Below are 72,089 nucleotides of genomic sequence, written 5' to 3' on the forward strand. Positions count from 1 at the left end.
AGATTTTATTTGTGAGATCTGTTTCAATTATTTCAGTAATGATTTTAAATCGTGATATATTTAATACTTTACGTGTTTAGATCTTATCTTGCCCATTTTTTCTGTCACCATAGGGATGGGGACGTGGCCTTTGATGAATTGGCGATCTGGAATCGACCTCTCGGTGATGCAGAGATCATCCATCTTTTCAACCAAACTGAACGTGAGTATCCGGACACCGTTTCACAGAACTTGTTACAAGCTACTGAAATAATGTCACTTGATTGGCTAAGAGCGAATTGCCATTGGATTTGGGTAATCGTTATTTATGCTGTTATATGTTATAAAAATTGGCCCTGATCACAATGAACTTTGTTTGTTAATTCGCTGTCATTTAATGGTACATTCCATCTCAACTGAAATTTATCAATGTGAATTGTTGCATACACGACTTTTTCAGCTTATTGTAACTTCCACATACTTATGGTATTTCATGGCTACTTTTTGAGGGACACCTTTCACAGTGACTTACCAGTTAATTCTTCAGTTTTGATTCATTACATCTTTGATCGTTCATGGTCGCTTGGTACATTAAATATTCCATTAATTTTCAAACCATGACTTGCAACATGCAAGACTTTTTCGATTGTAATTTGTAAAATATTTCTCATCTTTCATCGTTACTTTATGTATAATATGTATATATACATGTATAAATATTTCAGGATTTCATTATGTTATTTTGACTTGTAAAATATACATACATTTATACGTGGTAAGAAATTCCGCGTGTTGGATACAGAATTGACAAAAGAGACAAATAATACACCTTAGACGAGGTGTTTCGCATCCGATTTCGCGTTTAACGTGTATCCCTGAAGAAGACGCGGTGTTACGTCGAAAATTTGGAGTTCACTGGAAAAAAAAATGTTGGAACCTAATGCATTACCTCGTAAATATGTAATTTTTGCATCATATATATATATATATATGTGTGTGTGTGTGTGAGGGTGTGTGTGTGTGTGGAGGTGCCGTGGCCGAGTGGTCTAAGGCGCCTGGCTATACATAAAAAGTCCGGGGTTCGATCCCCGGCCGCGGCACCTGTGCCTGTGAGCAAGGCATTTAATGTGCAATGCTCTTTTATCCTGCTTTCAAATAAATGGAAATGCTATAGTGTGCGCTTGTTTAAAAAAAAAAAAAAAAAAAAAGTGAGGGTGTGTGCGTGAGTGTGGGTTTGTGAGGTTGTGTGTGTGTGTGTGTAATTTGAGTTATCTCCTGCTTCAGTACTTTATTTTGACGTGTAGGCCTATACTTTAAATAATATATTATGACATGAAACATGCTTTAATGTTTCCATCTTCCATCTCCTACTTGCTTCACAAATAAAAAACTTTAGTATGTCATTGTGAATGGCTACTTACCTATATTTTAATTTATCTTTGTTATATTTAATCTATTGCTACTTACCGTGGATCGATTCTTGTAACTCATCATTTCATACCGAAGATGAAAAACTTTTGTTTCCTTTTACAGCTCGCATTATCCTAGACAACGTAGATGACATTTCAGATTTGGTAAGGCTTTAACGTTACTTACCTTGCCATAGACATCAATTGTTTTATTTTTTCCATAGTAAATTGCGTAGTACTACTTATACTGTGTGAAACCCGATGAAGGACACACATATGTAATTTCTTACCTAATTCAATGTAATAATCATGGAGTCCTGCTTGATTATCTCTTCAGATAACATGATAATATTCCGCTTTCATGAAGCTCTCGAAGTATTGGTTATTTCTCTAACCAATTTACATATAATGAATCATTTCCTCGTCATCAGACTCCGGCTTGCCCATACAATGAGTACACATTCTCAACTCACATTGGCAAGCAACTAAGGAAATATTGCTACTGGTTATTAACAAAATCCGACACATTCATTTAAAGATACATTCCCTATGTGGGCGCTGTTTCTGCTGCTGCCATCATTTCAACTCTGCAATGTCTCACTTTTTTCAACTATTTTGACAGTGCATTGGGATATCATTTCTATGTCAGCTGTTTTAAGTGGAATCACTCATTTTGATAAACTTCTTTGCATTCTGGTTTGGATCGGTCATAGCCTTTTTGTGAATTTTGAGCGATAATTTCTGGTCACCTCCAGTTTAAACACCTTTATGGAGTCTTTTGGAGGCATCCTACCAAGTAACAAATAAATACTTGGTTGTGAGGAAAGCTGTATATAGCTCTTATGCACAGAGTCAATGTGGACTGTCAGCCCTTTGTTATTGTGAAACCAGCCCCGATATATACAAAGGAAAGTGATACTGCCCGTGGACTATTGTGATTATGATCTATAATAATAATAATAATAATGATAGTAATTATAATAATAATTAATAATAATAATTATAACGTCACATTTTACCCAGGGTAGCCACTTCAGTTCCGAAAACTGTTCTACCAGCGGGCCCTGCTTATCATGATAATGACTCTATTGTGCATAGAAGGGATTATCGTTGACTCTCACATTGTTAATGATGCCCAGGTCAGCCTTTCAATATAGCAGTGCTGAGCTTCATTCACTGAGTCTGAGCATGTGGTACCAAACATATTGATGCACATGTAATTCAGACTTTGAAAGACCTTAACTTGCCTCATCTTCGTAGTCGACGTGCTGGATCTCACTACAGAAACATCATCGGGAGAGGCCCAGCAAAAACACGTAGATCTCGACCCGCGAACCAAAGGAATATCTGCCCAACAGTGTATCCTACTAAAACTCAAGCAAAGTTCTGCTCTATCGATTCTCAGTCACTGCGAAATAAAACAACATAACAAACAAGGTGGAGGCCTTGCTCTCTTTCACAAATCTATTCTGAATGTGCGTTTTCCTGAATTTATCACTAAACACAAGTCTTCGGAGATTTTTTTTCCAGTTGAAATCGTTAGTTTAACATCACTCCTACTTGTTTTAGTGTACGTACCCCCTAACAACTAGATCAACAGGTTCTTCCTGTTATGCATTCACTGCAGAATCCACTTATCGAAGATGTATGTTTGAATCAAATGCCTAAATGTTCATGTCGACTCAGCGTCAGATGCAAATATATGTGCAATCAAAATTCTCCTCTTTAGCCACAACCTTATACAATGTGTTCCCAATCCTACGCATATAGAAAAGGTCACAACCTATAATAATGATCACCAGGGAATCAGATCCAACCTCTTTTTTTAGGATCTGCACATCATTGACAGGATAGCTGATCATTCAGCAATAACCATCAAGCTCCATCTTGAACGCCTTCAGAACTAGAAGGTGGAAGTGCACAAAAGAAGGATATCAGCCACCACTAAGAAGCCCTATGTGATGACATAAAGTCTTCAAAGCTTTCCAGTACAGAGCTCAAACTATGCTTGTTATCATCACAAGCTGAACAGTATGACACCATCCTTGACAATGTTTTCAATGAGTATGCTCCAATGATCGACACGACGTGCAGCGATACTGATCAAGACCCCGTGCCCCGTGGTTCAAGAGCAGCATTCATATTGAAAAGCAGAATAGACGTCGCCTAAAGAGCTTGTGGAGAAACTCTTGACTTGAGATTCATCGGCAGACGATACATCGCAGAAGCAGAAGGTCAATCGACTCATTGGTCAATCAAATTCAACATACTACAATGACCTCTTCACTGAGCATGCAAAAGACAAGAGACTCTTCAGTATTGCTGAAAAAGTCTTTCATCGCAAGAGCAAGTCTCCTCTCCCAAGTACTAGTCAACGGAACAGCTATCCAAAGAATTTTGTAAATTATTTGATGAAAAGATCTCGGAGATCCGCCAAAATATATGCCAGATTGTTTATGACCTGAGCCTTCCTTCTGCTGGAATGCCGTCATCACCTATTAACTTGTCGTGTTTTTCTAAGAGGTAACAGATGATGAGGTACGAATCATTGTATTGTCTACATCACCAAAAACGTGTGATCTTGATCCAGTCCCAACTCTAGTCCTCAAGTCCTGTTCTCCTATCTTGATCCGTATTGTGACATCAATTATTAATAACTCTCTACAATCAGGAGAAGTCCAAGAAGTTTTGAAAGCTGCACAGGTTCATCCAGTGCTGAAGAAGTCGAACTTGATCCGGCGAACATGAGCAACTATTGCCCGATATCCAAACTCAGCTTCTTGAGTAAGATACTTGAAGGCGTTGTGATGAACCAGCTGAGTTCCTGCATCACAGATAATTCTCGTCACAATACATTTCAGTCTGCCTATCGTGCCAGCCATAGTGTCGAGGCAGCCATCCTTAGAGTCCAGAATAATCTACTGTCGGGCATAGATCAAAAGAAGATATCGCTCCTAGTCCTACTGGATCTTTCAGCAGCTTTCGACACTGTATAGACCATGACATTGTTCTCCATCGACTTAGTGACCAATATTAAAGTTGCACTACAGTGGTTCCGATCATACCTGACAGACATGATCCATGTTTCTGTTGACGGTGCCAGTTGTGACTCATCAACGCTGAAATATTGTGTTCCTCGAGGCTCTGCCGTCGACCCGCAGTTGTTCTGCATGTATTCTTCACCCATATCTCACATCATCAAGAGTCATGGACTCCAATACCATCGGTATGAAGATGATACACAGATCTAATATACCGTCAACTCATCTATTATTTAGGACTATAGCGCATCGAATCCTGCGTAGCTGACCTCCAGAAATGGCTGTCTAATAATTATCTAAAAATGAATGAGGACACTACGGAATTCTTGTTGTCGATTCTCGTCAGGAACGAGCCAAGGTGTCAATAAACCATCTAAGAATTGGCAATTCTTTAATCAAGCCTTCTGATCATTGTTTGATTGTTGAAATATGTATTATCTTCATGGGTAACTGCAAAGCTGCCTGGATCTCTATCCGAAATCTTGGAAGGATCCGTAAGCATGTAAAGAAAGTTGCCGAACTCTTTTTTCATGCCTTTGTAACAACCCGACTGGACATTTGCAACTCGATTTTACTGGTTTGACTCAATATCAACTGCATAGACTTCAGCGCCTGCAGAACATGGCCGTACGTCTTGTGTCCCTACAAAGAAAGAGAGTCCACATAACTCCAATTTTGCGTGACATTGGCTTCCTATCAACCAGAGAATCGCCTATAAACTTGGAGTTCTCGTATTTAAAGCACTCAACGATAAATCTCCACCCTACTTATCGAAGTTCTTATCTCAGCACAAACCAACACGAAGTCTCAGATCAGCAGACCAAGCATTGCTGACTGAGTCTCTCAGCCACACAACCTGGGGTGACAAAGCCTTCTACGCCTCTGGACCAAAGCTGTGGAAAAGACTTTCCCAAATTATTAGGAGGGCAGAGACCCAATCAACCTTTGAGTCTTACTTTCCCACTCCAACATCATCACACGAATAACATAATTGTTGCCCTACTAGGTCAATATTTGAACTGAATGATGATTCAAGCACTGTTTAAAGACACAGAAACTTGAGACATTTCCGATTTTTTAGCAACAACAAAAAAATAGTCAAGAGCGGCTGGTCTCCCTCCACTACATCACCTAATGATTTTCAGTGCCATTTTCCTTTGCAAATTGAAAAAAAAACACGAATTCGTAATCTGGAAATCAAATAATCGGTCTTTTCGTCTTACAAACCTATGGAATCACAACCCTTCTGACAAAGTACTATGACGTCACGTAATTCAGGCCGTTACGAATCCCAATGAAGCCTATTTCGAAACACACTGATAATAGAATAAAATGCCTAGTTGGAAAGCGATTAATATACATAAAACTAATATTGCTGTGCTTTTTTTTAAATCTAATAGAGTCTCTATTTGTCAAGTTCACCTTTAGCTTCGGTCCCTTAGGTTCCCTTCATTGGTAAGAACAATTGCAGATAGTAACCTATACTTACATTGTAAACACACCCCTGTCCTTAACGATTTCTTCAGATTGACAAGATACAGACTGAAAACCTTGCCTCGAAGGAAGTCTTATGGATTCTAGAGAGCGAGCTTGAGTTCGTTCAATCAGAAGATACGGTTACTAATGCTGAAGAGTTAGAAGCTATCAATGAGTTATTCACTGCCACGCTAGAACTCCAGGATACAGAGAGCGCCACGCGTGATGAACTCTTGGATAACCTCCAGGTAACTGATGGATTAAAATTGACGGAAAACTTTATATCACAACCTGTCAATTTAGCCGAGTAAAATGTATAGTTGGTACCTGAAAAGAAAAAAAAATGCATGAAACTTAGATGGTTCTGTTCTAGATGTTAACTTTAAACTGATTGAGTTATTTTGGCATTCGATATGGTATTTTATATTTTCATTGACAAATTTCGGTCTGTTTTATCATGCATGCAACATACTATTTGCTCTTAACCAAACAGGGAGGGGGTGGGGTATCACTAAACATGAACAGCGGCGTAACAGGGGTCGGTGGCCAGGGGGGGGGGCAAGAGCCAAAAAATTCTCGGTCATATCATGGAATGAACAGGCGTAATGGTGTAATGAGGCGACTAATTTGAGAAGGCCAGATATTGCGTATCGGGCAGAATTTATCTTTAAGAAAAAAGTTGCGAGCGAGCGAAGCGAGCGAGCAAAAATTGTGACCTTTTAAATACAAAGATCAAATTTTGTGATAGATTTTGACATGATATACAGAAAATAATATATTTCACTCTTCTCTCTTTAGATTCCTTTTTTTGTGGTCTGTATGCCACTGTGAAAAAAAAAATGAGGGGCGCAGTATAGCACATGTGCTATAAAGCTACATTTTATAAGTCTCGAGCGAGCGAAGCGAGCGAGAAAAAATCACCTTTTCATGAGAATCTAACCTTGATATATTTTTTGACATTATATTCAGTAAATAAATCATATCCTACACTTTTCCTTTGCTTTTCTTGTTACCTTGTTTTGTTCTTGTTTGTAGAACTTCTTGATATCAAAGCCATTTAAACCCCGCAGATTGCCGCTATTTTAATCAAATCGCGGGCATATACAGAATATAGCTTTTACACAACACATTTATTCAACCCAGTTGCGTAATGAACCAAATATTTTGAGGGGGCAAAACATAGCAATGTGAGAAAAACTTGTAAAAAGTCGCCAGTGTGCAAAGCGAGCTGGAAAAAAGAATTGCCTATTGAAATTAAATTCTAATTTTGTGATAGATTTTTCCATTATATTCAGCAAATAACACATTTCATTGTTTCCATTAATTTCATTATGATACGTTGTCTCCTATAATTTCTTTTATTTCCTCTTGTGTGTGGAACCAAGACACCTGGGCCTGTTCGCCAGTATGCCAGTGATTGAATGTGATTGAACGGGGGGCGTTATAGAGCCATTTGAAAGTTATAAATGAAGAGCCCCTACTGCGTGGGGTCTGGGGCAAAGCCCCACTACCCCACTAGCTTATTTGCATAAAAGTTAGCAAGCTTATTGCACAATGTTGTATATATGCAGTTCATCTTTCTTCCCGCTCTTTAATTTCAATCATCGGCAGCCCGGTCGTGTTTTTATCTTTTTTTCTTGTCCATTTTCTTTGTTTTCTAATTTAACTTTTGACTAATTACATTCTACCCTCGTTTCCCTCTACAGTTTGCCATTTTGTCATCTTTTAATTTATTTCCCACCGTGCTATTGCATTACATATGCCTTTTTCGGAATGATTTGTTCTTTCTCAAATGTTCTTCTTTCGTACGTTTTCCCGCTTTCCTTCCTTTTCCATTAAAAAAAGTTTTTTCGTCGTTTTATTTTCCCTTTTCCCTTTCCCTTTCCTTTTCCTCCTTTCCTTTTCCCCTTTCCTTCCCCTTTCCCTTTCTTTCACCCACCTTTTTTTCTTTTTCCCGTTTTTCTTTTATTTTCCCGGTGAAATCCGCCAAGGGGGCAGCTTGCCCCCCTGCCCCCCCTGCCCCCCCCCCGCCTGTTACGCCACTGAACATGAATGTCATCAAGTTCTTTTTAATATCTAGTCGTTTCACGCATACTCGTCCTAAACCTGTGACGGAATATTGTTTAAAAAAATGTATCTTTAGCTCGTTTTCCTGTCTCATAAATTTCAAGATTTTTTTGCTTGTATCTCAGTAAACTCTGCTTCTACAATACAAACATTCCGACCCCATCACGTGATTGAGTAATAACAGTTATCATGATTGTGATGACGATTGCTTTTTTTCAATAACAAAAGGACTTCTGCTGCATTTTCTCATTTCTTTAGTATGTATTCTTATTATTATGTTTTGTTTTGGATTGTTTTCTTTTTTCTGTTTTTAGGTTGCATTGGACATTGTCAGTGAGCTTACAGGACCAGAGAAGGCATCTTTGTGGACACAACAATCGAATAAAACAGTTTGTATAGTTCTATCAAAATGTCCTTATTATTCATAAACGTGAGATCCACGTCACAAATGAGATTATTCATCTTAACCTTAATCAATATTTTCAATTTATTTATGAGTAGGGTGAAGTTGACTTTAAATAATGAGAAGCAAAGGCATAGTTATCTCCACACTCAACATTTTCCAGCTAAACAAATTTTTAGAAGCAAAAATTGTCCGCTCCTCCCACCCCCGATGTTGGTTCAGACATTCATAGTTTACAATAAAATATATTTAATGCCATTTTATGAACAGACCGTTTGATACCACTGACACTGTCATTACATCTATAATAAATTTTGGGTTGAAAGCATATCATAGGCTAATCATAATTATATTCAGGGCATTCGAAACATGTAAGACATCTGGGAGAGCAACGTATATCGTGTGCGTCCATCGACAACGTTCTTGTCCAGCGGTATTTATTTTGAAAGATTTCTCTTCATTACCGTGAGTGTGTATCTTGTTATATTATAGTAATATTGTAAGGGTAATTGGTAAGTTAGTCCGTAATGGTTCTAATTATTCCACTTCTAGGAAACCATTCCATGTCCATGTAAGCTAACGTCTGGTATCGGAGAATTCACTAATGCTATTGGACATGCTCTTATAACGCTGAACCAAACCGAAGAAATTATCATCATTAAGTCAGAGAGAGCAGGTTGGTTAAGTTGTTTTGCTTCTAAATAAGATGAATGTTGTTAATTCTTATTATTAATATCACTATACTACTACTACTTCTCCTACTCCTCCTCCTACTACACCACTAATACTACTACTACTACTACTACTACTACTACTACTACTACTACTACTACTACTACTACTACTACTACTACTACTACTACTACTACTACTACCACTTACTTCTTCTATTAATACTACTACTATTACTACTACTACTACTACTTCTTCTGTTACTACTACTACTACTACTACTACTACTACTACTACTACTACTACTACTACTACCACTACTACTACTACTACTACTTCTACTACTACTACTACTTCTTCTTCTGTTACTACTACTACTACTACTACTACTACTCATACTTCTATCATTATCCTCAGTACTGATAATGTTGTTTTGTATAAGCACCAATCATTACTGGCAATAAATATTTGTCTTGCCTTGACATATTCAAAATAATTCTCAATTATCTCCTGATTTTTTTCCCCAGCTGCTCATTTAATCCCGGTTAAGGCACTCCAAGAAGAGGCTGACGAGGACGACGATAATGACCTCGTGATCACGCTCAAAACCGCTTCTTCTGATTCTGATGATGGGGACGATGGTGCTGAAGTCGAAGTATCTATCCCAGTCAGTGTGCTGAAGGAGGAGCAAACTACCTTCGTAGCCGTAGTCATCTACGATCACCTGCATGACATCTTTCCTGCGAGGTGATCGCTCGATTTTGATTAGTCCAATCTATTTCATCCCCTTATTTGTCACTATACCAGTGATCCATATCCCTAGAAACTAAATCAAGGAATCGCATGATCATTAGTCATCACCTACCAAATAATTTTCCTAGTTAGATCTGTGAAATTTGATATTTTTGCACATCCAGTACAAACTATCGTCTATCGATCGATGCTGACTGCTCATTCGGTGTCATCTTTATATGCCTATATTTTCGCTTCGGTCTCTCGTAAGCTTTCGAAAATGTTCATCACATCGCAATCTTCATCCCTAGACCTTTATTCATTATGCCACTGTTCATACATGTATGTAAATCACAATTTATACTCGACTTAAGACATTTAAGACTCCTGGGGGAGTGTTTCATCAACATTTTCATCCGACAAGTTGTCAGATCTGACATCTTTCTCTGATGTTGATTGGCTGAGAGGTACTGTTACTATGGTAACTGTCGGATAAAACGTCCGACAAGTCCTTTCATGAAACGCCCCCTTGTATAATGGGAATCAGTGGCGTAAGGATGGGGTCTTGGGGGCGCTTGCCCCTCCCAAAAAAAAAAATCAGAACCAAGAAAAAAAAGAAAAAGAAAGAGAGAAGTGTGAAGTACGATATTTTCTAATATCATCATGTCAAAATCTATCACAAAATTGGATTTTTGTCATAAAAGTGTAAAAAAAAATTCCTCGCTCGCTTGCTCACAACTTTTTAATAAATTTTGCCCGACACGCCATATGTGGCCCCCTCAAAAATTTTGGGTTATTAGGTCACTGATGGGAATACTAGTAACCATTAACCATTTACAAGAATGATAAATATTACTTCCTGATAATTCGTAAATGTTACAGGGATAACTCGACCTTCATGTTAGCCAACAACGATATTAGTGGGGTCGAAGAATCGATGGACGAGAATAAGTTCATCGCTAGTGCTGTTATTGATGTGACGTTCATCCCTGCTACCAATTCGTCAGCGATATTCGACACACCCATCGTACTTCAATTCGAGCTACGATCAAGCCAACTCGAAGTAAGTTAGCTCGATCTGTTTGTGTTCATTGTGAAATCACCTTTATTTATACAAAAATAATGAATATAGATCATCTCTATAGTGAAACCAATGGTTTTTCAATCTTCAGTTTCGTTTTTTTTTTCTTTTACAAGACAAATAATGACATATGATTATCATTTTGAATGCTGTCACTTGACTGTCAAGTTAATATTAACATAACAGAGAAACCTAATTAAAAAAAACGCCGTCATTTGTAAATAGATTAATGACATTTCCTCCAATGTTGTCGGTGTTCTGAATTTTGGTCATTTTGTAAACATTTTTCCCGTTCCCATTTTTCTGTTTTCTCTAACTGAAAGAGTGCATCCAAATATGATAAGATTTCCAGCTTGTGCGTTTACTGGAATACCAGCTCCTCGTAAGTACAAATGCATTTGTTTTTAATTTATTACCTTTTCTATTTAAGGACACCCAAGTTGAAATGAAATCTTGTGTAATGCTAATTCATTAAACACTGCCTCAACACAGACGAATTTGTAATGGCGGTATTATAGATCTATTTACATAGCATTATCAGCACCATTCGTAATATTGTGAATAAAAAATAAAGTATAAACGTTTCAAATTGCAATGTATTAATCTAATTTTTAGATCAATATACATAGAAATCATGCGTTGCTTATTATGTTGATTCAAAGAAATCTCAAATTTTGTAATGAATATTACACATCAACTTTATTTACTTCCCTGATTTTCGCACGCCAGCAAAAGCTTGGTGGTGTATTATTACGTTAATGTTTAACTCGGCTCATATATTCAGCAGAAGGGTCTAAAAAGTAAATACTCTAAATGAAATGTATTTATATCATTCAACTTCCCCAGCAAATATGACATTCCACGCTTATTATTAGAAATAATTTAATTTTAAGTTGCCTCAATAAAGCTATTTTCGTTTCTAACCTTTATGATAGATTTAGAGATATGGCAAAAAGAAGCTGCTGAAAACTGCTTATCTAATAAAAGAGAGCCAATGGAGTAAATTATAAAGTCAAAAAGGGGCCTAAGCTTTCGATCCTAGCAGAATCTTCGTCGGAGGCAAAATGACAAACATATAAAGTGGAACAACCATAATATAGACCACAAACAAGCTACAGCAACACTAGAAACAAGGAGACAAAAGGGGCATTAGTGAGTAGAGAAGACCAATCAGGTTAGTGAAGGGGATGAAAGAAAAGGAGTAGGCAGATTTAGAGATTTAGAGATAATAAGAAAAAAGTCCCTCTTATGTCGCTATCACACCGGCAATACCGACTCTTAAAGGGGTACTCTGGGCTGAAAATAGTATGATTTTAACAGATAAAGAAAAATCACACAAACAAAGCACTGAAAATTTGATCAAAATCGGACAAGGAATAACAAAGTTATAGTATTTTAAAGATTTGCATTATTCCGGTGAAGCAGTTCTAGGCACGTCTTCATGAATATTCAATGAGCAAACTGATGATGTGATATCCCCATGTGTTCTTTTGAATTGTATTATATGAAATTAGGTTTATTCATTTTTTACTTCCGAGAATTAGATTTTGATGGAATTTTCTGCGCTTTGCTCTGCGAATTTTGCTCTATTTACATATAAATATTTTCATCCCGGAGTATCAATTTAATCGATCGGTACTATTTCATTATTTCAAATAAGATACTATCGGTCGATTTGGAATCTTTTTGTTGATATGACTTAACCGTTACTAATATTTGGTACAGGGACAACACGAGTTTAGGTATTTGGGCAACTAATGGATGTGAGTTGACTGATCAGAACGATACTCATGTCATCTGTTCCTGTTATCATCTAACTCACTTTGCTGTACTTATGATCAGAGAACCGGGAGCGGTAAGTATTATTATAGATTTACGTCATTTAAAGCATATACATTACAATTGCATAACAGGGTCAGGCGCGGATCCAGAGTCTGACTTTTACAATTTAAAGAGCTCCTAATATAATAATATTAATAATAACAATTAAAAAAAATAAGGTCACCAGTGAACAATGAAGACCATTTCGTTGCCCGAAAATTTAGTCGAGCAAAAAATAACTCTTTTGGGTATTTTTTTTTCTCATCCGTAGAAGTTAGTGGTAATAAACGAACTTGTAGCAGGAACAGGGCCAGTGGAGTCCTAGCCTTGAGTCGGACTTTTACGGGATACGAATTCGGCCGAACAATTTAAAAAGCACAAACAAATATAGTAATAATAATAATGATAATGAATAAATAAGGTTACCAGTGAAAATGAAGACCATTTCGTTTCCCGAAAAACTTGTCAAGCAAAAAAGAAATAATGATAAAAAAAATGTCATCGTTCATTTTACGGGGTGCACAATGAAGGTATTTTATGGGGTTTCCCATTGGGTGCACCATTGTAGTACGGTGATAAAGGGGTACACCAGCACCTTCCGCCGTGCACCCCCTGGATCCGCGCCTGTATAATAGAGAGTTTATTACTCTTTTGGGTATGTTTTTTTCTCATCCGTAGAAGTAGGATTCATAAACGGACAAGTAGCAGTAGAAATGATATAGTAGTACTATTATAGCCGTGGTAGTAGAAGTGGTAGTTGTAGCAGCAGTAGTACTCTTATCATTACCATTATAGTTATTGATGCTTCTCTTTATTATTAATAATTAATGTATTTTCTTATATAATCTTCAATGTTTCGTTATGATCAATGTTATTTATACATTGTATAAACATTAATGTTATTGGGGCACGTTGATATGTTTTTTTTTAAATGCCTATGTAATTTCGTTTTTTTTTCTCAAGATCGGGGCCACACACGTGCGAGTCCTCACGATATTATCAAACATTGGATGTAGTTTGTCTGTGTTTGGATCGGTAGCAACGGTTTTGGCTTTCATCTTTCTAAAGTGAGTACAACTCTATATTTCATTGTGTTTTTCATATATTTTGAAGGAATATTAATTATCATACGCTGTTCTGCAACTGTAACATGGTATCGTGATTCTTCAATGACAAATATAAATAAAATTGGGCTTTTTTTAAATTAACAAAACTGTATATAGCCTGTGTGAGTCGAATCATGTTTGTCTAATTGTTACAAAATGAATATCATTCGAAATGGAAATTGATTTCGATTAAATTTTGGAAGAGAATGCATGTTTTATATTCAGATTTTCCTGTGAACCGGTGCTGGCGTAAATCCTGAATAATTAATATTATTGTTAACAAATAATTAGTATTATTGTTAACAGATTGCTGCGGTTTCCCATTGGAATGCCATTAAAAGTTCATTCTATAGTAACACAAAAAGCTCTCACTTTTGGCCATGAAAGATCCAACATTATACAGAGGAACAAAACTTAAGCCACGCCTGATGGAAAACACGAATGAAAAATACTTAAGAGGAATAAATCGACCTATTTTCATTCTAGGATGAATACTGATCGTGTGTTGATCCACAGCAACCTGGCTTCATCTATTGCGATGTCACAGATTCTATTCCTAGCTCAGGGTTCTCTTCAGCCTATGACGGTATATTTACTTCCGGTTTACTTCTAATTAACGAAAAAAATGACAATAATCATGATAAAATCATGTTTGTATATGAGATACTGCATGAAGCCGAATGCAGTGATGATGATGATGGTGATGATGATGATGATGTTGTTGATGTTGTTGTTTTCCTTTTAAGTCTGGAGCGCTACGTTCTCATTCGCATTATAGGTTGAAGTATATATGAAGTTTGAAATGTCCTAGAATAATCTGGATTTATTTTATAATCTAAACAATCGTGTATCTAATCTGAAGGCTTTGCAGGCTCTTCCGAATCTCCTCCATATTCTTTTTTCTAAGTTAAGCTACCAAAGTGGCTACATAGGAAAGAAAATCCACTCCAATTCTAAAACCTTATATGATTGAAATTATTGACTATTGTGACTGTTAAATTGTGATTATTCAATCACAAGATTGGCAATCCAGTGGCGTATCTGCAAGATGACTTCAAATCTACCGAAGATGTTGTTAGCAAAACAGTCTCTATTTTTTGTAATAAATTCTAATCATAAAACACCCGTGTCAAGATAAATACATCCAACCACCAAAAAACAAAGATTATTTCACCACTGTATCAGAGAAGTAGAGGGAGTTAACAACCCCGATTGTAAAACGAATAACTTTAATGTACATAATTGAATAGAACCAATGACGTAAATTATTTGACGTGAAACATCCCACCGCTGCCACCGAATTACTTTTCAAGGGTTGTTGTATCACTTGTAGGTCAGAGGAATATTGCAATGGTGGTCCCGGACACAATAAATATGGAAATGTCATTGAATCCTACTCGATGAATTGTGTCATACTGTATATAACATTTTCTGTATAAGTTATAAACTTATTCATCAGAAAATGTAGGACAATGTAGTTTTTAATTTCAACCATTTTTGTTTCCATGCTTATGTCTTAGATCGGATGTAAGGTAATGGCTGGTATCATGTATTATTTCTTCACGGCCTCCTTTGTGTGGATGATGGTTGAAGGTCTTCAGTTATATACCCAGGTTGTTCTTGTATTCAACCAAGAAAACAGTAAAATGAGATACTACATGATCGGTGGATGGGGTATGTTATAACTCAAGCTATTGTGTACTATTGTGACGATGATGTTGCCGACAATGATTTTGATGAATGGATGACGACGATGACAACATTGATAAATATGATAATGATGATTACGGTGAAAAATCTGACTGTGTAGATGATGATGATGATGACGATATAGATGATTAATGACGACGACGATGATGATGATGATGATTATGGTAATGATGATGATGATGATGATGAAGATCATTAATGACAATGATGATGACGATGATGATTAATGATAATGGTCATGATGGTGATGATTATGATGGTAACGATGATGGTAATAATGATGGTGATTATGATGATGATAATGATGGTGATGATGATTATGATGATGATGATGATGATAAAGATGATTAATGACAATGATGATGACGATTAATGGTGATGACGATGATGATTAATGGTGATGATGAAGACGATGATGGTAATGGTGATGATGATGGTGATAAAGATGATTAATGACAATGATGATGATGATTAATGGTGATGATGAAGATGATGATGATGATGGTAATGATGATTAATGATGATGGTCATGATGATGGTGGTGGTGATGATGGTGATGATTATGATGGTAACGATGATGGTGATAATGATGGTGATTATGATGATGATAATGATGGTGATGATGATGATGGTAATGATGATGATGTCTTGACGGTTGTTATAGTATGGATGTGCTGGTATGGGTAATGGTAGCGGTGGGTTTATTAATAATAATGATAGTGATGACGATGACCTATGATAATGGCAGCGATATTAATCATGATGGTGTCATGTCGTCATGATAATCATACAAATTATATAAGTAATCAATTTTTTTACCTAGCCCTATTACTGGAAACATTGGACTCAAATGGCCACTTTTTCCATTCTGTTGAACTTTGACGTAGATTTCAAGTTTCTTTTTATATTTGTTCATGGTTCAGGAATTCCACTTATAATGACGGCAGTCGTTATTGGATCAACTTTGGAGAGCATAGGGCGTCGACCTGAGTGAGTTTTCATATTAAATCATCAAAGTTAGAGGACCGCATTTTCAATATGGCTGATTCATAACCATTGACCATGTTTGATTAAACACTACAAAATGTTTAATTTATAAATAATATGATTAATCTAACCTAGAGATGTAACAGGAGGTTAAGCCCTACACTATATGGACATTGAAAGAGTGAATTTACTCTATATTAGTTTATATTGGTTATCCTGAAAGTTTATCTGTCTTTGAATATAGTAGAACGTGAACAAGAAGAGGAAGCAAATGAGAAAAGGGGGGGGGGTAACTATTTTCTATTCTACAAAAGGCAAAGGCATAGATTACATTCCTTATTACGGTGTGGTGAAAAATAATAGTATTGGTACATTATTGTTGGGCAGAGAAATATGATATTGGATTTTTCATGGAAACGGATGTGCTATATTTGAATGAAATTTACTTTGCTATTCATACAGTCATATGTGTTATGAAACCTTTATTTACTTTATCTTCACCATGGAAAAAAAAATTATACTTTTGGTGGAAAACAAAGAATGATAGTTGATAAGTTAGACGCTTCTCTTTTTCTTAATTGATCGAGAGTTATAATGATCAACGTTTGATTTTATTGTAGGACAATCATGGAAAATCACATTATTTACAAGTAATTATCGCACGATTAGAGTGCAAGCCACAGAAAGAAAGAAATAGAAAATAAAAGTAATGAAGAACTTGATATTGTATATTTTTAGTGTCTGCTGGTTGGATTACTCAGACAACTCCATCTATCTCTTCGTCATCCCAACCCTATGCGTGGTGATAGCTAACATGGCTATCTTAACTCGTGTTACAGTGGTGATTGTCAACCTGAAGAATCATGATCAACTTAAGAGAGATGACGCTAAATATCAGAAACTCAAGTAATTCTATTTTTATCATATATTCAGATTATATTCAGTATTACATTCAGTATTTATGGGTTTTTTAATTATATATTCAGTTATTATACTTTTATCATATATTCAGATGCAATCCAATAAAGAATACATAGTCAGTTCACATTACACATAATGCGAAGTAGATATACGGACATGGTATACACTGTTAGAAAATTTATCCTTAAAATAAAAGAAGTCCCTGCAGCAGAGTCTCGAGAACACCTGTAATCTTACCAGATTGCGTAATCTTACAGGAAATTGGTATTTGGTGTATGGAACCTTACAAATTTCCTTTAATAAAACACCCTTTCCCCTTCTTAAACAGACCTTTTCTGTTAAATTGCAGAAAAATTCATGTTTTATGAATTTACAGAATGATTCCGTTATTGCTTTTTGCAAAATCTTCTTTCTTTTTTTCTGTAAAATCAGGTTTTTTTAACAGTGTACTCAGCATGGGGGGGGGGGTTCTGGTGTCCGGTCAGATAAAACATGAACATTTGGTCTGGGTTTTCTCGACATACATGCATCAAATAGCAGACATAATCGTGAAATTATGTGCGTTATAATATCGTCTCACAATAGCTTTAAAGCGATGAATGAAATATCGATTGCAAAGTTTCTGAAGTTGCCGTCTAGTCCGGACAAACAGCCCGTCTGGACCTACAAGAACTGGTATGACGTGTGCTTGTGATCCAGGATTCGCTCAGATGTAAAGGTTCGAGCCGTGGGTCACTTCTTTCGAATGGTTACATTAAAGGTCGGTCTTAGATGTAAATAATCATATCTGATTTATTGATACTCGGCTGTAAAACTCGATTACAAACAAAACTGATTATGATCCCTCTTTTTAAGATACGCTCTGAAGGCTTCTCTGACCATATCTCCTCTGATGGGATCAACCTGGATGTTTGGTGTGCTAACCCTTGCTGACTCCTCCAACCTGGCTTTTCTTTACATCTTCGTCTTATGTAACTCAATCCAAGGACTACTCATCTTCATTCTACATTGCCTTAATAGCCAAGAGGTATGTGAACGATTCATCCAATATATCTGATGAAAAGAATAGTGTCACAGTATGTTCACAGTGTGGAACACAAGGTGAATCTTCCTTTACAACAATGCCATGCCCAAATTTAATACTGTGAACCTCAAATTCACAGAGTTCTCTATGTTAACACACTGTCAACACGAACACACTTTAAAGGTTTCCACAGTGTGAAATTATCTTCATACGTTGAGATTGGGCATTTTAACATTATCAAACCGAATTTCACATAGTCTACTATGTGAACACACTGCAAAAACATTGTGAACACGTTATGAACACACTTGAAAGCACTGTGAAAACACTGTGAACACACTGTGAACATCACTATGAACACATTCTGAACACATTGTAAACACACTGTGTACACACCGGGAACACACTGTAGATATATTGTGACTACATTGTGAACATACTGTAAATACACTGTGAACACACTATGAACACACTGTGTACACACCGGGAACACACTGTGAACGCACTGTGTGACAACTTCCTCTTTGCAGCAGGGATTGTTCCCGGGATAAAGTTTGTAAAGTATGAGCCAAAAATGAAACTTAGCATGATTCCTAACTTTAAATTGCCCTGTATCAGCCTGTGTTTCATGAAGAGTGTGAGTTATAAGTCATGCTTAAGTGCCAACACGCTCAATTTATTGAAAGCGTAACCCCTTTGATAAATGCGCGGTTCGAATAAAGGGATAATTTGATAAAAAGATATATAGATAGATAGATCAATAGATAGATCAATAGATAGATAGATAGATAGATCAATAGATAGATAGATATATAGATAGATAGAAAGATCATTAGATAGATAGATTAATAGATAGATCAATATATAGATACTAAGTAGATAGATAGATAGATCAAAAGATAGATAAATAAATAACGAATTAATTTATCAATCACCAATCAAAATATAACAATTTGTTGTAACAACTAGATAAATGAATGTCTCAATTAATGAATGAATGAATACGTTAAAATGCTTATTTCTAGCCTGGTTTGTGTTACATGAACCATTATCTTATGAATAGATTAATTATAAAAATCAGTTAGATATTCAAGAGTGTATATATGTTTACTACTAGGTTCGCGATGTATTCAAACGTCGCATGGAGTTGTATCGTATCGGACGATCAGTTCGTAAGTTTAGAATCCAACCTACAAACAGCTCCATGAATGATTCTACTACGAATGAAGGAAAGTTTATTCGGAGTACCGTAAATACGCTGTCTTCAATGGTAAGCAAAGATCAGAAGACTACATAAAGTGGTACCCTTTATGGCTGCGAATTCTTGATGAAGACTGGTAACGTAAAAGTAGGATCTCACTGAGCGAATTTCGAATATCGCCAGGGTTCGTAAAATATATAAAAATGTTCCAACACATAGAAAGAAAGTTCTTATAAAGTACTTTTATTGTCTCATATATTTATTTCTTGTTGCGAAGACATTTCAACAATGAACTTGTCGATCAAAATACATAAGCAAATATCTTTTTCCAAGAACGGTTGCTAGCTTTAAAAAAAGTTTTAAGCCTTTGTGCACGGCTGTAACGGTGTTGCGGGACCAAATGGTCACAATATGATATCGATCCACTCAGAATAAAAATGTACAATGAACGTTTCTGAACACATTTTCGTTGATTTGTTCGTTTTGGAAACCGTTCGCAAATATGTTTGATGTTAGTCGGCGAATACCACCATCGCTCTATTTGCAAGTATTTGTTCTTCAATGATATAGACCCTTCCTGCAATTTTTTTTTTTGGGGGGGGGGGGAGTTGTGTGGGGGCAATATAACGAATAGTTAATTATGAGACGCAAAGGGAACATATTTAAAAAAAGAAGGTCTTTAACAGTAACTGCTCGAAAGCACACATTTGTGTTACTTGTTGCACCTTATTAGATATTGCTCTGGAAATTTGCCATTAGACATGTGAATATTTACGCTATTTATCTCATTAGTGCCCTTGAAGTTTTTGCTTTCCTCTATTCATGCTTGTGACATTTTAAGTCATTAAAACACAATTATGGGGGTATTTATTTGTATATATCAATTATGCACACAGCCATGTATTATTCAAAAACTCTCTGCCGGAGTGATTAACATCGCATTTTTTTTTTCAAGATATGGTCATAAGTGAAAAAAAATTGGGAGTTTTGTTCAATGAACTAATCTCTATTATTATTTGGGTATGATAGTGGATTTCTATAATGTTCGCCTTAATTTCTTGTTTATGCAATAAGCCTTACTCTATTATAAAAATGTTTACCAATGTCAATGAGGGAACAAGTCAGTTCTGTTTCCTGTTGTAGGGGGAATACATATGACAAAACTTATGGTTTTTATGTTTAAATGTTAATCGTTACTGACACTTACCAGTTTACTTTAAAAAAAAACCCTTTAATATCAGAATAAATGAACTGATGTTCTTGGACTTTTCTATCAACAATCAGAGACATGTTCTTTTATTTCAATGCTGCGTTTGTGTATAATTCCTTGTGCATCTTGGAATAACATTTGTTATTTTTTGTGTAATTTTTGTATAATTATAAATATTTGAATTGAATCAGCTGCTTTTCAAAGTCTTACATTCAATGCTTAATATTTTGGGATGATTTTTCATCAACTGTATTCATGCGATAATTGATGTTTTTGCTGCTGTTGGGGATATTACCTCTCTCCATAAACACGGACATTACACTGTGGAAAATGTTTATGTGATAAGTTCACACATTCGATCGTCTTTGTTAGAAGGACAATTCTTCGCTAAAAGAGGTTTTCATTCTTTTTTATCTTTGTTAAAAGTAAAATTGGAAGTATAGCGTATATTAAATAATGTGTGATTATTATGAAATAGGGTTCAGTTCTTTCGCTAAAATAGAAGTAAACACCTGAAAGTATATCTAACTTGATGTATATATATTTGATATATGATGTAATTCACTATTATATATTTTTTTTTCATATGTAATTTTCCTTTGGTTCTCACCTAAGAGCTTCTCTTAGGACACCTTCGTTATTTGACAGTGTCACAATATGGTCAAAATGATCACTTTGTAATAATGTGTAAAGTGATATAATTCATGGATTCTCGTCTACACTATCAATGAATGTGCTATCCTTGGAAACGTGATGTTGGGTGTAATTATATATTGAATTTCTATTTCAAATTCTCATGAATCAAAACCTATAAATAGGTCGAGGAAAAGAGCCTCCCTATTATCTTATCACGTTGATGGAATATGTAAAGAAACATAATTATTTACTAGACTTCGCATTAGTTCAATGTATAATTACTATTAAATGTAGGTATATACGGTCTTTCTTTTCATCATTTGATTTAATAATAAATGAGAATGCAGTTTGATAAGAATTATAGGAGCAATTATACGAGCAATTACAATGTAGTAATGATACTGTATGTATTTTTTTACGGTTGAAATGTATTTCTTAATCAGGAATAAAATAGTATAAAGAAAGAAGAAAACGGGGGGATCAGAAAGATAAAAGGGTAATTTGGCAAAACAAGCAAGAGACAAAGAGAAAATGTACTACAATTATGAAAAAATTAATTGTTTGAATCATTAACATAGTATGATTTAAAACAGGCGCGAAATACACAAACAAAACAACAAAAACAAAAGAAGGGGAAAAGCGAATCTAACTCAAGCATATTTACATTTATATTTCACATATCTCATATATTAAAGTATATTTAACAACAATGCATGAAATTTTCAATTGAATCTTACAATGTTACTTATTACATCGTATATTCACCGTTTTAAAAGTTAATAAATATTCACTATTTGCACCGTGTACTGTTTATTATCTTTCTTTTTTTCGTGTTGTGGAGAATTTTTTTTTCAAATTTTCTTTTTATCATTCCGAATACCATAATAACATGTTGTCTATTTACATCCATATCTAATTACAAAACAATTTATATTAGAATACCTGTATTTTATGGGACAACCAAAATGAAAACAAACGTTAGTATATGACTATTCATGCTTCCACAAGTCTCTGCATATATTACAGATTACAATTACATACTCTCGTGTACTCTGCAAAGACGGGGTGGTGTGAATTAAAAAAGAAGTGTTGTAACGACACAGGTTTAGAATCAATCCGTGTTTTGTCATTGACTGGTGTTGTTTAAACACCTATTTGGTGTAAGCCCAAAACGAAACAATATTTTGTTTCATCACTTTTCCGAAGTGTTCATATAGATACCGTGTCGGCGTTGAATAAACGCCGGAGTTTTTGCAATGATTTTACAGATCACACTTGAGCAGTGATACCGTACACTGACGTGAAAAAATACACAATGGTACTAAATTACTCTGTTGATGTCAAAAGGTTAAAATAAGAAATACTCTTATCTCCCATCCATTCGTAACAATATTTGACCAGTGAATATACGACTATTGATAGATAGAACGCCTTTTTCGTATAAATGTTGTAATTGCTCGTTTGAATTAAATGAATCATGGACCACCGTGTGTCTGAATGATTCTACATAGTGCGTCTTAACTATCTGGACATGGCCCTATTATAGGCATGTAGACATACGATAAGTTGGCGTACCTGACAGCGAGTTTCATCACTGCTACATCTTAAGTCATGTAGCTATAGCAATGCAATTGTCGTATTGAAGAGTCATTGTTAGTCGTCAATATAATGTATCTACAATGAAATATATGAAGTTGCACAAATCAACACCAAAAAACAAGTCATCAATCAATAATATAAAACACATCTGACATATCTTTCGAGTGATCTACGCTGTAGTCCTGTCAGCTTCCATCCAAGTTTTGTTGGGTAGATCATTGAACAGTTCGGTTACCACACATCCATTGAACGATCAGTGACATTACTTGAAATCATGTTCAATTGAAACGTGTCACAAATATGACTAGTGACGAAACAGCGACTTTAAAACGACGCCAACTAGATGCAGCAAGATATATAGGTGAACATTCTATACAAGAGAATAACAAGTATACAATAACTTTTCTTCATAAGGCAGAAAATAAATCAGATCCGAATCTTTTTCTAGCCTTCTATCGGAAAATTTTAATTACTCTTTCGCACAGGCAACTCCTCCTTCGATTTCCAGCTGATGCTCTTGAGGGCAAATTTAAGTTACAGTCACACCAACAGAATAGGCTCCAAACCGACCGATAGTATGTCAATGGTAATAACGATCTTGGATCGGTTTGAAGCCGGGTTCGCTGGTGTGACTGCAACCGAAACCGACTCCAAACCGACCGATTGTTTATCATTGGTAGTAACGTAATAGCTTGGATCGGTTTGAAGTCGGTTTCGTTGGTGTGACTGCAACCGAAACCGAGCGATTGTTTGTCATTGGTAATAACGTAATAGCTTGGATCGTTCTGGAGTCTGTTTTGTTGGTGTAGCTGTAACCGAAACCAACCGATTGTGTGTCATTGGTAATAACGATATAGCTTGGATCGGTTTGAAGTCGGTTTCGTTGTTGTGACTGCAACCGAAATCGACTCCAAACCGACCGATTGTTTGTCATTGGTAGTAACGTAATAGCTTGGATCGGTTTGAAGTCGGTTTCGTTGGTGTGGCTGCAACCGAAACCGAGCGATTGTTTGTCATTGGTAATAACGTAATAGCTTGGATCGTTCTGGAGTCTGTTTTGTTGGTGTAGCTGTTGCATCAATAAGCTGAAATCACACAAGTGCCACAATGGCATTTCACAATATAAATAATGTGACCATTCGGACCACAATCACATCTAACCATTTTCTATTTCTTCCCCTTTTCAAATACTAGAACTAGCCCATTGTGTTTACAACTTTTTTTTATTCATAAATTCCTAGGCTATGAAGAGTTAAATAGCGTATTACATTGGGTTTTTCTCACTTTTTAGCCAAATTACTGCTTAGAACTATCTGGGCAGTGCATAAACAAAATTTGGTAGGATTGGGTTCTTTTGTTTCGAATTCCCCTTACTAAAATTGCTCAATTTACAATACGCATTAGTATGAAATAATGTGCAAGGAATCGTCCCAAAACTACTTGTGAAACAACGATATAACCTGGTGATTATATACACATATCATGTATATTGCTCAAATTAAACCAATCAAAGAATGCCAGTGGCGGTTTCATAAAGCTACACATGACTGTAAGCACGACTGGTGACATGTTCTTGTGTTAGGTGATATATACCTATTTAGCTGACTTACTACCGAGAACATATTCCAGACGTACGTAATTTCATGATTTACGAACAGCTTCATGAAATACTTGCACTCTAAAAAAAAAGTTTACCCAATATTGGGTAAAATGGGAACATGCATGTTTATTGGGTAAAAAGATACCAAAATTTTTTTTTAATTTTACGCAATTTTGCGTTGAAAATTACCCTTCAAACATGCATTTTGCCCAATATTGGAAGAAAAAAATTACCCAGCAAACATGCATGTTTCCTTTTTACCGAATATTGAGTTAATTGTTACTCTCTGTTTTGTTTTTAGAGTGTGCATGTATCCCTGGATTGAGGATGGCATAAAGTGATGATGTTTTAAAGGGTGGCCTTTGCAACGGACCATCACGGCTCACAGAATGTTAAACACTCTGAAGCGAGTGTTATGTCATGAAGCGTGTGCTATAACATGTTCATATCTTATGTCCAATTTCACCGATATCTTGATATTGGACACCCTGGTTCCGTGTGGTGGTCGAACAAACTCTCTGCAAAGTCTAACATTCGATTATTAATCATAACATCTTTAATACAACCGACAAAATCCTTGTTTAGTATTCGTGTTTCCTGTTGCTGTGTAGGTAAGCTGCCTACTAACAGGGGAGTGTTCACATCAAGAAACCTGTGTCCAAACAAAGAAAAAAAAAGAACATATTCTTCTAAGTATGGCACTAAACAAGAATGTCTGGGTTGATTGATTAATTACTAATTATTTGATTATCATGATTACTAAGTAAACTCTAAGAATGGAATGAAAATGGAACTCTATATGAGGTTTTTGACAGTATTTGATAAGAACAAAGTAATTAAAATGTGATGTTCTTTGTCTCATTTAAATAATAGCGCTTATAAAGAGTTACACAACCAAGACTGGTCTCCCCCCTTTCATTCTTTTATTTTGCGACTTTAAAATATCTTTTCATGTTTTCCTCCACTACATGAAATATCATAGGTTGTTCAACTAATAAAAATACTTTGAAATTAACTTGCCATGTTGTTACATCGACAGCTTGTGTAGCAAACGCTATGCATGGATCATTACTGAGTTCTTCATCTTCTGACGTAGATGGCTCACCACCTGTTGCACAATGATCAAGGAGTACCTCTACAATCTGCACGGTAAAACAAAATATTAAAAAAATCACACAAGTACCAATAAGTAAAAACAAATTTGTATTCACTCCTCCACAAGGGCAAAAGGGAATAAAAATAAGTTTCGTGTCATCCATTCCTCGATATTTTACTTTGACAATAACATCAAGAGAGACTTTTTGTCAATAAGTAACATCACAATGACGCCTCTAAATTCGATTGTTCAAGAAGCGTTCAAAATCGGACACGAAACATTCTCCTACGAATTGAATGGTAAAGTTTAGTTTCAACTATCTTCATACAAATATCTGAATGACAAAAAGTAGAAAATTAGCGTAGAAGTCTTTGTAAACGAAGCATATTATGAGACGCAGTTTTCACAAGCACGCAAACATTAAGCGAGGGATACGCAAAAATTTTGAACAGGAAATCCAACGTTATGTCAGGAATTCTTCGCGAAAATTGTCATTTAAAAAGTTCTGGTAAACTAATAACAGGCAATCAACGAAGCTTCCAGAAAAAGTGAGATTCGGATCCTTTATCCCAGGTACGGATACCTATCCACTAGACCACAAAGCAGAATGACCAACCTTGTCTCTGTACTCTAGTTTAATGATATGCCAGTTACCATCACTGACACCTCCTGGTACTCCGACCATCACCCTCATGATCAGCCGACCCACGGCGAAGGAAAAGGCTACTTGCGACCCGATGATCTCGAGAGCTAGGAAGTCATGTTGATGAGAATAACGACCAATATACATGATCATTCCGTCTGTTTGCAGAGTTGAGAAACTGGAAAATGTGAAATTAATAATGCGTTAAGAATTACATGAAAACGCTTAATATCATTTTAAAAATCTGATTATCAAGCAAAGCCGCTCAAGAGGCAGTGCTGTTCATCCACGGGTGATCTAAACTCTTAAATGCTTCATTTCATAGTATCTGATAAACCAAATACATGTATTTTGTCTGATGACTTTTTTTTTATAGATCCACTCCTCACATCCTTCATGCATTACTTGTTACTACTTATGTACACATTCTTGTAGATATGATGCCCATTAGAGGTAGTCATGGAGACTTAAAATACGCATTTGCAATTGATAACTTCATTGGATACATCACAGTAAATCACTGCATGGCTATCTATCAATAACGTTACCATTAATGAAAAGTTCAAGGGTGAGATCTGAGTTGCGAGGCCTTCATGAAAAATGATTACAGGAACCCACCCGACTCATTGGTCCATACTATCTATGAATATTTTTAGGAACTCACTTTAGTGACAGAATCATATATGATCTATGCGTGATGGTCGGGAAAGCCATGTAAGCTCCGGAAGGAAAATGCCTTGCTGTCATCTCACATCGCGCACCATCAAAACCAACGCGACAGTAGCACTTGAAGCCTCCGTTCCTTTGGTTCTCACAGAAGCCGTGATGTTTACAGGCTCCATCGAAGCACTGACCTCTCTCAAAGTCCACTTCACAGTTGGTCCCTGTATCAATTATGTGATTGCAAATGAACAAAACATATACTAACCTCAATAGAATGAATATAAAGATTTTGTATATGAATGACGTTAATTAGAATGAAAAAAGGACCCCCTCCCCCCAAAAAAAAGCAAACAAGGGGGATGGTCAATGATATCACACCATTACCTACACTACTAATCGAAATATTCAACCCTTTCCATTTTTTCCAAAAACAAAGGGGTGTAATATATGTTTTGTTATCTCTTATAACATTACTATTTATTTCTTTCATGAAACCATTAAGGAGCTTTCAAATATGATAGAAAAAGGAGAAGGACGGTGGATTGGATATAAAGACAATATGCGCATGCCCAATAATCTCACACGGACTGAGCATGCGCAGACTGATTATTCATCCCTACCTCCCTTCCCCTTTACCTTACATTGTTTTCCAAAGCTCACTAATAAAATTGTTTCTCACCTGCGAATCCCCGTGGACAAATACAGACGTAGCCGTCATCTGTCCTCTCGCATGTTCCTCCATTAGTACAGGGTTTAGAGTGGCAAAAGTCGAGTGGTTCTGAACAGTTGTTATTCGTGTGAGGATCAGGACACTCACACCATTGCACCACTGATGGATTAATTCCATGAAAGGTCACTGAACTTTTACTGTTCCTTGAAGACACCGACGATCCTCCTGTATGTGTTTTTCTGCTCATACATCTCTGATACCCACCGCATGTCTCATACAGACACCTATCGTCTTCGGCCGGTATAACCAAGAGGCCGCACAGAAGCTGTAACTGGTCGCGTTTGAAGTAGATTGTGTCTACTATTTGCCGAGGTGAAAGGAATCGGTTCTCACTATTGCGTGCTGAAAAGGATATATTCACAATGGATCCTCCGTCGTCGGTCATTTCTCGGATGTTGAATATGTTGAGTTTATGAGCATCTAGGAGCTCGCTCAGCGCCATGCGAAGTTTACCTATACCACCAGACTGAAGAAACTCGTCTTGTGTCACACCTGGTATCCGGACACTGACGCTGTTTGCTATCATTGCTTCTGAGACACTGGTGAGTTCCAGACGACATCTTGCCGTACGGCCATGAACGCCATCTGGATGAGAAGAAATAGCAAAAGCGCGAGAAATACCGTTTGCAATGAATCAGGAAGATACGATATCATAATTTATATCATCATGTGAAAGTAATAAAATCCATATCAATGAATTAAAAATGTATCCCTTTGACTAATCTTTTAAGGAGATTCAAGAAAGAGGTTGTCTACAATTGGTTTGAAGCAACGTAATATTCAATCAGAACAGTTTTGAATTAATATTTAACTTTTAGATGAATTTCACTACTATGGATTGAATCTACAAGAGTTTTAATCCAATATGTGATTTAAAAACGTCCACTTTAACTATGGATTACTGACAAGTTTATTCAAAAGTACTAGTTCTCATGTTACTCTAAAGTCTATCAGACGAAAGTAGTCATGGAGTATTAATTGCAAATTAACTTCATCATATATTTCGATTTACATGTATATCAGTTTTTAAAAAGGGCGATCAGAATTCTCAGCGAATCGTGTTTTAGAGCCAAGGAATGCACCAAACTGAAATAATATAAGCCAGCGACATACCACTGACAAAAACCGTCACCTCAGTGTTGCCCTGGTTCTCCTCTGAGACTTCAAGGCGATGAACCTTTGGTTTGAACCTCAGAGTTCCGGTCAAACTATCCACTTGAAGCAGATCATTCTTCCCGGTCACTTGGTTGTCCGTCGCCTGTTCGTCAGCATCACCTAGGATGACAAAACGAAGTTTTCCTTCACTGTCGATATCACGAGCGGGAATACGCGCCAACTCCGTACCTGAGAGGATATCATCTGGAAGACCGTTGTAGAAGACCTCGAAGTTTGGCACTTCCGGAGCGTTGTCATTGCGGTCAATGACGTGGATGAATACACGGACTGTTGTGAAGAGTGTACCGGAGTAGGCAGCTATAATCAAGCGAAACTTCTTCACCCGTTCATAGTCGATGTGTATCCTGTTGTACAGTTGGCCGCTGTATGGTTCGACTTTAATAATACCTCTGGCGCCTTGTAAGATCCTGTACCTCACCACTGCGTTCTGCCCTTCGTCTATGTCACTGGCATTCACCACAGTTTCTCCGGAGATCGAAACATTCACATTCTCATATACGTACATTCGAAGAATATCATACGGGAATCTAGGAGGATTATCGTTCACATCTAAGACATTTAGAACTAGATTAGCTTCGTCCTGCTCTTCGCCACAGATGGCTACGACAGTGAGTTCATAACGGCTTTGATACTCTCGGTCTAAACTGCGAAACGCCCACACATTTCCAGTGCTGACATTGATCCCGAAGTATCCAAACCCGTCATCAGGTGTGACATTTCTTAAAGCATACCTAACGGGTATGCCATTCTTGGCATTCCGTACTTTTAATGTTGCATTAACCTCACCTACAGTATTTTCCTCTATACTCCCGTTAAACCTTTTTGAAAGAAAGCGGAAGTTACCGACGTTGACGACTCGGACCTTGACTTTGGTGATAGCTTTGTTCTTTGGTTGTCTCTTGTCTCTGGCATAGCCAAGGAAGTTGATCGTGTATGCCCCTGGTATAAGCGGACGTGATACTCGCAATTCTCCGGTAGATTTGTTCACTTCGAACGGCAATTCCGAATATTTTTTTGATTTATTCTTCTGCTTGGTCTGATAGATGATGTTTGCAGCTTCTGCAGTGAGAGAGCAAAGAAAAGAAAATTTACTTAAAAGTAATACACTTGATTGAGCATTTTGAATGAACGGAAGTCTTTGCTTAACTTGAAGAACGATTGTTGCACTTTTGATTACAATCAATTGTAACTTCTATTGATAAATTATTATGGTTAGCTATTATGCCCTGTTACCATGAACTGCATTACCAATGTTTGGTCATCTTCAAGCAAAATAACCCTACAATCGATGCCTGATTAGCCAAACTACAAGAAACTTTGACATTGACCTATAAAATACTATGTTTACAGGGCTACATTTTAAAACTGCCAATAATGAAAATCAAAATCGTATTTCCTCGAAATTTCAAAATTAAAGGCAGGTCAATCTTTACATGCAACGTTTCTCAGGTAAATTATAAAGGTATGAGTATTAATATCCCTGGGTGAGGTATATGCTCACTTCAGGTAAGGGATTGTATGTAAAATCTACCTCCATCATTCTCTAAGCAAAAAAAATAATCCCCTTAAACATATTGAAAGAGGAAAAGAAAAGGGTACACATGACGAAGCATTGTGAGCTGAATCGTTTTGTTCACTCGTATTCGTTTAACCATCTTTATGATATATTTGGAGATTGGTTTGCATCAACTGATTGCTCTTTGTGTTGTGGGATTTGAATAAATCTAGGACAAGGAAGTGTTTCGGATTATATCGTGTGTTAGTGGCATTTCTATCTACAAAAATTAACTGGAACCTAAAGAAAAATCGACTTAGCAGATGAAACACCAAGTGTCAAACATCTTACCAAAATGTAGGCCTAATCGTTGAAGAGTAGGTCCATAAAGTGATATACATTTGTCCTGTTATTTACGCTCTAAACTTTCGTGAAGTCATAATACAATATGTCATATTTAAGATTCCTTTTTAAGACGAAATTCCATTCGATGCAATAACACATTCTTATTACTTTGATTTTTATATTAGTTTACTAATATCATAAATTTGAGTAGTATTGTTTTGGGTCTGTTATATAATTCTTAGCACGCTAAAGTACCTCAACCCTCTTATCCTCTTACCTCCTATACCCCGTCCTATACATCATGTACACCAGAATACCGCAATATGCCCTCTAAACCAAAAATACCTCTTATATGTTGATACGAGATAACATAAACTGCCATGGCAGCTCTTTTAAGCAAGGGAGGGGGTAAGCGGAGTCAGTTAGAGAGAGCTGCATCATCATAATACTTTCGACATATGGATCATATTTAGGGAACTTCAAGATTCCATATAGTACAAGAAGAACATTTTGATTTAGACGCTCAGCAGAATAGTAAGACAAAGGCAATTAAATTGATATGGTGATGATGTGCCAATTATGATAATGGGAATGATGATGTTGACGACGACGATGATGATGATGATGATGATGATGATGATGGGCATGATGATGTGAATAATGGTAAAGATAATGATGATGATAATGATAACAATAATGACAATCATACCACCACCACCACTACTACTACTACTACTACATACTACTACTACTACAACTGCTACTACTACTGATAATAATAATATATATAATGATAAAAATGATAAAAACAATAATAATGATTATTATCATATTTTCCACACACATATACATGTAACCCTTATAAGCCCAATCCTTTTTTTTTTTTTTTAGTTTAAAAGTAAACTTATGTCTGTCTTTAATTGGGTAACGACCCATGAATATACTCGTACTATAGTTTTGTAGTCACTTATGTGTTAACATACAAGTCAGGTTAAACTAATCATAGTTACAATTTTATTTCCAATTTCAAGGTGGTTTTTTTTTCGTAGTAGACCTAGAGCTGAAATAGGTAATAACATTCATTTATTCTATTTTTTCATAGCCTCGCCAGTGTGGACTATTTTCAACATCAGATCTCGTATTACATCAGGTAATGGTATATTGACAATCAACGGAAAAAATACTGACTTCCTTACAATGCGTGTCAAACCTTGCAATAGTTTACATTTGGCATTCCATTAAATTAATAGTAAAGTATACAGTAGATGTCATCTATCCACTCTTGTGTCGTATAAAAAAAGGTCATGAACTTGGTATTTCTGACCCCCAACCTGGATTTATACTATGAATCTCTGAAGAACTGTCTAAAGCTTTTATAACTGATCTCCCCTGACCTTCTCAATAGAGAAGTAAAAAATGTGAAAAATACAAATATTCAGAGTGACATATGGGCAGAGGCACAAAGAAAATATCAATAAATTATGAAAAGGGAAACTGAGATCTAGAGATAGTAGAATTCAGATATAAAAAGAAAGAGTGCAACCTAATATCAGTTTAATGAATGGCAGCTTTACACGGTAATACCCTTAAGTATCTGATGAAACTCAGAAGTAAAGCATAAAATTCATGTCTTCTCGAGGGAAAACAAATGATTGTGAATGCACCTTTTTTTAAGTTGGTCTATGATGGAAATTAAAAAGTTTTTCAAGCTAAATAAAATCGTAAATAGCTAAACCTTTGGACTGAAAAGAAAAAAATCTTCATGTCAGTAATTGATCTCTTTTATCAACTTGGAAATAAATATGTGCAGTTTTTCCATAACCAGTTCGCTAGTAATGAATAACCTCAAGTTGTAGTAAAGATTACAGCACAATGTGACCCCCCTCTATCTCTCTCTCTCTCTCTCTCTCTATCTACCTATCTATCTATCTATTTATCTATCTGTCTATCTATGGATCTACTTATCTTTCTTTAATTATTTTTGATCTCTCTCTCTTTCATATTAGGACATAAATGTGAACTTACACGATACTTAAAAGTGAAAATTGGAACGACAAATATCAACGAAGATGAACAATAAAAAAATAAGCACCTTCAAATGTGCATTGAAATTTATTGGTACTTTTCCTAAGCTAAGGAAGTCTGAAGCATTCAGCTGGTAACATTGAGGAAATTACTTTACCAAAACATTTGCATTCAGATCAAAAGTGTTACTTCTTTGTAACATATAAACTGTTGAGCACGAACATATGAACATGTAATGATTTCAAACTATATCTACTTAAAATGTAGTCAGGAACCAGTTAGCATTATAAACATTATAAACATTGCAAGCACAATTCACATCTTCTTCATGAAATAACTTTTTGAATTTCCTTCACGCTTGGCATGTCATTGCGTATACTTGTCAATAGCAGAATTGTAGCATATTAACGTTACAGCCACATCGGTGAGACCGACTCCGAACCGACCGATGGTATGTCATTGAAAATTAATGTAAAAGCTGTGGTCGATCTGGAGTCGGTATTCAACGGTGTGACCGAAGGCCTTACCGGATGCACCCCTGAAAGTATTGAATGAATGCTCTACCTGTCACATTAGAGAGTTTTCGCTCCGCAATGCAAGCCGGATTCAAGAACACAACAAATGCATCGAAAATGCCCGCTAAATGACAATGCACAGCTGGGAGGTCTTTGTCGAAAATTGATGAACCGGAACAGCAGTTTCGCCCTAAGTTTCGGAGCTGACGAAAATTACTAATAATTTATGTCGTTTGTCCCGAGTCCAGAACAAAACTTGTTTTGATTCACCAATCTTCGAAAAAAAAGTCTTCTTGGTTGTTCATTGTCATGAAGAGCATTTGACAATATATTTTATATGTCCTTGAATCCGTCGTGCGTCGTGGAGCGAAAAAAAAAACATATTTACTAAACACAGATCCATAAAAGGGTATGTAATGTGACGGTTACACTAACAAAAACACCAACAAACCGATCAAAGTTATAACATTATTCCGAATGGCTTATTATCGGATGGATTGGATTCCAATTCATTGATGTGACTGGTAGCATCACGGATGTGCTTTGTCTGTATTGAATGCTCTACTTGTCACATTACTAAACACAGATTGAAGGGTATGTTAAATTGTTTGACCTTAACCCAACCCGCAATGGTTATAGTCTGGTCCTACTTCCGTCACATCATGTTGTTCCCCGGCCAGTCTTTGTTTATAAGGTAGGCCTATCATTCTATCACTGGGGATATTGATCATGACAATGAAATCCGACTATTAGCTAGAATGTCATTTCATTGTCGTATTTTAAAAAAATAGAATCAATAAAAATTTCATAACAAGTTTTGAGAGGAAATGACCTACCAATGCATTTGAATCGCATGTCAATTTACATCATCATCAAAAAAAAAAAAAAAAACGGGGTGTGTGTGACATCTTTTATTTTTTTTATTTATCTCTTCGATGCTATTTAGAAGGACATGGAAGTATTGCACTGTCGCTGTTCATAATCAATCTACTTTTCATGAAAGAAAATAACTCATATTCCTGTCTTCGAAACTGAAGCATGGACGAGTCTCACATGTTTCTGTATGAAGTCGCTCTTTAATTGCTACCTTTATCTCCCAGCATGCAACACTTGTATTCCCACTGAGAGGTCATGACCACTCTCTCATAGAGTTCAATGATATCACTGAATGTTCACTGACGTTATCTCCAACCCCAACAGGTTTTAACCACACCGAAAGATACAAAAATGCAATTAATTTTCAATTGGCGTGCGGTTTAAATAGCATCTAAATTGAATTAAGTGGCCCTTAGGAAACAGTACACCCTAAACATGCTCAAATGAGGGTTGAATACAAAGCCTTTCAATATTGGGGTTAAAAGTGAACATACATGTTTGTTGGGTTACATAAAACGTGACGTTTAATGGGTATTTTTCACAACATTGCGCTAAGTGTATACACCATAAAATGTATAACGGGTTTTCAGTAAATGTAAAAAGAAATCGATTATGTGCTTAAATTCACCCCTTTCGACTTTTTTTCATGTCATTTCATGAAAATTCCTTACTTAACTTATGCTCACATTTGACACTGGGGCAAGAACCAAAAATTGTTCTCAATTTGAAAAACAAAAAAAAAAACCTATAGCCGGTCTTCATCTTTTGCTTCCGTAAAACTTGAGACAAATGGGTTTAAACAGGTTTTTTTTCAAAATGTTATTAATGGTTCGTTATATTTGAAGAAGAATTCGAAATTGAATTATTTTATCTGCAGTCTTATTTTTGCCCAATTTGACTCAACACGAGAATAATAAAAACCTAAAAGTGGAAGTCAACCGACAGTAAAAGTACATATTGTCTACTGCTTCTTTTCCTTCTCGTAATTTTGCTGGCAAGCAGTCAAAACTGACTATTTGCCATTATTCTTCTTATATCCTTTGTCTGCTAGGATAGTCTTAAAAGGAAATAATTGGGGATATTTTTCAGTTCTGCATTATCCGTTTACCACGGCGTGAACACGAAAGGCTTTGCGCTCCAAGAAAAGTTCTTTACTTATAAAACCATAATTAAGAATACCAATTTCCAACTAGAATGTTTATATAATTATATATGTATCATTGAAGAGACCCTCTTTTCATGAATTCATATAATGTAGGTCCTATAACGAAATCTCATATCAATAAAATGATTTTTTGTATATTCAGGTAAGAATACTATTCGCTTTTAATAGATGATAAACTCCTTTAAAAAATTGGAAATCTGACTTCGATCGATAACCCCTCCTCGGTTTTAGTGAATATTAATGTGTGGTTGATACCAATGAATAGATCATTTTATTATCTTTAAAATGATACACCTACATGGTATAATTATCGTTAACATGGAGGTGCAGTGCCTTGAAATGTGGGCAAGGTCAAAAGTTGCAAAATGACACAATATCGAAAGTCACTGTTCTTTTTTCCGTGGTGACGAGTGAGTTTCTCAGCAGTTTCTTTTTATTTGTTTTTATGCACCTTAACATCAACATTAGCATGGAATCAAACATACCTCTGCACAAGCAAACACTTACAAACAAAGAAACATGCATGGGTATTTTAAACGACTCAAACCATGTTATCTCACAGAACCATAACTATATAAACCACAACAAAACATCGAAATTGAAGAAGCAAGGGCTTGATTTGAATGGATTTTCATCTCTATTGGCACAGACAAAAGTATCATGTTCTTTTTTTACACTTCATGACTATTACTACTCTTTTTGCAGCTTTTTAATTCAGACCTCATCCGACACTTTTGAATCCTGCTCTTTTCGTGATGGCCATAACAAGCATGGTATAATTTTAAAGAGAATTAAATGATCTTTTAAATGATATCAAATATGCATTGTGTAAAATTGGGAGTTGTGAGAAATGAATGGCCAAACTCAGATTTCCAAACTTTTTTGAGGGGGTAAATACATCTCATAAAACTATGAACTTACAAAGTCCATGGTGAAACACATTACAGTCGCTTAGTCAACACATTTCTTTTTAGCACACTTTCAAAACCAAGGTTCCCGGTGCATACTTATACCATAGAGCTATAGAAATCAGCTATAGCTCTATGCTTATACTTAGATAAAACATAATTTGCCATGTAACATGGCTAGCTCAAAAGACAATAAAAAACAAGGGCTCCAATGTTTAGAAGGCCATACTTTTTACCCAACTGGACCCTATAGGGGGGACCTCACATCCTCAGAGTTCTTGAATATTTTCTCAAGATACATTCTCATCCGGTGAGACAAATCTTACAGAATTTACATGAAAACAACTTTAAGCAATATTTTCCAGTGGAACTGTTTCATTAAGTTGAACAGAAGCTGTTCGGATATCTATCAACATGTAAGTCAAGAGTAAAGCGGGATGATGAACGAGTTCCATACATCTGTTTTATTCTATCTCTCTCAAGGGTCTGGGTTAAAAGGTGACAATGATCGCAAACGACAGCACATTCTTTTTTTTCGTTTTAAAAGAAGAAAAAGGTATCAACGGGTTCTTTGGATGTATTTTCCTGAACGAATGGCCATTTATAGCGTGCAGTAGGCGACTCTTGTGGTATGGATTAAGTCACAATGGTTATTTCGACTATCATGATTTTTTTTTTTTTCAATATCAAATTTCCTTTGTCTTGCAATGTAAACTATTTTAATGTTTCTTATGGACCCCATGGAAGAACAGAGTAATTATGTTAATGACTCTGAAATGGGCAATCCTTTCGATTATTTTATCTTTTCAACACATTCGCAATTCATTTTGTTTATTTCAGTTGATGCCACCTATGTTATTTATATATTTATGTATTGTGTTTTTTAATAATCGGAAAACTAAATAAACAATTGAATTCATTATTTTTCATTTAAAACATTAATAGAAAAATCAAGACAATCACATATAAACATAATAATGGCACCAAGGTCTTTAGAGTTGAAATAGTTTTTGTTAAAAAAATGAATTTTTACCATATACAATGATTAATAAGCTTGCGGAAGTTACCTTTTTATCCTATCATTGAATGAAGATGATATAAAAGAAAGTCTGGAAAAGAATGTTAAATACCTGGCAATTCACGTAATACTAAACAAGCATTATTTAAATCTTAATAATTCAAGGTTGGCTCGAATATGGTTAGCCCTTTGAAATCCTATTCGCTACTTCTCAAATGCTTAGAAGTGTGTGCTGAAATCGTTGAAAATAAAACGCTTCCTCGTACATTCGTATGGGAAATATGTTGTCGATGATTCGATCAATACAAAACCATTTATAACCAAAGTGATAACTAGTTAGAAATCAATATGGAGTCATTTTTTTTAGAACCAGGGCAACATTGTTATATCCGGCATTCTATGCGGATTAATGTCATTTGAAATAGAACCAAGGGAAGTATTAGACATGAATAATTTCTCATCATAGTTTGGAGGAAGTAGGGAATAGACTAAGGAAATATCATCCAGATGTGAGAAAAAGGATTTAATATGGCAATCACACGCTTCACTATATGGAATTATGTTCAAGCCATGGCATATATCCTTCCTATTTACGATGCACACATCGAGGTAACATGTCCTCGAAATTGGAGAAATGTGGAAGAAAAAAAATAACATACAAAAAATAAAAATTATATAACAAATATATACCATAGATTGCATTGACAAATTAAAATAATTATCAGATCGAAATGCATAATGCTGTAAAAGCTTCGAGAAGAATTCATTATTCACATAATAGAAGAAACTCTCTAAAAACTTTTGCAATTGTTTTACATTTTTTAAGGTGACAAACAAATACTTTCATGAGTATGTGCAATTTCTCATTACGACTTTACATCGTACTTGTTCAAAGTTTATCCTACATTTCCGAAGTTAGGACTACCTGTCAAAAACGTTTGAAAGGTTACATTATTACAATAACGGAATATAATGGTTATTGTTAAGACCTGTTTTCTAATTACGCTTGGGAAAGCGTAACAATGATTACTTATATTTAATTCTCTATTCAGGAATTCCCTTTGTCTAGAAAATATAACATTCAAAACCTGGTCTGTTTTATTAATGTCTGTATATGTTTTTCTGCTCTATTTCCATTGACAATCTGAAAGCGGGTAATTTTACGGACGCAAATAATAATACAAGCAGGTTATTGGAGCATAGGGTCATGGTCATTTTGGTACCCATTAGTAGCCCTTTACATTGTAAGAAAATCTGCAGCGGTGTTGTGAGAGGACCGCAAAGTGTTAAAATACGCCATGGAATTTAAACATGACCCCAAATAACGTTGAAAGAACGAATATGATATATAATTATCAGAGGGAAATCCAGGCATTTTGATGCACAAACATTGAAATTGCGCCCCTCCCTTTCCGACTGGGTTTAATATCTCCATTAAAATACAAGCAAGGTGCGAAGAAACCATGACGTGGAAATTCAATTTGGATTTTAATCAGTAACATTCTGCCCATGAAACTAAAGAGAAAGACAAATTGAAATCAAACAGTAAAGATGATCAAACCATTGACGTTTATTAAATCCCTTTTTCATAGTTTTAAGTGAGTAAAATGGAGGATTCGTAATCATTTTTAACCTTTAAAAATCAAATCTATCAAATTTGTGAGGTCCTGAAAGGACAAAAACTCGAGCTAGGGGGCGAAGCGAAGCAACCGATCGACCTCAAGATTTTAAACCTTCAAAACTTCAATTACTGGTGCATTTAGCTTGTATGTAATAAATATTCTGATTTTTCTACATCCCTTTTCTCTTTTGTGGTTTCTGTGGCCCTTAGTGGCCCATAAACTTAGACAATGTTCTTCTATTGATGTGTTTAAGAAGATGCTTAAATCTCATTTGTTTTAACATGTTTAATATATTGCAAGTAGTGTTTCATTTTGTGTAGTTTTGTTTTAAGTTTTCACCGATTGTATTTGTTTTGTCATTTGTACAGCGCTTTGTAACTTTTGAAAAAGCGCTTAATAAGAAGTCATTATTAGGTGGTCTGTCATTAAGATGACAGATCACCTATTATATTCGTCAGAATTTTCTTTATTTTTATTGCCAAATCTTTGTCCACCTCTATCTCAAAATCGGGCATGTCAATTTCCTTGATTTTCATGTCATGTATGGGCATCATTATGGACATGGGAATGGAAACTTTTCAAGGTTATCAAATCATGATGACGTCATCTAGGCGCCATTTTGTAAAATTAAATGATTGATCATATCATCGCAACTAATCATCAAAAATCATCCATATTTGCATCATATCAAGTTCAGGTGACAGGTCATCAGGACATATCATCAGAGGTCATGCAAAGGTCACGACGCGCACGTACGCGCGCGTCAAAATTTTAAATTTCCCCAAATCGACCGTGGTCAAGTTTGGGTACGGTTCTGGTCATTTTGAGCATGTCAAGAATTTGCGCGCGCACAGGTATGCGTGCGCGTTCTTGCACCTACCATCGTTATGCATCTTCGAGTCATCATTTCTTTCATGTCTTTCCATTGTTCATTATCTTCTGATTAATTTGATACCTCATTCAGCCTCTTACGACCAATAATACGGGAATGCGCGTCCATTCAAATTTGCATTACGCGCGCGTAAATGGGCTAAAATATGCCTATATAAAATTCACTGTAGCTCTTCAGGGAGTCCGTTGACCCCAATTTTTCTTTTCATATTCGAATAGAGTATGAATAGGAGATATGATTTCATGCCACATTTGACTCTTAATTACATCGTGACGTCATCAAAATGGCGTCGGAACTAAGAACAAGTGTTTTCTGTTTCATGATGTCACCACAGTCATTTAAATTGATTTTAATTCCGTAAATCTTGGTCTGTTCTCGCCAAATTTTCAATATGTTTTAGCTTAGAATGTATCCTTTAGACAATATCTCCACTGTTTCATTTTAAAGCTTGTACTATTCTCAAAACTAGAATTTGTAGAGTTTTGTCATCATGCCAATTTGGAATTGCAAGAATGTACATTCAATGTCAAGTTGACAATATGTTTCCTATTTTGCTCTCTGTGCTTGTCGAACACACTGTGGCCGACTGGATAACACACCTGACTGGTATACCAGGGTTCGGTGGTTCAAACCTCGCTGGACCCCCTTTTTTTTTTTTTTTTTTTTTTGGTCCTTTTTAGGTGGTCTGTCATTAAGATGACAGATCACCTATTATATTCGTCAGAATTTTCTTTATTTTTATTGCCAAATCTTTGTCCACCTCTATCTCAAAATCGGGCATGTCAATTTCCTTGATTTTCATGTCATGTATGGGCATCATTATGGACATGGGAATGGAAACTTTTCAAGGTTATCAAATCATGATGACGTCATCTAGGCGCCATTTTGTAAAATTAAATGATTGATCATATCATCGCAACTAATCATCAAAAATCATCCATATTTGCATCATATCAAGTTCAGGTGACAGGTCATCAGGACATATCATCAGAGGTCATGCAAAGGTCACGACGCGCACGTACGCGCGCGTCAAAATTTTAAATTTCCCCAAATCGACCGTGGTCAAGTTTGGGTACGGTTCTGGTCATTTTGAGCATGTCAAGAATTTGCGCGCGCACAGGTATGCGTGCGCGTTCTTGCACCTACCATCGTTATGCATCTTCGAGTCATCATTTCTTTCATGTCTTTCCATTGTTCATTATCTTCTGATTAATTTGATACCTCATTCAGCCTCTTACGACCAATAATACGGGAATGCGCGTCCATTCAAATTTGCATTACGCGCGCGTAAATGGGCTAAAATATGCCTATATAAAATTCACTGTAGCTCTTCAGGGAGTCCGTTGACCCCAATTTTTCTTTTCATATTCGAATAGAGTATGAATAGGAGATATGATTTCATGCCACATTTGACTCTTAATTACATCGTGACGTCATCAAAATGGCGTCGGAACTAAGAACAAGTGTTTTCTGTTTCATGATGTCACCACAGTCATTTAAATTGATTTTAATTCCGTAAATCTTGGTCTGTTCTCGCCAAATTTTCAATATGTTTTAGCTTAGAATGTATCCTTTAGACAATATCTCCACTGTTTCATTTTAAAGCTTGTACTATTCTCAAAACTAGAATTTGTAGAGTTTTGTCATCATGCCAATTTGGAATTGCAAGAATGTACATTCAATGTCAAGTTGACAATATGTTTCCTATTTTGCTCTCTGTGCTTGTCGAACACACTGTGGCCGACTGGATAACACACCTGACTGGTATACCAGGGTTCGGTGGTTCAAACCTCGCTGGACCCCCCTTTTTTTTTTTTTTTTTTTTTTGGTCCTTTTTAGGTGGTCTGTCATTAAGATGACAGATCACCTATTATATTCGTCAGAATTTTCTTTATTTTTATTGCCAAATCTTTGTCCACCTCTATCTCAAAATCGGGCATGTCAATTTCCTTGATTTTCATGTCATGTATGGGCATCATTATGGACATGGGAATGGAAACTTTTCAAGGTTATCAAATCATGATGACGTCATCTAGGCGCCATTTTGTAAAATTAAATGATTGATCATATCATCGCAACTAATCATCAAAAATCATCCATATTTGCATCATATCAAGTTCAGGTGACAGGTCATCAGGACATATCATCAGAGGTCATGCAAAGGTCACGACGCGCACGTACGCGCGCGTCAAAATTTTAAATTTCCCCAAATCGACCGTGGTCAAGTTTGGGTACGTTTCTGGTCATTTTGAGCATGTCAAGAATTTGCGCGCGCACAGGTATGCGTGCGCGTTCTTGCACCTACCATCGTTATGCATCTTCGAGTCATCATTTCTTTCATGTCTTTCCATTGTTCATTATCTTCTGATTAATTTGATACCTCATTCAGCCTCTTACGACCAATAATACGGGAATGCGCGTCCATTCAAATTTGCATTACGCGCGCGTAAATGGGCTAAAATATGCCTATATAAAATTCACTGTAGCTCTTCAGGGAGTCCGTTGACCCCAATTTTTCTTTTCATATTCGAATAGAGTATGAATAGGAGATATGATTTCATGCCACATTTGACTCTTAATTACATCGTGACGTCATCAAAATGGCGTCGGAACTAAGAACAAGTGTTTTCTGTTTCATGATGTCACCACAGTCATTTAAATTGATTTTAATTCCGTAAATCTTGGTCTGTTCTCGCCAAATTTTCAATATGTTTTAGCTTAGAATGTATCCTTTAGACAATATCTCCACTGTTTCATTTTAAAGCTTGTACTATTCTCAAAACTAGAATTTGTAGAGTTTTGTCATCATGCCAATTTGGAATTGCAAGAATGTACATTCAATGTCAAGTTGACAATATGTTTCCTATTTTGCTCTCTGTGCTTGTCGAACACACTGTGGCCGACTGGATAACACACCTGACTGGTATACCAGGGTTCGGTGGTTCAAACCTCGCTGGACCCCCCTTTTTTTTTTTTTTTTTTTTTTGGTCCTTTTTAGGTGGTCTGTCATTAAGATGACAGATCACCTATTATATTCGTCAGAATTTTCTTTATTTTTATTGCCAAATCTTTGTCCACCTCTATCTCAAAATCGGGCATGTCAATTTCCTTGATTTTCATGTCATGTATGGGCATCATTATGGACATGGGAATGGAAACTTTTCAAGGTTATCAAATCATGATGACGTCATCTAGGCGCCATTTTGTAAAATTAAATGATTGATCATATCATCGCAACTAATCATCAAAAATCATCCATATTTGCATCATATCAAGTTCAGGTGACAGGTCATCAGGACATATCATCAGAGGTCATGCAAAGGTCACGACGCGCACGTACGCGCGCGTCAAAATTTTAAATTTCCCCAAATCGACCGTGGTCAAGTTTGGGTACGTTTCTGGTCATTTTGAGCATGTCAAGAATTTGCGCGCGCACAGGTATGCGTGCGCGTTCTTGCACCTACCATCGTTATGCATCTTCGAGTCATCATTTCTTTCATGTCTTTCCATTGTTCATTATCTTCTGATTAATTTGATACCTCATTCAGCCTCTTACGACCAATAATACGGGAATGCGCGTCCATTCAAATTTGCATTACGCGCGCGTAAATGGGCTAAAATATGCCTATATAAAATTCACTGTAGCTCTTCAGGGAGTCCGTTGACCCCAATTTTTCTTTTCATATTCGAATAGAGTATGAATAGGAGATATGATTTCATGCCACATTTGACTCTTAATTACATCGTGACGTCATCAAAATGGCGTCGGAACTAAGAACAAGTGTTTTCTGTTTCATGATGTCACCACAGTCATTTAAATTGATTTTAATTCCGTAAATCTTGGTCTGTTCTCGCCAAATTTTCAATATGTTTTAGCTTAGAATGTATCCTTTAGACAATATCTCCACTGTTTCATTTTAAAGCTTGTACTATTCTCAAAACTAGAATTTGTAGAGTTTTGTCATCATGCCAATTTGGAATTGCAAGAATGTACATTCAATGTCAAGTTGACAATATGTTTCCTATTTTGCTCTCTGTGCTTGTCGAACACACTGTGGCCGACTGGATAACACACCTGACTGGTATACCAGGGTTCGGTGGTTCAAACCTCGCTGGACCCCCTTTTTTTTTTTTTTTTTTTTTTGGTCCTTTTTAGGTGGTCTGTCATTAAGATGACAGATCACCTATTATATTCGTCAGAATTTTCTTTATTTTTATTGCCAAATCTTTGTCCACCTCTATCTCAAAATCGGGCATGTCAATTTCCTTGATTTTCATGTCATGTATGGGCATCATTATGGACATGGGAATGGAAACTTTTCAAGGTTATCAAATCATGATGACGTCATCTAGGCGCCATTTTGTAAAATTAAATGATTGATCATATCATCGCAACTAATCATCAAAAATCATCCATATTTGCATCATATCAAGTTCAGGTGACAGGTCATCAGGACATATCATCAGAGGTCATGCAAAGGTCACGACGCGCACGTACGCGCGCGTCAAAATTTTAAATTTCCCCAAATCGACCGTGGTCAAGTTTGGGTACGTTTCTGGTCATTTTGAGCATGTCAAGAATTTGCGCGCGCACAGGTATGCGTGCGCGTTCTTGCACCTACCATCGTTATGCATCTTCGAGTCATCATTTCTTTCATGTCTTTCCATTGTTCATTATCTTCTGATTAATTTGATACCTCATTCAGCCTCTTACGACCAATAATACGGGAATGCGCGTCCATTCAAATTTGCATTACGCGCGCGTAAATGGGCTAAAATATGCCTATATAAAATTCACTGTAGCTCTTCAGGGAGTCCGTTGACCCCAAATTTTTTCTCACTCTTTTATATATTCAATATTTCATTTGGAGATTTTGTAATTACGTCAATTTTAAGTTATTAGTGAAAATTACATATTTCCGCAACAAACGTCAATGACTTGACCGTATCTTCGTTTTTACTGGTCAGTTTTCTTCCAAATTTTGATATCGTATAGTGAAGACAATTCTCTACAAATAACGTGAGAATAATTTTGACTTTTGACCACAGCATCAATGTGTTATGATGTGTTTAAATTTTTGCAAATTTTTTCTGGACGTAATTTTTGAGAAATTCTTTAGAGAAATGTTTTATTAACCAATTGTACAGTCTTCCTGAAAATTTCAAGCCCACTTGCCTTGCATTTTTTTATGTAGGACAATTTTTGTAATTTTGCCGGAACTTTTTAAGGGGCAATTTTAACATTGTAAAACATCATTTATGTATTTTTTAGTAAACGCTGCAATATTTAAACGCTATTGGGTTGAAAATTTTCATTCCGGACATTTTGCGGAAATTCCTGGATTTTTTTCTGTTTGTTCATTTTTACTTAATATAACATATAACAAATTTTCAGGTACCTTCTGTGAAATGAAAAAATTGTGCAATTTAGTTAATTACACATGTTCCCGAAATTTTGCGGGAAAATTGCCAGTATTTGAATCTTTTACCTGACTTTTTTTCAGTAAAAATCATCAAGAAAGAATTTTCAAGTAAATGTCAAAGTCATACACAATTAATAAATGGATATTGAAAATTTTTGACGGAAAATATTATTTGAAATGTTTAAAAATTTTCTGAAATTTGGCAAACATTTACAAAAAAATCTGGTTCTTTTATCAAATACATCACTCATGAGTTTTGAGGTGAATGCTGTGAAATTATAGCATTATGAAACTTCTCATTAAAATCTATTGAAATGTAGCAGAAAATTTGAACAAAAATATTTAAGATATTTTAGCTTTTAAAAAGTATCACCTATGAATTTTCAAGTATTCTGTGAAATTAATACCCACTGACATTGTGAAATGTCAGTGGGTGAAATTAAAAAAAAAATGCTCAAAGTACAAAGAATTTTTAACAAGAATTTGCATAAAAAACATCAAACTGTCGATTAAAAATTAGCTGCTGTGAAAATTAAGGCGCCTTTCATTGCGCAATTTTGGAAAGCCAATTTCGGTAAAATCGTCTGAGATTTTTGGAGAGTTTTTAAGCCGGCATTTTACGTGCTCCTAACTTTATTTCGTATTTAACATATTGCATTATCACCACCATCATTATAATCATCACGATTGTCATCACTACATTTATAATCACATTTAGCAATGGTCAAAATTTATTCCTTTGATGTCTATGATCAAGATTATCAATCATATCTGAATGATTCATTCCCGGGATTCATTTTATACAACATTAGCCGACAATGAATGAAAAATCATGACAGACCACCTAATTCGTCCGCATGACGAATTAAAATCTAGTTATTATTATTATTATTATTAGTGCAACCCTCAGAGGTTTTTATTTCTTTTAAATCAATATTTAACCTTACAAATGCTGCAAATTCTGAATCCCGTTTACGCCCAAAATAATGGTAGTTTCAGAAATAATATCGGAGTGCGCAATTATACAATTCTGAGATGAATAATGCGAGGAAGCAAAGCAACGGACTTTAAAAAAAGATGTCCTCAAAATATCAAAGCCTTTAAAGACTAGTGTAAATGACTAGCATTAAAATGTCCCAATTATAGGGGGAGTGCGTACACGTTCCTTTTCTGTGTATAGAAAGTGTGCGTGAGCGACGATGTGAAGGACTTTTGCAAGAGAAAAATACTGAAAGCAAAATCTGAAGGAAACGTTTCATTAAAAGTTTACCTTGAAATGGGAAGTACATTTAATTGACGTATCGAGACACTGGACACTTCACACCCTCTTCAGTCAATTACTGTTCTATATACGTGCAATAGAAACGGCCAATTGAATGAAAACAAAAGAGTACATGTGTCAGGTAAATATAGTATGACAGTTCATTGTCGCCAAGGGACCTTGATGAAAGGCTGAAAAGGGTTTTGCCATGGTGGAAATTCTAACCCATGTATAGCTTTAAAGTGGTCAAATACAAGGTCTTTTGCCAACAATGTATGTCGAAGCATACATAGTTGATTTGGAATTATATTTTCCTCTTTCTCGATAATTTGTAGCGTATACATGTCCATTGTGTCTTTATCATCACTCATAAAATATCACCATTTTTCGTGTTTGCTGGGCGAACATATTGTGCGTGTGTGGGATTACTTCAAGACACGTGTGAGCAATTTGATTTTTACCCACTAACCGGGGACGCCTAACAAGTGGGGACATCCAAGGCCCACATAACCATCAATTCCTCATCACATCTTTAACCTTACACTAATTCTTCTACTTGCTCTGTCTTCAGCGATTAAAACACAGTTCGACAATTCAAGTTTATTTACGACGTCAATGGCCTACAACTAATGACCGGCTGTTTTTAGAAGCATCATGGACTAAAGCAGCAGTTGGACTGATGGCTTCATATGCTACCCACATGTGTTTGATTTCCTTCGTGCTTATCATCAATCCATGTTACCGAAAGAAAACAAAAACACGAATGCACTTTTAGCTTGAGGGTTTAAAAATGGAAGGACATTAATGTGAAATATACATTCGAAACATACCCAACATACCCATGATGATGAATGTTTGACTTATCTTTAAGATGAAGGTCTTTATTTTACCCTGAATATTCAACCTTTTGTGACCTTACAGTAACATGTTGATTGTCATACTCGGCTACAAGTAATTTTGGTTCTCTCTATATTATCTATGAGATGGCCGGCGTCGGACGCGTGTGTATAGGTGTGAGTGTGTGTGTGTGGGTGTGTGCCAACGGTGCAGCGTATAATCCTCAAAACACAAAATAATCATAAATAAAAAGACATTCCACAATGTGGAACGTACACATGTCTTGTCATCATTCATTACATCTTGACTGTTCACCTTGTAAATGGAAAAGGTCTAATAAAAAAATCTGTACATAATTATAAACATTTCATGTAAATTATGTGCGTATTCATCTTTTCATAATTTTCTTGTACTTTTTGAGGGGCAGTTCTTTCTGATCCTGCAAAATTTAAGAATTTATTCTAAGATTTATTTAGCTATGTGTCCATGACCTAAGAAATTTCACCCCTCTCTAATATCGGTTTATCTATCACATAAAATGTTTCAATGGAACAAAACATCTAGACAGAAAATGTTTTCGACTTGCTCGAAAGGGCAGGCAAGGTCAACCTCAGGCATTCTGAATTCAAACAAACAAGATTCAAAGTGAACATGGACGTGTAGGAATCGACGTATAAAAATGTTTCAGTATGTAGCATTATAGCTTAAAGGTAAATTGGCAATTCGTCCACTGCCAACTCGCCCATTCACAAGGTCTACCTTCATTTAGTCTAATGCCAATCTGTCCATCAACATGTCGTCTAACAACCATTTGGTCGAATTCTCACTTCGTCTAATCACCAGTTCGTCTATTACCATTCAGTCTAATAACCAGTTGGTCTAAAAAGTACCCATTTTCTTTTCCTTCATTTTTCACATTTAACACTTTAGTTTAATTAGACCCAATGGTATATGGACTAAATAAATGGCTATTGGACCAACAGGTTATTAGACGGAATGGCATTAGACTAAATAAAAGTAGACCATATGGTGAGTGGACGAACTGATGGTAGCTCAAATGATAGTAGACGAGTTGGTAATTGGACGAATTGGCATTAGACGAATTGGAATAACTGAGGTTCCAAAAGAAGAGAATGAGAAGAGAAGAAGACTCAAGCGCTCGGGGTGGGGATGAATTTTTTCCATTTTTGTCAATGTAAGTATTTTTCCTTATTATTTTTTGTTTGTTTTGCCCCTCCTCGCTGGAAAGGCTCTGGGTATTTCAGGTACATCATTGTGTATTGATATGTCGATGAATAAAAACATAACAGATGAAAAGGGACTTTCTACTTTTATGCCAAGATAGCCGAATATAATGGTATAAAACTAACGGGACTGATACTGAATATTACTATTTATTAATTCACCCAAACTCCCTCAAGCCAGAAAAAGGGGTGAAAAGAGACAAAGAATAATGAAAGGGGCGATGGAGAAAAAAGGAGAAAATGTAAAAATAAATGAATTTTTATGGCAGTCTATTAAAAGAAAGAAACTATAATTGAAGATTTCCGAGTTCCCTCAAGAAAACTGAAGAACTGGAGTAGTATAATCATAGAAGACAGTATGACAGATTTTTAATAAAAAAAAAAATATGAAATAGAATTAAATGATTGATGAGAGTGAAAATGGATCTTTGGAATCTCGTGAATGGAAAGGACGAAGCTAAGATTAATCTTTAATTTACACAAACTAATGGTATTAGCTACTAAGCAGGGATGCAGATAGAGATTGGTACTATTTTGAGTTTAGTCACGTATTTCAGTTTATCTCCTTAGGGTATCATTAAAAGAGAATGTGTGTAGGTATTTACATCCTTGTTTGGTAGTGAAGTCTAGTCTAGTCCAGGGTGGATCAAGGATTGACAGAGAGGGGCACCTTAAAAATTGATCGGCCTTTCCCCTGAATCCGCGCCTACTTGTCTCAATGCTTTTCAGATCACATCACATACTACATGGAAAAAGAACATATAATTTAAATATGAAGAAATCACATTCCTCTGATTAACTTGTTTGTTACTTATATATCCCAGTTGTTAGATATTTTTTAAGGTATTTTGTGTGCAGTTTTATTTTTATTAATGTTATATTCTCCTAGGGATTTATTGAGATAAGGACCAAATTGCAACTTAAATGTGATGTAACCAACTAGATCGAAATGTTTAAGATATAGTTTTCCTCCTCCATATTACTCTCATAAGTTATTTTTCCACGTCTCTATGGCGGGAAATACTTAGACAAAATTACTTTAGACCTACTATATTCTGTCAATAATTTACCTTTTTCTGAGAAAGGCCTATTTTTTAGAAGAGCTTTAAAATTTGTATTTTCATTTCCGATAGTGAATCAATCATAGGCATATGTTTAAGAAAAATGTAGAGAGCAAGGGTGAAACAACGCAATTTTTAATTTGATTTATTAGACATGGCGGATAACGAAATTGCCCAATTGATTTATTGGCATTAACCACTCTTGAAAGGACATAAATATTTGTACATGGGTCTTCATCAGCGTCCGTGATCCTCCTCATGTAGTTGCAAGAGTTCATTTACAGTGGGAGTTCGTGAAAGAATGTTCAAAATCAATATGGCGACTTCAAGACCTTTTCAATGATATAAATCATTAAATTAATGAAGGCACAAGGATGAAAAACAGTACAACCAAAACAATCTGTACTTGAAAATTTCATGCTGATAAAGGCAAGCTTAAATGGGTACCCCAGGCTGAAAATAATTAAATCTAAATGAATATAGAGTAAAATTCACCGAGCAAAATGCTGAAAATTTCATCGACTTTAACTGATGTGAAAACAGTTACATGCACGCCTTCATCATGAATAGTTGGTTGGATGATGATGTCGTCTCCATACTCTCCCTTTTCTTTCGTTATTAGATGAAATCAGAATAAATTTACATTTTACACATATGTGTATATAATATGTCTCCTTTGTAACAAAGTAAGTTGGATCAATGATTATCTTACACATTGGATAAGTAGAAATGCAATTTTTTTATTCTCGGAGGACATAATTTGAATAAACGTAATTTCATGTAACAAAATACAAAAGAATAAAAGTTGGGATATGATATCATCAGCGTACTTGTTCATTAGTTTGTGTTCGTATGTAAGCGTGTGTGCGCACGTGTGTGAGAGTGTGGGTGAGGGGGCATTTATAATATCTTAATTCATGTATTTGAGGCATATTATTGTGCCTGAAGTTAGACATGGTAGCTATCAACTCCTGGAATATTGCCAATAAGAACTTTTTAACATAGCTTCACAATTATACGAAGGCATCATTACGCAAAAATACATTACTACATGAATCGTTTGTTATATGTTTTTTAGATCTTTATTTTCCAATATGACAAAGGAAGGGCGTATAGTTTAATGATTAGTTGAAATAGTTTCTTGCAGCGAATTGTCTTCACTGTTTATCATTTATGTTTACCTACCCGGTCCGGGGTCTCGGTGTTTTCGTCTGGACAATTATGAATTGCTCCCATGACAAAGCTATAGAGCGAAAGCTATGATTGTAATCATGTTTATTACCATGGTAACTTATCAAGAGCCATTGTGAGCTCTCGATGATTCATGTTTTTATCACACAATCACAACCGTTATCTTATTTTGATCCAAAAATATATACTAAGCCGCATGTACCTGCAGTACTAGTAAAAACGTTCATTGTAGTATTTCTTGATTTGTTTTCTCAAGTTGTTCAATTCGACCCTATAGCGACGACATATTTGTGATATATTTATCCACAAAAATGTGTTGAACAATGGCTCTGGTGTTGATAGTGACAATGCCCTCACATATTTGTATGTACGCTTTTGCTTTGTTTAAACATTTAGATAAAAAAAGATTAAGCTCATCCAACAACAAAATAATATTCTGAATGAACAGAGTAAATCAAAAGTGAAAGTTTCCTTAAAATTGAAAAGATGAAAATTATGACATTTTGAACCTTTGCTTATTTTCAGGTTCAGCATTTACAAATGAGATAATCCTCAGTATTTCTCCCCTTCCCCAATTTATGTAGACTTAACAATAAATGCGACGTAAAATGATTTCAGGTCTGTCACTTTCATTGATACTGACAGGTGTTCACTACCAGCTATGTCACGTGGTCTTTATTTGAGGTCATGACCTTTAAATATTTAGCAGATCATCTTGATATTTGGAGAATCAAATTAATATTTCAGGGAGACACTTGCGGTGGTAATACTCGCATCGAGACGCTAAGAATGTGTCAGTAGTCGTTTTAACCAGATAAGTTAGCCATGACTTGCACAGACTTAGCTTCCTTTAACACTTTAATATTTCTCTTTTTTCATGTATTCACGTAAGTGATTACAACGGAAACTAATATATGATAAAATAAAAGAAATTTTGTCCTACATATACAATTGAAATTGAATGATGAAATTCAAACAAAATTATCACTGTCTTTCAGAACCCTGAATCCATTAAAACAACTAGCATCTATGCGTCTGGTTGGATTAAAAAATACATGTCAAATACGTTTTACATATTGATTGATGTAAATGCTTACAGGCTACCATATATTTCGGTTCAATTTCCAAAGGTTCAGACATCTTTGAGCACTAGAAACTTCAGTTCAAATTGTAAAATAAGTCATCATCAATGTACGATATGGGGTTTTAGGGTTTCCTTCAACCTATTACAAAGACCTAAATCCATCGGGGTTGAATTGAACTGTTCATTTGATTATCTATTATCAAGAACTTATTATCCCTGTCACTAAAATAACAAGGTTATAATTTCTTTAAATCACGAAAGGTCATTAAAATTTGTCTCCGAAATCAATCATAACATGCATCAAATTCTCCACCGAAAGATAAAATACCCTATGCATGTTTTTTTTTCTTTTAAGACCTTCAGTTAATCTCCCATAATTCCCATACATCCCTCGGGGTTTCAACTTTCAATTCATAATGATTTTGAATGAAGAACTAACTTTAGTTTTCAAACTGTTGTTTTCAGTCGTCCTTCATTCATAACTATAAACATCGCTTTCAAACTGATTTTCTTTTAATATTTTCAGCAATCTTCTTTAAAGAGCATATTTACCAGTTCCCCGGCATTTTCTTTTTTTTTTGGGTGTGTTATCAATATATATAAAGAGCTTAATAAGTTTCCTAGTATTTCTTGGTCCTTTTATGGCTTCAGTCATCCTAATTAAAAGAGCAAATTTACTAGTCTCTTGCTTGAAAAGGTTCGTCCTTGCAAATGGTATTCGGCTTCGGGAAGAACCAAACATTTTAAACACAATCCAGTCCAGACCAAGGCCTGGATCCAGGTAGTCTAGATCTGGACGTTAGTAGTTATTTGTTTGGAAACCCCTGCATCAGTCCTCTCTCTTTTCACTTTCTCTTAGTAGGAGAAGGTGAAAAGAGAGAGGACTGATGTAGGGGTTTCCGAACAAATAACTACTATCGTTTTCAATGGCTGTTCTGACGTCCATTGTGAGTGAGAATCTTATTTATGTTTTTGTCCAAAAAAAAATGGAAGCGACTGTGCTTTTTTTACTTTCATTTCCTTGAGTGATTCTAAATTGAGCTCAAAAGTAGCATCATTTCGATAAAGGAAAGATTAACTCCTATATAAATGAGTAAGATGTGACACATACCCTCACACACGCGGGTATTCAACCTTAGTCCGGATCAAGACACACACCCTCACACACGCACCCTTTCACCCTTAGTCCGGATCAAGACACATACCCTCACACACGCAGGTATTCAACCTTAGTCCGGATCAAGACACACACCCTCACACACGCAGGTATTCACCCTTAGTCCGGATCAAGACACACACCCTCACACACGCAGGTATTCAACCTTAGTCCGGATCAAGACACACACCCTCACACACGCAGGTATTCACCCTTAGTCCGGATCAAGACACATACCCTCACACACGCAGGTATTCACCTTTAGTCCGGATCAAGACACACACCCTCACACACGCAGGTATTCACCCTTAGTCCGGATCAAGACACACACCCTCACACACGCAGGTATTCAACCTTAGTCCGGATCAAGACACACACCCTCACACACGCAGGTATTCAACCTTAGTCCGGATCAAGACACACACCCTCACACACGCAGGTATTCACCCTTAGTCCGGATCAAGACACATACCCTCACACACGCAGGTATTCACCTTTAGTCCGGATCAAGACACACACCCTCACACACGCAGGTATTCACCCTTAGTCCGGATCAAGACACATACCCTCACACACGCGGGTATTCAACCTTAGTCCGGATCAAGACACACACCCTCACACACGCACCCTTTCACCCTTAGTCCGGATCAAGACACATACCCTCACACACGCAGGTATTCACCTTTAGTCCGGATCAAGACACACACCCTCACACACGCAGGTATTCACCTTTAGTCCGGATCAAGACACACACCCTCACACACGCAGGTATTCACCCTTAGTCCGGATCAAGACACATACCCTCACACACGCGGGTATTCACCCTTAGTCCGGATCAAGACACACACCCTCACACACGCAGGTATTCACCTTTAGTCCGGATCAAGACACACACCCTCACACGCGGGTATTCACCCTTAGTCCGGATCAAGACACACACCCTCACACACGCAGGTATTCACCCTTAGTCCGGATCAAGACACACACCCTCACACACGCAGGTATTCAACCTTAGTCCGGATCAAGACACACACCCTCACACACGCAGGTATTCAACCTTAGTCCGGATCAAGACACACACCCTCACACACGCAGGTATTCAACCTTAGTCCGGATCAAGACACACACCCTCACACACGCAGGTATTCACCTTTAGTCCGGATCAAGACACACACCCTCACACACGCAGGTATTCACCTTTAGTCCGGATCAAGACACACACCCTCACACACGCAGGTATTCAACCTTAGTCCGGATCAAGACACACACCCTCACACACGCAGGTATTCACCCTTAGTCCGGATCAAGACACACACCCTCACACACGCAGGTATTCAACCTTAGTCCGGATCAAGACACACACCCTCACACACGCAGGTATTCACCTTTAGTCCGGATCAAGACACACACCCTCACACACGCAGGTATTCACCTTTAGTCCGGATCAAGACACACACCCTCACACACGCAGGTATTCACCCTTAGTCCGGATCAAGACACACACCCTCACACACGCAGGTATTCAACCTTAGTCCGGATCAAGACACATACCCTCACACACGCAGGTATACACCTTTAGTCCGGATCAAGACACACACCCTCACACACGCAGGTATTCACCTTTAGTCCGGATCAAGACACACACCCTCACACACGCAGGTATTCAACCTTAGTCCGGATCAAGACACACACCCTCACACACGCAGGTATTCACCCTTAGTCCGGATCAAGACACACACCCTCACACACGCAGGTATTCAACCTTAGTCCGGATCAAGACACACACCCTCACACACGCAGGTATTCACCTTTAGTCCGGATCAAGACACACACCCTCACACACGCAGGTATTCACCTTTAGTCCGGATCAAGACACACACCCTCACACACGCAGGTATTCACCCTTAGTCCGGATCAAGACACACACCCTCACACACGCAGGTATTCAACCTTAGTCCGGATCAAGACACACACCCTCACACACGCAGGTATTCACCCTTAGTCCGGATCAAGACACATACCCTCACACACGCAGGTATTCACCTTTAGTCCGGATCAAGACACACACCCTCACACACGCAGGTATTCACCCTTAGTCCGGATCAAGACACATACCCTCACACACGCGGGTATTCAACCTTAGTCCGGATCAAGACACACACCCTCACACACGCACCCTTTCACCCTTAGTCCGGATCAAGACACACACCCTCACACACGCAGGTATTCACCTTTAGTCCGGATCAAGACACACACCCTCACACACGCAGGTATTCACCCTTAGTCCGGATCAAGACACACACCCTCACACACGCAGGTATTCAACCTTAGTCCGGATCAAGACACACACCCTCACACACGCAGGTATTCACCCTTAGTCCGGATCAAGACACATACCCTCACACACGCAGGTATTCACCTTTAGTCCGGATCAAGACACACACCCTCACACACGCAGGTATTCACCCTTAGTCCGGATCAAGACACATACCCTCACACACGCGGGTATTCAACCTTAGTCCGGATCAAGACACACACCCTCACACACGCACCCTTTCACCCTTAGTCCGGATCAAGACACATACCCTCACACACGCAGGTATTCACCTTTAGTCCGGATCAAGACACACACCCTCACACACGCAGGTATTCACCCTTAGTCTGGATCAAGACACACACCCTCACACGCGGGTATTCAACCTTAGTCCGGATCAAGACACACACCCTCACACACCTTTAGTCCGGATCAAGACACACACCCTCACACGCAGGTATTCACCCTTAGTCTGGATCAAGACACACACCCTCACACACGCAGGTATTCACCCTTAGTCTGGATCAAGACACACACCCTCACACGCAGGTATTCAACCTTAGTCCGGATCAAGACACACACCCTCACACGCAGGTATTCACCTTTAGTCCGGATCAAGACACACACCCTCACACACGCGGGTATTCACCCTTAGTCCGGATCAAGACACACACCCTCACACGCGGGTATTCACCCTTTGTCTGGATCAAGACACAAAATATGTCAAAATATTTTTCAAGGGGATAGATGGGGGGCCGCCATAATAGGAATCAGCAATGTTACTCTTACCTTTTCTATTTTTTGTCTATATATTTTTTTTCTGTTCTCTCTCTCTCTCCCACTTTCTCCCATGTTCCCATCGCTCTCTATCTTGCTTTAAGTTCCCTTCTTTTTTTCCTCCTCTCTTTTCACCCCCCCCCCCCTGTACCTCCTGTCCCCATTCTTCTATAATTCTGTCTGACACATCATCTTATTGATCATTATTCCAACATCAAATACATAGCACTTTCTGTGTTTCTAAGCACGCCTCTTTTTTTTCTTGCCCTATTCAATTCATTTCTTGTATACAAGACTTGAATACAACTAGATTTGGGCCAAAAGATTCAAAACTGACCATCAACATTTTTTTTTTTGGAGGTTCTGTGAAATTATATATGGATTATCGAAAAAGAAGGAAGTAAAAAAAGGGTAAGGCCATATCAGTCACATTTTTACCACCAACTGAGTTGCCGACTTACCTTGCATTTTTCGGATATTTTGCAGATAGTTGTATTTGTAAATATCCAGAAGGGCTATTAATTTGGATTTAAAAAAAATCCAGATCATTGCTTTCTATTTGAATGTCTCAGTGTATCCTTGATTCGCTTTCCACGAGCACAGCGACCGATACCTTTCATATAAATATGGTTAACAAGGTTACAAAGGGAAATAATGAAATGAATGCCATTTTTATTGTAATTCACTAGAAATGAATGTAGAAAAAATATTACACTGGTGATATTATGCAAGTAGTATTTTGGGGGACAACGCATCTATAAGTGATATTATCCAAAGTGAAATCCACAATCGGGTACGTTTATAAAGCAACAACATTAATGATATATAATTTCGCATTTCTATTTCGCAAGTGTAACAAGTTTTTTTTCATATTTCACAGCTAAAACTTTAAAAAATAATAGAGATATCAAATTGTAGGCCCATTAAACCATTAATGAACCAACAATTCAATGGCACAAGTTTTTACTTTTAGAAGCAAGTAAGACCACAGTCATGACAGTTTACCTCCACACTTCTGTTCTACATTATATACTTGAGAATGCTTGTTGTATAAGTCTTGTTCCATGGGTATCTATTCAGTGGATGGGGGAAATATTTAGGTGTGTTCATTATATCGATGGAGCACATTGATCAATTGTTGTGTTCACACATCTCATGTGTTACAAACCAGCGGGGTGCTCTCACCTGTCACGGTGACGTGTGAACCCACTCAATCGCATCTCACACTTTTAAAGATGTTGTCTTTCAGTTTGGTTCTCTGCGATCAATGGGAGTTTTAGTATACTCATCATCTATTCAAGGACAAGCTGAAGAATTCCTTCTAATATAATTGCGACTGTGAACTTCACCTTGAATGATTCAAGGTCGAATCTCAGTTTCTCTAAACCGTAAAAAGCAACAATATAAACAAATCAAAATCGTTGTGACACAACCGTGCATAGGGCCTACAAAGTCTTCATCCAGTACATCTATAGTATTGTGAGACCAGTTTCATGAACATAAAAGTAAGGGCAAAGATGTTTTGTGACGTATTGGGGAGCCGGTGCCCTTTATTTATTTTTATTGATTTATTTTTTTATACATAAATGGTGCTTTACAAATGATGGTCATCATCATCATCACGGTTGACCCTCATCATCATCATTATCATGAGGTGCACACCGATGGTGTAAAAAACTACAGAAACCGCATGTGCCCTTTGAAAAGATAATCATAATCATTTTTACCACCTCATTCGCAGATAACTTCATCGAAAAGAAAGGAGAAAGCCGGTCCATTCGTTGATGGGAGGGGTGTTATTGTAGGTGCAATTTAAGTTTGTTCTGACAAGTCTTACAAATACTGTTGTTTGTCCTCTTACAATTTTATCATGTTAACAAGCAGTAGCCTTTCCTATTGGCCTAAATCTATCTACACGTATACTGAACCCTAGAACAGTATTACAATCACCACTCTAATTGGGCATCTAGTCATTATTTCATTAATTACTGTTTACTTAAAGCAGGAATTGCCTTATGCATCTTCAATTTCATTTCGTTTAAAGCTGTATGTGCGCTTTATGATCAATGGAAGTAAGAGTAACACAATAATGCAGTCACTGTCAGGTACGTGGGTCTCAACTTGAATGAAATGGGCAATACAATTCACTGATATGATATTGATGTAATCCAATCGGATGTTTCACGTCTTCGTATATGTATACAGATTCATACTGTAAGACGTCCAAGGGCGAGGGACATGATTGAATCTGTACGTGAGACCTTGCCTCAGGTCAGCCAATGAACTTGAAGGTGTTTGAAATCAGCAGGTACAAAATACAACAGTCTCAAAACTCGACTATACCATTCTCTTATCAGCATAGTTGTCTGATAATAATAACTATCCACCTGCCTATCCTCTAAATCTGATTCGGTGATTGAAGTAAGCAGGTACAAAATACAACAGCCTCGAACCTCGTACTGTATACCATTCTCTTCTAGCATAGTTGTCTGATAGTAATAACTATCAACCTGCCTATCCTCTAAATCTCTTTCGGGTGTTTGAAGTAAGCAGGTACAAACTACAACAGCCTCGAACCTCGTACTGTATACCATTCTCTTATAGCATAGTTGTCTCTTTTAGTAATAATTATTCACCTGCCTATCATTTAAATTTGATTCGGTGTTTGAAATCAGCCAGTACAAAGTTACCTGTCTCTGGTTATACAATTCTCTTTCAGCATAGTTGTCTGATTGTTATAACCATTGGCCGCCTTTCCTTCAAATCTGACTCGTTTTTTTTTAAGTCAGCAGGTGCAAACACACTTGACTCGAACCTCTTCTATATATCATATGTCAGTATATATAGTAATAACTATTCATCTGCCTTTGCCTATAGTAGTCAAATCTTAGTGGACACTGGATCAAGGCTCGCTTTACGGGTACACCACTAACTTGGGGAGGAGATCGCCCCAAATTACTTTACTTTAGAGGGTGTGTGTGTGGGTGTGTATGTTATGGGGGTGTGAGAGTGTGTGTACGTGTATGGGGGTGGGTGTAAACTCCGGATTTTTTATCGTTAACACAAACGGGAATTATCAATCATATTAGGGATAAATGGTTTATTAATTAAAAATCAAAATATCATTGCGACTAAGGCCAAATTGCGATGTATTTACAAGGTAATTATGACACAAAAATCATTCAACATGTTCAAACAATAACAAAGATAATTAATAACTTAATAAACGAATATGATGTGCTATTGTAAAGATATAGGCATTCATTATAAGAATTATTAATTAAAATGTTGGATCCTAGTTATGAAAAAAACTTTGTTCTGGGGCTGGTGATGTTCAAAGAGTATGATGTGGTATAGGCTTTAAGAGTCTGTGAGTTCGCAGCATCCAGGGTGACACATATTTGGGTATCCATAACTTGTTTTTACGATTGCTTTAACGGGTCAAATCTGACAAGTGACATTGGCTGAATATCATTTAAAAATGCTCTTGGCCTATTCTCAATAAAAGGTCAAGAAATATTAACTCTGTATACACTTCGTCTGGTGTCCAAAGGCATAAAGCACAGTAAGTTCACCACAAAGTAGGGCAGAGCAATGGTGTAAAAACCTATACACAGTTAAAGAATTCTGTAACCTTAGGAGTCCTTAATCATGTTAATAACTTATATACACCCGTTTGGTTGGCAAAAATGAAATTATAACATACTATGGTACTTGGTAGAATCCAACATATTTTGTGTTTCTTAGTTCTTATGAATTGGGCATAGAGATGTATTCAATATTTATTCAATGTCCTCATAGGTGGCCATACCTTTAAGCGTTAAACCATAGACTGTTATACTAAGTGGTTCAATGTCAACGACATTATGAGGAAAACAGTTGTTTATTCTTAGACATATTCTCCTCCTTTCACCAATGCCCCCCCCCCCCCCCTCCACATCAAATAATGATGAATTGCATAGCAATCGTTCCTTGGGATTATATTCCATTATCTTGCCTCGTCTGTCTCTATCACCCAACCCTCCTCATGTCTCTGCTCCCCCTCACCTCCTCTGTCTCTCTCTCTCTCTTTCTCATCTACATGTCTGTCTTCCCCTCGCCCCTTTTCTATATCCAGGCAGGAAGCAATATACCCGGTTTCCAAATCCTAAAATAGCACCTCTTTCAATGCCATGTCCCTATAGAGCGTATGGTGGAAAACTGCCCTCGAGATAACGTAAACACGATCTACCAAGTGGACACAAGAAGAAGAAGAAGAAGAAGAAGGAGAAGAAGAAGAAGGAGAAGAAGAAGAAGAAGAAGAAGAAGAAGTTTAATTCGGAATTTCGTTTGGGCATATTTATTTTCATTTCTAACTTTCGGATAATAGGAAAAGGAGACGTGCATACCTGCGGAAGTCCGTTGATCTTTAAAGAAAGCTTGAAAAGTGAGAACAGTTGATCCAACAATGGCATCCTCCCTGATAGTAGCCGTGTAACCACGCCGGTAGAACAAGATCTTGCCAGGATTTCGCGTTCCATCATCCCCCAACATAACATCCGATAACGATGAGAGTCGCTGATCGAGAACTTCTTGGTTGATCTTGGTAGCTCTTGGAGCTCTGTAAGGATGAGCCCTTGTCTCCTCCACCTTGCTTCCTCGCCCGACCCATCCGCCTCGTAACTCGGTAAGCACCGATGGACAATCCACAAATAATATCCCAAGCAATAAAAGTAAGTTTACACTCAAAGGTCCATTGCGGTGATGCATCACGACCATTGGAGCCATATAAAAGGTCGATGGAACAACAGGTTATGCTACAAATTAAATTATATCAAGACCCCGAAGTTTAGCAGTAGAATCTGGAGAATCCGTATCGGCATAGTTGGTATTATCAAACTGCGCTGATCATCGTCTGCTATTTGGACTGATGCATGTCGATGCCGAGATCCAGGGCCGGGCAAATTTACACCACGGGAAGCACGCTATTCACTAGATTTTGACCACTGCCCTCAACGTTAAAACTCATCACAGTATTCTTCCCACGCAAAATGATATCACCAGTACAGGCCATATCAAATATGATAATCCATTTAAAAACATTTTAGTTTAGCCAAGCATCTTTCTTAGGATTTTAACCAGCAACATAAGCCAACTGAATGATTTTTTCCATTCAATCCGCAAATAATGTTGCTCCTTGAAAAAGGTTCTTGCCCTTCGAAAGACGGTTGGTTTTTTTTTTCTGACTGCAAAGGATGAGTGGGAGGGAGGTCTGAGCCGGAATTGAAATACAGATATATTTAAATGTTCTGTATAGGGTTGAATACCAAGATCTGATTTCAGAAGTTGAGCTTAGACGCAATACAATAATTGATTGAATTTCCCCAGATAGGCGCATGGGACATTACGAAGGGTCAAAGTTCGCTCATCTCTTGCACTGCTCTAGTCTGGTTTGTAATTGCATTGGATTCGAGGCTCCATGCATGTAGCACAATAGTTTGGTTGAAACAAATCCTAAAACCCGGGAAAATACATCCATGCTTAAGAGAATACATCATGATCACACTGTCTACCTTTATACGTGATTCTTCTTTTGGAATCTACATAATTATTTCAAGGCTGGTTTCTGCATGGTTTTAACAATTTCTCCCCGGAATCTATTTTAGCTTTCAAGAGTTCATTGACCTGTCGCATCATGATAGTTACGAAAAAGTATTATCACAATAAGAAATGCTGATTATTAATTGGAATGATTTTAGCGAGTATACGGATTGAGAATGAACTCTTCTGTACGTTATACTGATTATTGTAATTTACAAACTAGCATCGTTTGTAATTTACAATCATCGTAATTAAATAGAAAAGATAGTATAATGGACATGTTGGATTTATTCCAAGTCCTTCCTTTCTTTTCCAATTGAGTGAAAATAATTGCCCTCTGTGAATAATCAGACCAACCCGGATAGAGGAGGGGGAGGGGGGGTAAAAGGTTGGGCGCACCCCGTATTTTTTTTTTAAATTATGATGGCGCACCCCTTGTAACGCCTTCATTGCGTACCCTGTAAAATGAATGATGCCATTATTTATTTGTATTTATTTGGGGGGAGCTTGCAAATTTTTTTGGAACAAAAACACCCCGTAAAAGTTCAGCTCTGAATCTGCGCCAGCCCCCCCCCCCCCCCCCCCCCCGTCTCATAATACCTCGGTGCCGCTCTGCACTAAATATGAAATCGTATGGGAGCAAATTTTCCATGATGGAAATTTAAATGCAGGATCTCGAGTCCCATTCATCTCTATTGCCTAACCAATCCTGCTTTTTAACATGCCTGGTCAAACGGTACTCGCGATACCGATCATGCTGATGGCGCTATATCACTCATTGAAGAGTTAGTATTGCAGTCTTTATGACAATAACATTTTTTTTTTCAGTTTAGCGGATTGACAAGATTCAATCTGGGTATAGCCTAGAGGCATGATAAGCCTATATACCAGTAGTTCTATTCAAAAATTCAATTCATTATTTGTTCAGTTTAGCTTAGTTTCGTTCAACTCGGCCTAACTCAGATACATATAGTTCGGTTCGGTTTGGTAGTTCAGCTCAATTTAATTTAGTTCAGTTCAGAAAAGTTCTGATATTGGAAGTCTACGGGTTTATTTGGAATTAAGTTCATTGTAGTTTATCAAATTAGTTTTCAGTTCAAGTTTGGTCGATCGGTCGATTTGAATGAGACAATTAATATATGGAACCCGGCCATACCTAGCCAAGGACGAAAAAAAATACTGGAGAAGGTCCAAGCAAGAGCTACGAAAATGATTCCTGATATCCATGACCTATATCCTATGAAAACAGACTCGCCAGATTAAACCTTACTACGTTGGAAAGGAGGAGAGAAAGGGAAGACCTCATTCAAACATACCGAATCATGACACAAATGGACAAATCAAACCCGGACAATTATTATTTCCAGAGAGCAGAGTGTGCCAGAACAAGAGGACACTCTCTTAAACTTGCCAATTAAGCAACGATCTAGAATGGATATAAGGAAACACTTCTTCAGTCAAAGGGTTGTTGATCAATGGAATAAACCCCCAGCACAGTCCACAGTTGAGGCACCAAACACTCCTGCATTTTAAGAAACAATTATCAAATTTGGGTTTTTAAATGGGCTCTAAGAGCCTCCTTAACCCTGCCACACTCATCTCTACATGCACCCTCATCGTGAAGACAGTGAGATGTGACCATCAAGGTAACTTCAAGGTAACTTCAAGGTAGGAGGAGAATTACCGTATGGAGATTTTACTCGCGGGCGTCTTCATTATATTGTATCTTACACATGAGACCAACGTCAAAATAATGAGAAACAAACAAACAAACTGACAAGTATGGAAGATTAAAAGTGCCACCCAGATGTTCATATAATCATCTCGTCATGTCTACGTCTCTTCGGGAAAAGGATAAAATGACGAGATCTTGGATCTTGTCATGTCTACATCTTTGAGAAGAGATGATCAGAATGGAAAAATCTTGGATCCGAGATCTTGCCATCTAATCATCTCTCCCAAAGATGTAACCATGACAAGATCCAAGATCTTGCCATCTCAAAGATGTAGACATGACAAGATCATCTCTCCCATGCACAGGATGTGGACATGACGAGATCCAAGATCTTGTTATCTGAGTCTTTCCCACAGGAGGTAGACATGACGGGATCTAAGATCTTGCCATCTGATCATCTCTTCTATAAGATGTAGACATGACTAGATCCAAGATCTTGTCATCTGATCATCTTTCCCGCAGGATGTAGACATGACGAGATCCAAGATCTTGTCACCTGAGTCTTTCCCACAGGAGGTAGACATGACGGGATCCAAGATCTTGCCATCTGATCATCTCTTCTATAAGATGTATACATGACGAGATCCAAGATCTTGTCATCTGATCATCTCTCCCAAGGGACGTAGACATGACGAGATCTAAGATCTCGTCATCTTATCCTTTTCCCCGACGAGATGTATACATGACGAGATGATTATATAAACATCTGGGTGGCACTTTTATACTTCCATAGAAAAGACATGTCACAACATTATAGCAAGGGGGTAGAGAATTTATTACTCGGGAGTAAGGAGGGCAATGTATCTAAATATCGGACGAATTAGGTGTAAGTTAAGAAATAATCAGTGTGACAGATGCAGGGGATCTTAAAAGAATAAATGGATACTGCGTTTGAAAAAAAAATATAGACTGACTATCTATCATCTTATATGTTGCATAAAAGCAATGGGAAATTGATTTTATTGAAGTTCAAATGGTTCCAGGTGAGTTTCAATACAAAGGGGTCGTCATATCCGAGCGAACTTTGGGTCCACAAACGCACTGCAGGCCAGAGTGGCCAGAGTGGAACAGCGCCAGCTTGCGGTAAAGTAGGCAAAAGAAAATACAGCTGATTTTTTCGGCAAGTTAGGGTAAGGTCTCGGTTCTCTCTGTCGTTCGAGAGATCAGAGAATTCCACAGTCAAACGAAAAACTGGAATTCTTGATCTTGTTTCACAACAGTTACATTGGTTAACGTTTGAGACAGAGATCTGATATTGTCCCTTATTTTCTCGTGTTACCAGAAATTCCGCTATCTTCGTTTTAATACTGCCACGTTCGCCAAAGACAGCTCGCAATCGGGAAAAGGGTGTTGAACAAGGCCAGGGGCCAGGGCCAGTCTCGGCAGGGAGATCAGATAGAGGAGTCGTTTGGATCGGAACATCTCCATGTCTGAGCTGGCGAGACTTAAAAAGGATCAATCAAACAATCAGCTTTACCGACAATTTCTTTTGGTAAGTTGAAGAATCTAGTTAAACTTAAATGAGTAACGTTACTTGTTAGGCCTGGTCTAACTCAACTGCGTTAGGCCTACTATTCTTACACATTATTTTTTTAAAACATGTTATTGTTAAATACATAATTTCAGTTCAAAAGAAAAAGAGAAGAAGAATTTAAGCAAGGGGGTGGGCATTCAGGATGGCCTGGGCATGAAATCTATCATGTCAACCACAAGAGATGTCAGTGATGATGAGGTCAGGAGGATGGTGATGAGGATGATATTGATGAAAAGAGGAAGACAATAGAGGATGATGCACATGTAGTGATGATGATTATTATTTTAATGATGAAAAAAGAAGAGGGATGAAGATGGTGATGATGATGATTTGATGTGCTACTGCTGCTGCTGATGATATTGATGATGTTGATATTGATGATGATGAGGATGACGATGATTAATATGATTATGAATATGATCATCAATGATGGTGATGATGATCAATGATGATGATGATGATGATGATTTTTATTCATTTTTTTTGGTTTTATTTGAGGGAGTTATAGGATACCATACATGTAGGTGGAATTCTAGTTTCAGTTCATTCTTACTTAGGCCTACATCACCTTTTTTCAAAGTGAAAAAGAAGTTTCTTAAATAGTGTTGCCTGCATTATTGTACAATCATTTTTGGAGATGGTATGAATATCAAGCTGTGACAAGAATAGATTTATCTTGGTTTTTAACTTCTGTCTTGATGATAATTGAGAGTCTATGAAACCACAAGAGTTCTTGATCAGAAGGAGAGAAATCTTAAAATGTTAATGAAAATCCATGGAAAGCATAAAGAGTAAAAATTATATTGCAAATGATGAAATAGATTTGATGTAAGTAGCCTACATGGTACTACTGTGATGTTGGTTTGACTTAATTGACTTTCACAGAAGTTATCAATTTTTGTGAAATATATCATGGATAATCTTGTCTTAAAACACGTATGTTTGTTTTTTCCTTAGAGTGACTTTAAAAAATGTTCCTCTGTTGTACTGTACATACAACTGCAAAAGTACAAGAAAAACTTGAAAAATCATGAATTGCATCTAGATATACCATTTAAATGGATAATGATTATGTTGTTCATTTTTGTTTGAAATTTCAGGTTAAGTCTCTGAAAGAGATTATTTTAATTTTCATCAAATACTTCAATATTTTTTTCTCTCTCTCTCTTTGAGGACATGTAGATTTGTCATTTTTTTACATGATGCTTTTTGCACAGCTTTCTGTGAAAGGAACTATTTTCCCCAGATGTTTGAATTAATTTTGCATATTTCCTGTTTTTGCCAATATTGACAAACCTATTGGAATGTACAACAGTATTAGGTCTAGGCAGGTCTGCCACATTAATGTTCTGTTAAACTATGTTTTAAAATGTGTTTTTAAAACATTTGTTTTCAAATATAAAAAAAAAAGCTTTATAATATTTGTTTAATCACAGCAGGCATATTATTGCTCATAATAGGCCTACATCATCTTCCAAATTATTGACTGAAATTGAACTTCAGTTACCTTAAGATTTTTCTCTTTTTTTTCCCTTTATTATTTCATCATTTCAACAATCTCTTGTATGAGTTCTTTAATTTGATTGGACATGACATTTGTAGATAATAAAGTTAAAGCCATTCTTTATCAAGAGAAATTTTGAAGTGTAAAAATATGATGGAAATTCTGTAAGTTGTGACAGAGAGAACATCAATGTCTGATCTCCATTTCCTGTAGAATTAAATAGATCTAATTTCTCAAATAAATAAATTCAAAATTTTTCTAGGGAATGAGACTTGGACCCTGCAAACAAGACATTGATTAAATTGTGCAGATAAATCCAACAGTGTAGTCTGTTTGATATTTATGAAGGAGAGTATGAGTTTCAAGAAACTCCTAACATTTTTATGTGATCATGACAAATGCGTGCATTATAACATGTCTGTGAACATTCACTAAATAACACTATCAGATAGCAAGAGGAGTATTATGGTTTGCAAAATGGTTAAATGCACTTAGAGTGAAATTAGAGAGCATTTTTGTTGAACACCAAAGGATCCATTTTGATAAGTAATGTCTTTTTTTTAATTGTACCGGGTAATAACTACTAATGCTTCATATATACAGTACATGAGTTTATAAGGGATGAGTTTTGTCTACATCAGCCTTTCCTTCCCATCTTATGATCTTGAGCCTTCATAAAGTGTATTCGCGAGGATTTGACTTGATTCTGTAATAATTTGGACCATTTGAAATTTTCAGCTCATTCCATGCTTTGGAATAGGATATCAAAAATAAAAAAAAACTTGCAGGTCTCTATTTATTTTGATCAGATACCAGAACAAAATAGATTTTCATGTAGGCCTACAGTCTCAGTATGTAAAATCACAAAATTTATCTTGTCAAATACATGTGCATGTTCATCATCATCATCTGTTATAGGGCATACACATACATATACATATAATGTACATGATATTGATGAATTGAAAACTAGTGATAGATGAATTTGACAGGATTTACCAAAGCTAATTACAGGTTTTACCCCCTTCGATAGTAGATTACCTTGTACATGCATGCATGGTGTTTGGGGCCTGAGCAAGGGGCCTCCTATGCGGCTGAAATGAATTCAAGCATGCAGGGTTGAATGCACCTGTTCTGTAGTGAAGGCTGCCTTGCTGCGTTCCCTTCATGTACCAAGGGATGCATGTCTACCCTTGTACCAAGGAAGTTTGTATTAAAGGTAATCCAAAGTGTAACGAAAGTTCATCCGATCTGTCCCTGTATTAATCTTCTTATATTTGGGGAGTCTTTCTTGAAGCAGTGATTTTCCACTGACAGAGTTGCTATCACCCAATCACATGCAAGCATTTCAGGAGCTTCTTACAGTTTTCAGTGAAAATTACTGTTTGCTTCATGAAGTACATGTACATCCGTGAAATACGCCCTTGGTCTGAAATGCAAAGATTTATTTTAAATAGTTTAAATGAAACTGCAAAATAAATTTATAAGATTTGATGTCTATGTTGCACACGCACGATGTTTATTTTTTGGAGTTTGATGATGACGCCAATGTACAGTGTAGGCCTACATGTACCCAGTAAATTAACATAATTATGTTGAATTTAATAATTTATCAATATTTCTCTTTTTGCTGTGTGCCAAGGTGAACTTTGTGGTGTATTTTCCTCTGCTTACACAAGTATGGCACATACTTGTACCTGTACAGCTGGAATTATTTTAGTAGCATTGTGAAGTTCTTGTAATAAGAGGGTCATACTTTACTCCACTGCTGCCCAACCATCCTTGCAAGATGTCAATCAACACTTTGCCACTCTTCATACAGGTGTTATTAATGGGTAGGCTACACGTACCTGGTGGGATGCAATATCAATTTTATTGGCTTTAGCATTTGTTCAATATTGGGATAATTCCATATCATTTTTCGCCATGTACGTGTATGTACATGTACTCGTATGTATTGTGGAAATAGAAATAATTTACATGAGTACATTGATTCCACGATTTCATTTGAAAACAGCCCATTATGAATTATATAATGAACACATGTACAGTATGTAGGCCTACATGTACATATGTTAAAGTAATGAGTTGACCTAAAAAAATATATATTATTATCAATATTATTATTAGTTTTATTGTTATTATTGTTATTATTATTATTATTATTATCATTATTATTGTTATTATTATTATCATCATCATCATTAGAAGTACTAGTAGTAGTTGTAGTAGTAGTAGTAGTAGTACATGTAGTAGTAGTAGGTTAGTATATCATCATGGTCCATTCTTGGTCATGTGTGTGACTGAGACTATAGTTATGTTATTTTTAAAGAGATTTATAACTAATTATGATTTTGAAAGTTTAATATCATTTTGAAATTACTGTAAATCTCAAAATGAAATTAAACTTTCAAAATCTTGCTTCTTTGTGAAGTCACACACGTGACCCACTTCTTTTGACCTCTGACCTTAAACCTGCATATTGGAAATGGCAAAAAATATTTTCTAATGATAGCTGACTAAATAACTTGAAGTAATAAATCTCTTAAATTTCTAGATTCGTAACTAATTGGAATCGAGATTTGTCATAGTTTTGGTCACACACTTGACCAAGAATGGCCCTCATCATTATCCCCCTCCCCATTTGAAATATTAGATCAGACATTGTACACATACAACGTAGGCCTACACACATACAAGTAGGCCTGTGCATTTGGAGAGTGACTGACGTTTCCCTTTAAATCCAAACAATACTGTATCCTCCTTTCACATGGCATGAAACCAAGATTGTGATAGTTTTGAAATACTTGGCCAATAATAACTACCATGAACCTCAGTTTCTATATGACTTACATACAAATGGTAGTGATCTGGGATTATGCACAGTATTCATTACAAGTCTGTGCAGCTATACAGGCACGCTAACCCTTCCTTGACGGAGTCATTCAGTTTGTACACAAAGTTAACTGGAGCAATAATACACTTTGGATTCTAGGTTCTTGGATTATTATTATTGGTTTGTAGAGTGGACTTCAGATGTGTCCAGCGAGAATACGCTTGAGTAGGAAGAAATCCTTTTCTTCCTCTGTGGTATGTCTATCGATATAATGTCTTTTTGCAATTTAAAGTAGGCTGTGTGGCCATTACTGGACATTTCATTATTTGTATTATAAGAATATCAGTGTTATGAACTTTATGCACATTGTGTGTAGTAGTATCATAGCATGTACATTTACATGTAATACTGCTTTCTGTTGTTGAACAAACTCTTGTTTCGGTCCCAATGATGAAATAATAAGCAGTACTTGCTTCTAAAGAAATGACCCAGGAAATTTCATAGGAGCTTTGCTGAATTGTGTACTCCTCGAAATGTAGAAAAGAGCCCCTGTTATTGAAATAGAATCTTTAATAAATGTTTGAATTACCAATGAGTTGAATACAAAAGATAATTTGGAATGAATAGAATTTAACTTATTATTTTTTAGTAAGGACAAAAAAACCTACCTGGCTTTATGTGCTCAGTGCATACTTGTTGCAAATTGCAATTAGGCTGGCAACGGAAAGGGACCTCCCAATAAAGGGTATATTATAATTGATTTAATTTAAAATTCAGTTGAACTATGGAAAGCCAATGATGTCATAGATATGTGTGTCAGCTAAAATGTTTACTAAGTGTGAAGCATACACAGAATACTCTCAAGAGATTCCCATTCATGGCATAGAGTGTAAGGGGGGGGGGGGGGAAGTTGCCCCAGGTGCATTTATATATTTTTTATTGGGGGGAGGTGGTTAAACTGCCTTGTAAACACAATTAAAACATGCTTTCTAGTGGATGAGATTGGCCTACCTGTATATTTGAAAATAATTTTTTTTTAAAGAAAGAAAAAAAAACTTAAATTCTAAAGAACATTGATGATGAAGAAATGGAAAAGAAGAATTTGATTTTAAAAATTCAAACATAGGGCACAAGGCCTAGCGTTGGCCTTGGGAGGGGCACAATTTTAGTGCTACCTTCAGGACTGTTTGTCATCAATCTAACCTGACATTTTGTTTAGGAAGGAGCAGTGTGTTTGTACACGTGTATTCTTTAATACTATTACTATCCATACCTTAGTTACAGAAGGTGGTTTCAGACCACCTCGAAGTTTGTCAGTTCCAGGTATTTTCTGATCAGGAAATTTACCCGATCAGAAAATACCAGGTATTTTGGCGGTGTGAAAGCAAACTACTCGTAATATCCCCGAAAGAAAATACCCGATAAATAGTAGGTACTTGGCGAAATTACGAGAACTTTCGCGGGGATTTTTCCAAGGTCGTGGGTATTTTGGCGGTCTGAAAGCAAATTACGGGAACTTTTAGCCCAGCGTGTCGTTGGGTGTGGCGCCATGCATGGGTTGCTGCTGGGCTAGTGATTTTGAATTTTGCGCTTTGCTGCTTATCAGACCATACTGCGCATGCTCGTAACTTCAGGAACTTATCCCGAAGGGTATGTTTCAGGGCGGTGTGAATGCAGGAATAATTAATGGGTATTTTTCAGCCTAAAAAAGTTCTCGTAATTTAACGGGGATTCTTGTGATCGAGGCGGTTTGAAACCACCTAGAATTAGATTGATTCACAGGGCCCAAGAGCCTGTTGATTATTAGCAAGTGTTTATTTTAATATTTACAATTTAATGAAATCATTTTCAGCAAGTCAATGTGTGCATTACCAGTGAGAAATAATGTAGATTTTGAAGAATTTACTTGCTACTGTTCCCGTTTGTCTCACAATGGGTGGTCATCAAGGAATTTGGAGATCACAAAGTTTCGTGAGCTACATTTTGTCAGGTGATGTGGAAAGCGAGCATCATTATCCGCAATGAATAATATCTTTCGCCTCATTAAAGAGTTCATGCAAACACACACAATTTATGTAGGCCTAAAAGATCCCCACCCGTACCTTGTACAAGTACATGTAGGCCTGTGAACATTTGCATTGGCCTATATTTCTTGTTACATTTCAAAAAATGCAATTTTTATAGTTTTGATTTTACACTGACTTTATGCAAGAAGCGGTTAGCAGTCTGTCTGCATTCTGCAGTGAGTGACATGTACATGTACGTACATGTACTGTAATATTTTCATTCAACAAATGTGAGGGGGCTCTAATAATGTACTGTACATAATACGCATTATCATGTAACTGTTAAGCCGCGAGGGTGTAATACATGTACATAGTTAACAAGTTTTAATTTTTTTGATTGCGAGACAATTTAATTGGTGCCTTCCGTTGTCAGTAATTAGTTGAACTGTGTGAGTGAATGATTCATGCATGTAGCTGTCATGTGGAGCATAAGAAAGTAAAGTTGGCCTGTAATACTAGAAGTAGGATGAAAGGAAGGAAGCCATGTTGTTTCTACAAGCCAACGTTGTACTTATCCCATCGAGGAAAACTCCTGTAAGACTCAACTATTTTCATGCTTTAGGTCTCTCTTTTAAGTTGCGAATTACTGTTTTATTAACAGGAAAATATGCATTTGTGTCAATATTGTACGATATTGGGAAA

The 72,089-nt window shown here is 36.6% G+C and overlaps 3 protein-coding genes across 3 annotated transcripts in view; 2 read left to right on the forward strand and 1 right to left on the reverse strand.

The window, feature by feature from the left end:
- The first annotated feature begins 11,189 nt into the window (after positions 1 to 11,189).
- On the forward strand, positions 11,190 to 19,757 carry LOC129277645 (adhesion G-protein coupled receptor D1-like). The gene is made up of 9 exons (XM_054913798.2): positions 11,190 to 11,242; positions 12,586 to 12,715; positions 13,645 to 13,748; positions 14,274 to 14,373; positions 15,308 to 15,461; positions 16,421 to 16,487; positions 17,223 to 17,390; positions 18,261 to 18,432; positions 19,547 to 19,757. Exons 2-9 carry the CDS (start codon positions 12,695 to 12,697, stop codon positions 19,724 to 19,726), a joined length of 966 nt encoding a protein of 321 aa, XP_054769773.2. The 5' UTR covers positions 11,190 to 11,242; positions 12,586 to 12,694; the 3' UTR covers positions 19,727 to 19,757.
- A 2,990-nt stretch (positions 19,758 to 22,747) lies between these two features.
- On the reverse strand, positions 22,748 to 31,123 carry LOC129277539 (cadherin EGF LAG seven-pass G-type receptor 2-like). Its single transcript, XM_064110061.1, has 7 exons — positions 31,101 to 31,123; positions 28,921 to 30,089; positions 27,757 to 28,392; positions 27,079 to 27,298; positions 26,388 to 26,592; positions 25,696 to 25,817; positions 22,748 to 25,327 (listed from the first exon to the last, which is right to left on the reverse strand). Exons 1-7 carry the CDS (start codon positions 31,121 to 31,123, stop codon positions 25,138 to 25,140), a joined length of 2,565 nt encoding a protein of 854 aa, XP_063966131.1. The 3' UTR covers positions 22,748 to 25,137.
- A 33,488-nt stretch (positions 31,124 to 64,611) lies between these two features.
- LOC129277646 (TBC1 domain family member 2B-like) overlaps positions 64,612 to 72,089 on the forward strand; it is an 11,848-nt gene continuing 4,370 nt past the window's right edge. Inside the window, exon 1 of the mRNA XM_054913800.2 lies at positions 64,612 to 64,999. Coding sequence (XP_054769775.2) covers positions 64,934 to 64,999 — 66 coding nt within the window. The 5' untranslated portion in view covers positions 64,612 to 64,933. The remainder of the gene's footprint in view (positions 65,000 to 72,089) is intronic.

This window comes from Lytechinus pictus, chromosome 15, assembly GCF_037042905.1.
Source record: "Lytechinus pictus isolate F3 Inbred chromosome 15, Lp3.0, whole genome shotgun sequence".
Taxonomy (NCBI): Eukaryota; Metazoa; Echinodermata; class Echinoidea; order Temnopleuroida; family Toxopneustidae; genus Lytechinus; species Lytechinus pictus.

What these genes read in the sequence shown, in the direction of transcription:
- LOC129277539 (XM_064110061.1), bottom strand. Translation starts at nt 31,123, where the DNA reads ATGTATAGGACGGGGTATAGGAG. An exon ending in TTGTCCACGGGGATTCGCAG is followed by an intron (nt 27,299 to 27,756) that starts GTGAGAAACAAT and finishes TAATTGATACAG; the next exon opens with GGACCAACTGTGAAGTGGAC. An exon ending in GCTGTCGATGTAACAACATG is followed by an intron (nt 25,328 to 25,695) that starts GCAAGTTAATTT and finishes GTTTGGACACAG; the next exon opens with GTTTCTTGATGTGAACACTC.
- LOC129277645 (XM_054913798.2), top strand. Translation starts at nt 12,695, where the DNA reads ATGATCAGAGAACCGGGAGCG. An exon ending in GTTCTCTTCAGCCTATGACG is followed by an intron (nt 14,374 to 15,307) that starts GTATATTTACTT and finishes CTTATGTCTTAG; the next exon opens with ATCGGATGTAAGGTAATGGC. An exon ending in AGCATAGGGCGTCGACCTGA is followed by an intron (nt 16,488 to 17,222) that starts GTGAGTTTTCAT and finishes GTATATTTTTAG; the next exon opens with TGTCTGCTGGTTGGATTACT.